This window comes from Lissotriton helveticus, chromosome 1_2 (assembly GCF_964261635.1).
Source record: "Lissotriton helveticus chromosome 1_2, aLisHel1.1, whole genome shotgun sequence".
NCBI classification, from domain to species: Eukaryota; Metazoa; Chordata; class Amphibia; order Caudata; family Salamandridae; genus Lissotriton; species Lissotriton helveticus.
Window position 1 is genome coordinate 33528155 of NC_136058.1, and position 72089 is coordinate 33600243.

Sequence of the window (72089 nt, forward strand, 5' to 3'; positions counted from 1 at the left end):
AGGTGTTCCCACAATAAGAAAATGTTACAATTCCCCTGTAACTGACAGTTTACAAGTACATCAATGGCAGCAGCAGCATGTATACCTTCTGTAAATGCATAGAGACGGTATAGTGATGCTTTAACCAATGGTAGCATTGGAAGCTCTCATTTCTAATCTTTTCCGGCATGCATTAATTGCTTAATGGGTCCACAGTGGGCCTCACTCACTACTCCTCTTCATACGTAGTTCGGCCGTCCCCCTATTGAGCCCGTTAGGACTTTGTGTTGCAATATTATGCATTGTTGGACTTAGACCAACACAACTTAACATACAGTGAATATGAGATGTTGCCGTACTGGATGGGTGCAGTACAGTATGACGCATAGGTCCTAATGAACTGACTTTATAAGGACTCATTACTCTGCCGACAATAGACTTGCATATATGCCCCATATATGTTTATCAGAGTATTAGGGCGAGCTGCTGTAAAGCACCGGATGGTGGGCACGCTGTTGGGTGCCTTTTCAAAGCTTTCGGGTGTTTTGGTGGAATATATATATATATATAATTCACTGAAAAAACCATAGGTTTTACACACGTTATAGTTAGGAAATAGCATTTACAAAACCTATGAAATTCACTGAAAAAAACCATAGGTTTGACACCAGTTATAGTTAGCTGGAAATTTTACTCGCATAAAACCAATGAAATTCCCACGTTATAGTTAGTTGGACTCACTATAACTTGCGCGTGCAATGCACTGCTGATGACGTCACATATTACATCACTCATGACATGGTCAGTGACATCAGTCATGACATCACTGATGAAACTATCCAGTGAATGTGTGTCTTTTAAAAAAATAAATATGTGTTATATATGTATATGTAAAAGTTGATGGAAGAATAAATGTTTAAATAAGTGATTACTTGGATGTTTTTTTTTTAATTGATTGGTTAACTGGTTTATTAAGTGTATCTTAGTGAATACATATATTAGAGAGTAATGTTTAAATATTTAAATATATGTATTAGTGTTTCACTTTGTGTATAAGTGGTTGCATGGGTTGGTGAGTAGCTACATGTGTATGTATATGGGTTATTAGATGTTTTTGTTAGTATCAGTATGAGTGTTTGTATGGTTTGGTGGGGGTATTACTTAACACATAGATGCATGAATGACTGACTCTCTCTTTGTATGTGTTCTGAAGACAGCATATGTGCAGGACTGTATGGGTGGAAGAGTGTGTATATGTGTGTGTTAGTGAGTGAATGACTGTCTCACTAGTGTCTTTATCAGTAACTACATATGTTTTAATCTAATATATGTGAATATTGATGTATATAAGTGAGTATATGTGAGAGAAAGAGATTGTAAGAGTTCCTGTTTAGATAAGTATGTGTTTCTATAAGTGATTGTTTAAGAGAGTAAGTATGTGTAAGTTTCCATAGAAGTAAGGTGGTTGTGTGTGTATAGCTGTATATGCAAATAAATGGATGTTCAATAGTTTATTTGCATGTGTGAGTATGTGTGTGAGTGGCATGGTGGTGATATGATGTGGTGGTGCACTCGGGTACGAAACCGAGAGTCTAAACCGTGAGGTCATTGCTGTAAAGTGATGTGGTCTGGTGTTTGTAGCATACGTGTGCAAGTAGTGTTAGTAGGTGTTTATACCCTACAGGGAGTGGGAAGCGAACTACTGACCGGTACCGTGCGTTTATACTATACTGGAAGTGGAAAGCGAAGTACCCATGCCTACCAGTGTGAAAACTCGGGGATCAAACCAAGCTGATTGTTGTAAAGTGATGGGCTCTGGGTGCTGTAGGATACTAGCTTCTGTAGTATAAGTGTGTACGTAGTTGTTGTGATGTCATGTATTCCACACTCCTGGTCATCTTGCATTGGAGCGTGGAATGCGTGTACATCATGCCCACGAAGATTCCATTAAAAGTCGGTTACTGTCGGGAAGCTGATGAGGGTTGACTAATAAACCACTCTCTCCTACAAACTCGTATGTTCCTGTGTCTTCATTGTCTCCACAAATTTGGCGACGATCTGAAGATTAATGCCAACCCTCAATTAACCAGAAGAGGATCTACGCATGTTCGACGAAAAAAAAAGAGATAGTTCAAAGAAAAACTGCAAGTAAGGCTTTGCGCTTACCTTTTTGCAACACAATCTATGCAGCGCGCATCTTGCACCACTACAGTCGTCAAGTTGCAGCTTCCCAAAATTGGCTTTTCGGTTTGATACGATTAAAAAAAAGCGCAACTGGAAATATGCCCATCATGGAGCACGTACCACGTTACACGTAGCAAACCAAGATCTGCCATTTCAAAGAAGGACAGCGAAGCCAGCGTCAGCAGGTTGCCACGTAGTTGCGGACATCTTGTGGGTTTTTGGTTCAAGTTGCACGTCACACCGAACCATCCCAGGATCAGGCATCTACTAGGCCAGTGTTCTTCAATCTGTGGGGCGCACCCCCCTCGGGGGGTGGCGCGACACCTTCCCAGGGGGGGGCGCGCACTCCACTTCAATCTAACCTTTGTTCCCTGCGTCCATCAGTCCGTCCGTGCAAGTCTTCAGGTATGTGAAAGGGGAAGGGAGGGGAGATCGATGGGGCAGGAGGTGCCCATTCTTTTGTCCTGTTAACTCTCCCAGGAGGGGGTTAATTCACAGAGCTGACAGCTTCAGCTGCAGTGGGAGGCAAGGAGTCTCCTCTGCTAAAACCAAAAGCAAACAAACAGACACGCTTTCGGTTTTAGCAGAGGAGACCCCTCGCCTCCCACTGCAGCTGAAGCATGTCAGCTCTATTTATTTTTTTCATTTTGAAGGTCTTATATAGCGCGAACAAGGATATCAGAGCGCTTTACATTAGGTCAAGATAATTATACAAAAAGACTTCTTACAAAAACCACAATTGAAATATCTCTCAGATACACTGTACACGTCCATGGATATCTCTACGTTAACTTTTTAAACATAAACCAAATAGCAGCCCAACCTAAATCGTCTGTTTTTAACCTTGTGATAGGAGACACCAAAGAATAAAATTAATATGCCTTCTTTCATTACACAATATTAACGGACCAGACAGTCTGGATCATTCCCACACTTCACTGTAGCTCCAAAATGTATACAGGAGGTTTCCTAGGAGCAAGAGTCCTAAGGTAAAATGGACTCAATGTAGAAGCATGCCTGGGCGAGAGTCCAGGGACCTAATGACAAGGTACTTACCAAAAGTGTCAAAGGGTCTACTGAATAATGTACATAATTTAAAATAATCAAAATATTAGGAAGAGGGCTCAAGGCAATGTTTGGAGGGAAATAGGTGTATGGTTGAGGGCAGAGAGATGTGTAAGTGTTAATTTAGTCTAGAAGAAAGAGAGAGAGGGAGGTACAATCAAATACTCTATAGGAGCAGGCACACAGACAAAACCAAAACAATATATGAGATTTCTGTCTTCTCACTGCCCAGCACAATGAGGTTGGTTTTTGCTTTTACATAAATATTACTCGATTAACAGCTAGATCCAAAAGAGACTGCTGTGCAAGGGATTTAAAGCTACATGCCTGGTGGGTTAATCACCAAAATTAGATTTCTTGAAGGAAATTCTGCTCTTGATCAAATACATAAGGGGATAGTCTATAAAGGAGGCTCTGGGGGGGCCTAGGTTTGAGGCTCAGCACTGAGGTCAATGGGTAGAAAGGACTCCACCTTAATATTCAAAATGCTTCTGGATGTCAAAATGGTTATAGCGGAAGACTGCTTTAGTAATTTGTTCTTTAAAGTATTGGAGACAATGGTAATGGAATGTGTCACTGCATATTTAGGTGAGTAAAGAATTAGAATTCTGAACATATGCCTCCCCTAAGACACTGCAACCAAAGTCTGAGTATAGATAGATACGTTTTTATTACACAATTACTTAAAATTGTTGCAATTGATTGCATGAGAACAATTTAAAAAACACTTTTTCCATCTTTCCATAAAAGCTTATGTTAATTTATGGACCTATTACTCTGAGGCATTAAAGGCTCTTTGATCGAGGGACTTTTTTCTGCGGAAATGGGACTAGCAGAAATGTGTACTGGTTATATGTGTAGTGTAAGACTGCATGGTAAAAATATGCTGCTGGTCGGTCTCTTTTACATGCAATGTATAATAAAATACCATCCATCTGTTTAAAACTTCAATAAAACAGAGTTGTTTAAAAATGTACTGTACATAAAATAATGTCAACATCGATTTGCATAATTGATGTCCTTGAATTAACCCCCTTCTGGGAGAGTTAGCTCTTCCCAGAACGGAGACAAAGTTTCTAGAGAAGTTTAATGCATGGGCAAAGTGGGCTCTGGCCCAGGGCCCCAGCCTTTAAAAGGGGGTGGGAGCTGGGGGGGAGGGTAGAGCCAGATCTATTCTACAGAGTCTTGCCCTCATGACCTTGAATCATTTTAAAACACAATGTTGTAAATAACGTTTTTTAATCATTCATTTTTAATGTGTAAAAGTCTATTACAGACATTTTGCAGACAAAATGTGTTATGCGTCATGTGACATCCATATAAAAAACTTTATTTTAGATCAATACATGACCTCACATATGAGAAATAGCAGGGTGTGACAGATTATTTACAGTAATATTAGTGAACTGCTGTTGTGTTGCATACTGAAAACACACATCACTATCCATGAATATCCGATGTACACACATTTAGTATTTGACCAAAGAAGGCATGAAAGAGTTGAGACTAGATCATAAAATCAAAGCTGGTCCGAACAGGGGCCCCAAAAATACATTTAGCCCAGAGGCCCCAAAATCCTTAAAAAGTCCCTGAAAGTTTTTTTTAAAATTACACAGGCAGGCGCGCCAAATTCCGACCAGCCATGTGTTGTTTAAACAGCTTGCAAATTGCTAAATATGGTTATAAATAAGAAGTATGTATTCATTTGTAATGTTAACGAGCTTCCAGTCCCCCCTTCTTTTTGTTGATTAATTTGTAATGTGACTTTTCTATCTTTGTTCCCTTTTATTATCAGTCATGGATCATTCATGCAGCTCTAGAAAACAATTAAAAGTTCTTTCTATTTATATTTGCTGTTCAAAGTATGCACAGACAAGTGCTGAAAATACAGCTTTAGATGACTGCTTATTTTTATACCATCTGTGACATCAAAATAATGAGCTGGCAACCATAATCATAAGACTGGAAGTTTGTTGAGGGATCAGCACATTATCTATTTCCTCCACCCTGATCCCTGGTTACGGCCAAAATATCAATAGTTTAACACATTTGAAACCCTACGCTGCCGTCAATAACATGCTGAGTTACTTCAAGTGTCTGGGAATGCACCCTGCATTCAGGCCACTCACTCCTCATTCTCGCCCTTCACTTTCACTCTCACCCAGCACTCACACTGATCCTAAAACACTCACACCATTCACCCACTTACCCTTCACTCACAGTGATCACTCTGCACTCACAGCGATCACAATGCGCTCACACTGATCACCATGCACTCACACCATTCACCCGCTCACCCTGCACTCACACTGATCACCATGTTCTCATGCCATTCACCCACTTACCCTCCACTCACAGTGATCACTCTGCACTCACAATGCACTTGCGCTTTTCACCCTGTACCTCACCCTGCAGTCACACGAGCACACTACTCAACCTGCACTCGTGACACTTCACTCACCTGTCCCCCTCACTGTTCAATCTGCAATCTCACTCCAATAAGCCCACCACTAACCATACATTCATTCATCCCACTCTGCACTAACATGCACACCCAAATTCATATGTTCGCCTCACTCACCCCTGTACACAAGTATGGGCATGTCGTGTCCCATTAAGGTTTTCGTCCTAAATTACAAAAGGAGACATCTAAATGCACTACAATCCAGCCTTCCAGGGGCCCCTTGATAGAGACACTTCTGAATATTAGCTGTAAACGATTTTAGAATTTCGACTACAGTGCCTGTGCACCGTTAGTCGCCTGGCTAAATAGGGTATGGCAGAGCTGAAAATAAATCCTTTAAACTCAAACCTGTACTGAACAGGGGCCCCCAAAATAGTTTTGGTCCAGGGCACCCAAAATCCCTAACATTTCCCTGCCATCACAAAGTCTGTCAGAGAACATTACTCTGAAGTAAACTAGACAACATCATAATTTATTATTAGTTCGATTTTTTTTAAACATAAGCCTGATGTGTCCTAAACCCCCACGACTTCAGGCAAGCAACTTATCGTACCACTAAGGAATTCTCAATGAGGTGTTTGTTCAGCGCCTTCTCTGTGGACTTTCAACTGTGTTCGGATCCATAACTGGTTGGTTGGCAATTATCCCATTATAATGCTGCCTAAAACGTTTGTTAATGATTTCTAGAGAAGATCTGTTTCTCGTGTACCAGCTCTGAGCTAGGGAGTTCTCGAAACATCTGACAACACTGTCTCCCTTACAGTCCCTGTCTTGGCTGAAAATGTCTGCAGAATATTCAGCTTTGGGAGAAACTGCTATCAAAACTCTCTTGCTTTTCAGCTCCTCCTATTTATGTGAGATTGGGTTCTCAGCACTTGCGGTATTAAAGACGAAGTACCGTTCAAGACTGGATGTGGAGCACAACCTGAGGATGTCAGTAGCAAAAATCCATCCACAGATTGACCGTCTCTGAAAAACAGGCACACCTGTCATATGTATGTTGGTGGTGTTATTATCAATCCATGTCATATGTAAAAGAAAGCATCCTAGTAAAAACAATTTGCAAACATTTTATCTTGGAAAGTGGTGTTTTGAGCTGTGTAATAAGCCTCTGTCATTTCACCACACCCATCCACTCACAAATCTGCAGTTTACTAAACACTCTTATTGTATTGAATGTTATTCACTGAATATGCCTGGAATGTGCGTGTGGCGGTCGATTCCAGAAATTTCTGTCAGGTGGTGGGGGGGCCCAACATCTAAAAAAATTCCGCTGGGGGGCTCAACCTACAAAAGTTTGAAGACCTCTGTACTAGGCATGTTAGGGGTGCTACCGGTCGTCTTGTTTAAATTCAGGCTGTAGGCAGATTTTGTTTACTTTTAGAGAATCTGAGAAGACAATTTTGGTTAGTAGGTAAATTTTAGAAATATGTTTGAAGTGTTAAATATTAGTTGAATCTATTTAGTTACACTTAATAGTAAAATTGCTTTTGACAATGCTTGTTATTTTTAGGCTTTCTGTGATGCTAGGGTTAACTGCTTAGATTGTGCGCTCTAAAGAGACAGGCTCGCGCCAGCCCTCGTGTCCATAGTAATCCTCTGAAAGGGGGCTCGCGCAGACCTTCATAACAGAAGCTATAAATAGAAGCTTCTGTCAACGGCTCAACGCTTCGTCTCTCGTTGAGCCTGACGAGAGCTTCTGACCCAGCGCTGGAGATTCCTTGTTTACTTAAATATTCCGCTTTCCTGCTTTCAGAATACCCCCTTTCAAGTTAAATTATTTCCTAACCTTAGCCGAGTCCCCAGCCCTCTGTTGACAGCTTTTGAATTAATGACCTTCTCCGAAGACGGAAGCGAGCCTCCCTCTCGCTCTTCGTGACAGCCTTCGTGACAGCCAGATGGTTGCTTGATAAAACCCCTCACAGCCGGCAGTTCGAGTCTCCTGATCAGCGCTGCGCGACTTTCAAGGACAGTAAGATTTAATTTATTTCTGTGCTGATTGAACTTCAGGTATTGCGCTACAAGGAGAAAAGAATAACTGTCAAAATCGTAAGAGCTTTTCTAGTAGAGAGATTAGCGCTAAAACAAACGGAGTGTAATTAAACAAGCCTTGGAAGAGGCAAATGTCTTCAGACTGAATAAACTCTCGCAAAGAATATTCTAGCCCTACGAACTTTAAGGCTTTGGAACTCATTGACTTGACAGTTCAGATTAAACAAGCCTTGGTAAAAGCAAAGGGCTTTTGGGCTGAAATCCTTCTTTAAGTATATTTCTTCTGTGTTTAAAAGAAGACTCAATAGAGTAATGTTTAGGAAGTTGGTTCTTCAAGGAAGTCAGTTTGGAATGCATATCAACTAATAGCTATGTATTTAGATGTAGGCTGTTTTTTCTGCTATTTCTTGTCTTTTCAACTGCAGAACTTCCAGTACTGAAGAATCATTAAAAGACTCAGGTATGCTTGCATGAAGTATACTTGTTTGGTTCTTATTAACCCACATTAACCTAATTAACCAGTTGATTCAGTTTAAGGTCTAGCATAATCTGACATGTGATATTTATTTAAAAGGTGTCAAAAGGCTGAGTTCAGTGCATAAGCTTCAGAAAAAGTGTGAGCAAGGGCCAACCAAACTTATGGTCAGTAAGTGCTAATGTTTGATTATAATCTGAGATTAAGGTGTTTACAGCTGGGTAATAAGCTTTAAATACTGTACTACAGAGTTACGTGAAACCAACGTGGCGCATCAAATAAGAGAAGGTCGGCCTGGAACACTTTCTTGAGAGAGCAAACAACTGAAGATCTTGTCTTGTTTATCTGTTGTTTGTCTCTCGGTCCACATCCCCTTTCCCTTGGAGAGAAGCCGTTCCAGTCAGTGTTAAATTCCTGATTGGGTTGGTTGATCCTTGAGGGAGTTGGGAGTTTGCAGCTTGAGAGGAAACGTCAGAAGAGTCTCACAGGACTTCTCAACAGTAGACGAAGCCGTTAATTAAATCGTTTCCTCTTGAGTTGTCAAACTCACCCTCATGGATGTTTCTCAGTTGACTCAGTTGGTTCAGAAAATGAATGTGGAGATGGAGAATTTGCGATTGGAGAATCAATCCCTTCGCCAGGAGTTAGACGAAACTAGAGCAGGGTTTTCAGTTTGGAGGGATCCCACTAAAGAAAGAAAACCTGTTTTAGCTCCAACTAGATTTGGTACTGATGCACATTCACCGCATGTTTCCGGAGATCAGTCGGTAGCTCAACCAGTTCAAGTCACGGTTGTTACTCCAGCTCCTGTCCCCTTGGCAAATCCAGAAAGATTCACGGGGGAAAGTAGTAGATACGCCACTTTTCTCAGCCAATGTCAGTTGCATTTTCTGTGTAAACCTCAAATTTTTTCTTCTGACACTGCTAAAGTAGCTTTTAGAATTTCTTACCTTGGAGGGGTGGCTGCAAATTGGGCAATGCCTTTAGTTGATAATAATGATCCTTTACTTCATAATCTGCAAAATTTTAAATTGGCCATGTCTAAACTATTTGCGAAGCATACTTTAGTTCAGGCTTCGGATAATGAATTATTAAATCTTCGTCAGGGATCTAAAGATCTTATTTCATACATGACAACCTTCAACAGACTTTTGGCTGAGACTCATTGGCCTGAAGAGAAAAGAATTTCTTTGTTTTATAGAGGTCTAAAAGATGACTTAAAAGATTCTCTTGCACACATTGTAAATTTGCCTGAAGATTTTAAGGAATTCCAGGATTTAGTGGTTAAACTTGATCATAGGTTAGGTGAACGTAGAAATGAGAAAAATAGGAGTGATTTTAGAAGTTCGCAATTTAAGGTGGAGAAAAAGGAGTCTGATGTTAAGAATTCTATGATTGAGCCAGTTCAATTGGGAGGGTTTAAGGGACCTTTGACTCCAGAAGAAAAGGAACGAAGACGTAAGGGTAATTTGTGTTTATATTGTGGCAAGCCAGGGCACTTTGCTAAGGATTGTACGGTTAAGCCTACTAAAAAGAAAGTCTTAGTGGTTGAGAACTCTTCTTCAACTCAGTCGGAAAACTAGGAAGCTCGAAGAAAGTTGAGATCATTTCTTCGAGTAAATCTTCTTTTTCTAAGATCTCTCAGTTTGTCACTAACGTAACAACACATATTCCCAAACATTTCACAATTCGAATGGTTTTTATTTTAACCACATTACAAAGACATAGTATTCCTGTTCTCTTGGACTCTGGGGCCACGGGGAATTTTTTCGATATTGAGTTTGCTCATAAATTAAATTTGAAGTTTGTGGCCAAGAAGGAACCTGAGCCGGTGAGAGCAGTGGATGGTTCGGTATTGTCTTCTGGTATGATTCGTTTTAACACGGAACCCTTGACTTTAGTGGCCGATAATGGGCATACTGAAAGGGTGATTTTTGATCTGATTGATGCTCCAACTTTTGGAGTAATCTTGGGTATTCCTTGGTTGGAATTACATAATCCTAGAATAGATTGGATTAAGAGAACGGTTACTTTAGAATCCTCTTTTTGTAAACTGCATTGCTATCAAGAGACTAGAGATCCAGTAATGCCTCTTTTTTGCGCTACCTTGAATTCAGAGGAAAATAGACTTCCTGTAGAGTATCAGAATTTTTCGAAAGTGTTTGATCCGGTTGAAGCAACTAAACTACCACCTCATAGAGTCTATGATTGTAGAATTGATTTGGTTCCTGGAGCTGTTCTACCTTGTAGTAGAATATATGCCTTAACGGAACCTGAAAATGATTATTTGAGAAAATATTTGGATGAACTTTTGGAACTTGGTTTCATCCGTCATTCCACTTCTCCAGTTTCGTCTCCACTTTTCTTTGTTGCGAAGAAGTCTGGGGATTTGAGGGCCTGTATAGATTATAGAGCGGTTAACAAAGCAACAATTAAGAACAGATATCCGCTACCTTTGATTCCTGTACTTCTTAATCAAATTAAAGGGTCCAGTATTTATACCAAGTTGGATCTTAGAGGAGCGTATCATTTAATTCGAGTTAAAGAAGGTGATGAGTGGAAGACCGCTTTTCGTACAAAATTTGGTCTTTTTGAATATACTGTTATGCCATTTGGTCTTTGTAATGCTCCAGCAGCTTTTCAATACTTTATCAATGAAGTTTTACATGATTTGTTAGATGTCTGTTGTATAGTTTATATAGATGACATCTTGATTTATTCAAAAAATTCTGAGGAGCATATACAGCATGTGCAAGCGGTTTTACAGAGATTAAGGGACCATTCATTATTTGCAAAATTGGAAAAATGTGTTTTTAATGCCACTAAGGTAGAATTCCTTGGTTATTGCTTATCACCTGAAGGAATTCACATGGATCCTAAAAAGGTAGAAGCAATTCTAACTTGGCCAATTCCTGTTTCTATTAAGGACACTCAGAGAATTTTAGGATTTGCCAATTTTTATAGACGTTTCATTTCAAAATTTTCTGAAATTGTTTCTCCTATTACTCAGTTGCTGAAAAAGGGGAAAGTTTTTTCTTGGACTCAAGAAGCGGATCAAGCTTTTTCTTTATTAAAGAAAGCTTTTACTTCCGCTCCAATTTTAGTTCACCCAGATCCTGATAGACCATTTTTTGTTGAGGCAGATGCTTCTCAGACTGCTATTGGTGGTGTGTTGCTTCAAAAGGATTCAAATACTGGTCATTTACATCCAGTTGCTTTTTTTTCAAGGAAGCTTTTGTTGGCAGAGCAGAATTACACTATTGCTGAACGGGAACTTTTAGCTATTAAGGATGTTTTTCAGGAATGGCGACATCATCTCTTGGGGGCTAAACATACTATCACAGTATTTTCCGATCATAAAAATTTACAATTTTATTCCACAGTGAAGGCTTTTACTCCCAGACAGATGAGATGGTTGCAATTTTTTAGCGAATTTGATTTCTTAATTACGTATCGGCCTGGAAATAAGCAATTATTATCCGATACACTTTCACGTTTAGTTTGTGAAAAAGATTTAACTTTGTTTAAAGAGCCACCTAGTATTTTGCCTAAGGAGAAAATAGCTGCAGAGATCCATTCTGAAATCTTCTTGGATTCAATTAAGAACGAATTAAAAAGATTTAGTATTCATGAGTGGTTGTCCAAGGAAGGGAATTCTATCAGTGAGGGTCTATTTTATCACTATGATAAGTTGTTTATTCCTACAAAAGATTTACAAGATAAGGTAATGCAGTGGAATCATGATTTGGCTATTGCTGCTCATCCTGGCATTAATAAAACCTTGGATTTATGTCAACGACATTTTTGGTGGGAAAAAATGATTTCTGCTATTCAGCAATTTGTAAAGGCTTGTCCAGTTTGTTCTCGACAAAAGTCTTTACATGCAGTTCCAATGGGTTTACTTCATCCAATGTCTATTCCCCCTCAACCTTGGCACACAATTAGTCTAGATTTTATTACAGATCTTCCTAATTCTAATGGTTACACTACGGTTCTTGTGGTAGTGGATTTACTTTCTAAGATGGGACATTTTATTCCGTTACACAAAATTCCAACTGCAACTGAATTTAGTACTGTGTTTTTATCAAATATTGTCAAACTTCATGGTCTTCCCTCTAAGATTATTTCGGACAGAGGTCCTCAATTTATTTCTAAATTCTGGTCACAGCTTAGTAAACAACTTGGAATTGAGTTGGCGTTGTCTTCTTCTTTTCATCCACAAACAGATGGGCAGACTGAAAGGGTTAATCAACATGTAGAACAGGGTTTACGATGTTTGTTAACTACTTCTTTGGGTCATTGGGATGAAGTTTTACCCTGGGCGGAGTTTTCTTACAATAACACCACGCATTCTGCCTTAGGTTGTTCTCCTTTCTACTTCCTCACTGGTCAACATCCTAGGTCACTTCCCGTTCTTTTACCTGAGAAACAGCAATCTATGCCTGCAGTTTCGGATAGATTGTCTTCTTTGATGGATATTCAGGAGCGGGCTAGAAAGCAGTGGATTAAAAGTAAGATAACTATGAAACGTACTGCTGATTCTCATCGTAAACCTTCTCCTCTGTATAAGGAAGGTCAGTTTGTCTGGTTGTCTACCAGAAACATTCAATTAGAGGGTCCAAGAAAGTTGAAACCAAGATATTTGGGGCCTTTTCAGATTGAGAAAATTTTGAATCCTGTTTCTGTAAAATTAGTCTTGCCTGATGAGTTTAACATTCATCCTGTTTTTCATGTATCCCTTTTGAAACCTTTTGAACCTACCACTCGACCTGATAATCCTCCACCACCTGTGGTTATTGGGGATCATATTGAATATGAAGTCAAATCTATTTTAGATTCGAAAAGAGTTAGGGGTGCTTTGTTTTATTTGGTTGATTGGAAGGGTTATGATCCTTCTGAGCGATCTTGGGAACCTGAAAGAAATATTCATGCACCTAGACTTGTTAGGTCCTTTCATGCTTTGCATCCTGATAAACCTCGACCTGTAAGACGACCTTTGGGGGGAGGAACTGTTAGGGGTGCTACCGGTCGTCTTGTTTAAATTCAGGCTGTAGGCAGATTTTGTTTACTTTTAGAGAATCTGAGAAGACAATTTTGGTTAGTAGGTAAATTTTAGAAATATGTTTGAAGTGTTAAATATTAGTTGAATCTATTTAGTTACACTTAATAGTAAAATTGCTTTTGACAATGCTTGTTATTTTTAGGCTTTCTGTGATGCTAGGGTTAACTGCTTAGATTGTGCGCTCTAAAGAGACAGGCTCGCGCCAGCCCTCGTGTCCATAGTAATCCTCTGAAAGGGGGCTCGCGCAGACCTTCATAACAGAAGCTATAAATAGAAGCTTCTGTCAACGGCTCAACGCTTCGTCTCTCGTTGAGCCTGACGAGAGCTTCTGACCCAGCGCTGGAGATTCCTTGTTTACTTAAATATTCCGCTTTCCTGCTTTCAGAATACCCCCTTTCAAGTTAAATTATTTCCTAACCTTAGCCGAGTCCCCAGCCCTCTGTTGACAGCTTTTGAATTAATGACCTTCTCCGAAGACGGAAGCGAGCCTCCCTCTCGCTCTTCGTGACAGCCTTCGTGACAGCCAGATGGTTGCTTGATAAAACCCCTCACAGCCGGCAGTTCGAGTCTCCTGATCAGCGCTGCGCGACTTTCAAGGACAGTAAGATTTAATTTATTTCTGTGCTGATTGAACTTCAGGTATTGCGCTACAAGGAGAAAAGAATAACTGTCAAAATCGTACGAGCTTATCTAGTAGAGAGATTAGCGCTAAAACAAACGGAGTGTAATTAAACAAGCCTTGGAAGAGGCAAATGTCTTCAGACTGAATAAACTCTCGCAAAGAATATTCTAGCCCTACGAACTTTAAGGCTTTGGAACTCATTGACTTGACAGTTCAGATTAAACAAGCCTTGGTAAAAGCAAAGGGCTTTTGGGCTGAAATCCTTCTTTAAGTATATTTCTTCTGTGTTTAAAAGAAGACTCAATAGAGTAATGTTTAGGAAGTTGGTTCTTCAAGGAAGTCAGTTTGGAATGCATATCAACTAATAGCTATGTATTTAGATGTAGGCTGTTTTTTCTGCTATTTCTTGTCTTTTCAACTGCAGAACTTCCAGTACTGAAGAATCATTAAAAGACTCAGGTATGCTTGCATGAAGTATACTTGTTTGGTTCTTATTAACCCACATTAACCTAATTAACCAGTTGATTCAGTTTAAGGTCTAGCATAATCTGACATGTGATATTTATTTAAAAGGTGTCAAAAGGCTGAGTTCAGTGCATAAGCTTCAGAAAAAGTGTGAGCAAGGGCCAACCAAACTTATGGTCAGTAAGTGCTAATGTTTGATTATAATCTGAGATTAAGGTGTTTACAGCTGGGTAATAAGCTTTAAATACTGTACTACAGAGTTACGTGAAACCAACGTGGCGCATCAAATAAGAGAAGGTCGGCCTGGAACACTTTCTTGAGAGAGCAAACAACTGAAGATCTTGTCTTGTTTATCTGTTGTTTGTCTCTCGGTCCACATCCCCTTTCACTTGGAGAGAAGCCGTTCCAGTCAGTGTTAAATTCCTGATTGGGTTGGTTGATCCTTGAGGGAGTTGGGAGTTTGCAGCTTGAGAGGAAACGTCAGAAGAGTCTCACAGGACTTCTCAACAAGGCAGACAGTGACGCAGGCGTCAGAACACGCCAACATTGTGTAGGACATTTTGTTGTTGACCTCGGTTACTGTTCCCATTGTAACAAAGCAACGCTCGTACCAGTGACATCGGAATTGAAAGTGCTTTCGCATTATAAAACAAATCTTCATGCGGTTTGGGAATAACTGTAAAGGAGCATCTTTTTACAGTTTATAGAAGAGCACACTCTTCTTGCATGTCAAGTTTAAAAAAAGAAAAGCACGGAAAACTCTTTTCTTAGATTCAAAACTGTGAAATGCATAACTTATCTTTTGTGTATTAACCCAAATGTATCACCAAGATACATGTCATTTTTATCTTTTTTTGTATAATAATTTTGTTTTTGCATTATTTTAACATATTTTTTTGGGTGTGATTTAAGATGCAAAGTAGTAATGCACCTCCACCTTTCCTCCAAGTTCCAGGTGATCCACCTATTCCTTGCATTCCTGGTACAGAGCCTTTACGAAATATCTGGGTGCTATTGGTGGAAATAGATATTGTCCAGAAAGGAAAAAAGTCTTATTAGAACATAGTTTAGGATTTGAAGGACAGTCAGTCTATGAACATCTTCCACCATATGAGGTGAGAGAGGATGATGAAGATATTTATGAATATTAATTAGCTGTCAAAAAATTAGAAAAACAATTCGATATTCTACCCAGTTTAATTGTTAACAGACACAAGTTTTTTACTAGGCAGCAGCAACAGATGACTCAATAGTTACTTATGTTGCTTCCTTGCGTACTCTAGCAGCAGAATGTGAGTATAAAACCTTAAGTCCCAACTCATCAGAGATCGAATTGTGGTCAGATGTTGGGATAAGAAAGTTCAAGAAAAGTTATTAACATTGAAAAATCCATCACACACAGAAACAATTGATATAGTTAAAAGTAAAGAAATTTCACGTAAATCGTCTAAAGAGTTAACAAAGAAAAATGACAGTGGGGTGTCAGTAGTTAATGAAAATAGTAAAGAGAGCATTAGTCAAGCACAAAAAGGGCAAAGCAAGTATGTCTTTAAAAGAAAATAAGGAAAGGATAATTTCTTCAGTCAAAAGAACATTTGTTTCAGGTGTGGTAACACAAGACATGGTTTTAATGAAAACCCTTGTCCTGCAATGAATGTAAAATGCAAGCTGTGTAATAAGATAGGACATTTTGCAAAAGTTTGTCAAACGCCAAAAGAAAATATCAAAGTCAATTTGGTTATTGATAATGAAATGAGTTATGAATATGTAAGTGAACAAATTGAAAGAGATTTGATAGTTGTGGTACAAAGTGATGAAATGGGTTATGTTGATCCATATGAGAATATTATTGAGGATGGGAAAAGTGTGAACTTATTAATTGACTCAGGGGCCAGGATGACCATGGTCACTGATGAACTGTTTAAAGAAAATGTGGAATGATAAGTCTTTACTTCCTCCAGATAGAAATCCATCTACTTATGATGGGGGAAGATTGAATTAACAGGTTACTTTTAAGGCCATTTTAAATTTAAAGAGAAAGGGATTTTTGGGAAAATCTACGCAGCGAAGAAGGGGCTGAATATCTTAGGGTGGTACCACCAAGGATCATTCGGAATGATGCTTAGACCAGGGAGAAAAGTTCAAGTTTCTTTGGTTGCAGATCATCCTTGTGGCGATCATTCTGATCCAGTAACCAGTGATGTGAAATGAATCAACAGATATAAAGATGTGTTCAGTAAGAAGTTGGGAAGAATTTCCGGATTTACACACTTGATCAAAGTACAGAGTGGCACTACTCCAGTTAAACATAAACTGAAGAATGTCCCCTTTAGTGTACGAGATGAGTTGTCACAAAATCTAAAAAAAATGTGTGTGGATGATGTCATAGAACCAATTGAGTCATCTCTTTGGTTATTTCCATTGGTCATCACAAGAAAAAAAAATGGACAACTTAGAGTCTGTGTGGACCTTAGAAGTCTAAATAAAGTGATTTGGGTAGACTCACATCCTCTTCCACGCATCAATGACATTGTCTCTATATTCTCTGGTGCAAAAGTATTTAGTAAGATTGATTTATCTTTTGCCTATCATCAGGTAGAACTTGATGAATCATGCAAACACTAAACAACTTTTGTCTCTCCCATTGAGACTTTTCAATTCAATAGAATGCCTTTCGGACTGGCTTCCGCCGCTTCTGTTTTCCAACGTGTATTGGAAAATGTTTTGAGTGGTGTAAAAGGTGTTGTTACGTTTCAAGACGACATTTTGGTGGCAGGAAAAGACCTTGTGCAACATGATGAATTAATGGAGCAGGTTCTTAAGAAACTCCAAAAGGCTGGCATTGTTGCAAATCTCAAAAAATCTGAATTTACTAAGGAAAGTATAGAGTATCTCGGTCATGTCATATCAGAAAAAGGAATATCACCAAGACCTGGTCTAGTTGATGCCCTCACCAAAGCACCTTGTCCTACAACCAAAGAACATGTCTCATCATTTTTAGGAGTTTGTGAATTTTATGTTAAATTTGTTGAAAAATTGTCAGCAAAAACTGCCAATTTGAGGGAGTTTCTTAACAAAAAGCTTTTACATGGTCAGCTGAGTGTCAAGTGGAATTTGACAATCTAAAGAAAGAAATTAGTTATCCAAGTGTGCTAGCGCCTTTTGATCCATTAAGGCAATGTATCATCACAGTGCATGCAAGCAATGATGGTTTGGGTGCGACTTTGTCTCAGATAAACAAGCATGAAAAGGAAGTCACCTTAGGTTAGGAGACAATGAAAAAATACATGCTGTAATTGAGAAAGAACTTTTAGCATGTTGTTGGGCAGTGGAGAGATTTAAATGTTTCATTTGGGGAAGGAGGTTTGTGTTGCAAACTGATCACAAACCCTTGGTGAATATTTTATCTGGAACTTTTATCAGAGACCATGCACTGAGAATCTTGAGATTGAGTGCCAAGTTATCACAATATGACCTTAAAATTGAGTACATCCCGGGTGGGAAGAATGCAAGGGCAGACTATTTATCACGTTTTCCCAATCCTTTTGATATCAATTCTGACGATGGTGATGAAGATTTTGATGAGTGTTTAATAGCAGCTGAGGATGTGTGTCAAGGACAATCTATCAGTGAAGAACAATGGAAGTTTGGTATGGAAGATGATGGAGATCTTGTCATAGTTAAAAGGTTTGTGATTGATGGTTGGGCAAGAGAACGTACGTTGCCTGCGAACTTGCAGGTATACCAAAAATTGCAGATGAACTACATGTTCAGAAGAATGGGATTCTGAAGAGAGGTGACAGATTTGTTCCCCCTTTTTGTTTGAGGCAAAGAATTATTGAAAATGGACATGAGGGTCATTTGGAGCAAACATTTACAAAAAGGAAAATTAGAGAAGATTACTGGTGGCCAGCAATGGACACTGACATAATTAACAAAATTGAAAGGTGTGTCATCTGTGAAAAGAGTCTTAAACTCACTACCCTTCCTTTACAACCCTGTAATTTACCCGAAGGACCATGGCTTAAAATTGCGATTGATTTTATTGGTCCATTCAACATGTTACCACATAAATACAGGTTCGCTTTAGTCATTGTTGACTACTTTAGCAAGTGGTGGGATGTAGATTTCGTGGAGTAACCCAACACTAGTTTGGTTTTAAAGTCGCTTAAAAAAAATGTCTTAAGGGAGGGATTACCTAAAGAAATGGTATCAGATAATGGTGTTCAGTTTATTTCCAGTGAGATGAGAGATTTCCTAGAGAAGAATGCTATGGTTCACAAACAGATTGCTCTTTATCATCCTCAAAGTAATGGCCTCGTGGAAAAAATTAACCAAACACTGGTAGAGTGCATCCAATGGTCTATTCAGAATTCTGTTCCTGTTCAAGAGGCTGTTGAGAGTATGTTATGGTCTCACGGCACTACTCCCAATGCTGTAATGGGTAAGAGTCCTTTTGAACTTATGAGGGGGCGTTTTTCAATGTCAAAGTTGTGTCGTGCATGGTTAAGGTCTTAATATTCTAAGATTGACAAAAGTAATCCTCATGATGAGACTTTAAGCTCTAAAGTACCAGAGCAAGATGAAAGACCATTATGATAACAAACATAGAGTTGGAGTAAATCACACAAAGATTGAGGTGGGGAATTGGGTTCAAATCAAAATCCCTAAAAGGTAATTCTAAGTTCACAGATCCTGTACAGGTTGATGCTGTGTCCAAAAATGCTGTTAGGGTCAAAGGACGTGAATGGTGGAATACAAATAGAGTACATAAAATCATTACCAATAGTGAAAAGGAGAGTGTGCATGGTACGAACAAACAACTCGAAGGTTTTGGTTTGTCTGATGCCAGTATGCAAAGTAATACTGAGGAAGACACTCCTCCTGTTGTTTTACGCAGAAGCAAGCAGGTTGTTACCAAACCCATCTGATTTCCTGATGTATAGAGTGTCTTTAGTGTACATATTTTCTTTTAGAGAATTTTAGATGGTATATTTATTTTCTTTCCATTTAATTGTTCTTTTTCCAATTGGTTATTTGGACTGTTGGTGTAATTAAAATGTTTATAAAAGGAGTGAAATGTGTTGTGAAGTCATGTATTCCATATTCCTGGTCATCTTGCATTAGAGTGTGGAATGCGTGTACATCATGCCCCCGAAGATTCCATTAAAAATTGTTTGCTGTCGGGAAGCTGATGAGGGTTGACTAATAAACCACTCTCTCCTGCAAACTCTTATGTCCTGTGTCTTCATTGACTCTACAGTAGTGTTAGTATGCGTTTATAATATGTAGGGAGTGGGAGGCGAACTACTCACCCCTACTGGTGTAAAGACTCGGGGATTAAACTGTGAGCCTAAATTGTGAGCTCATTGCTGTAATGTGATGTGCTCTGGGCGCTGTAGCATACCTGTTGAAGAAGTGTTAGTTTACGTTTATACAATATAGGGAATGGGAAGCGAAATACTTACCCCTACCGGTCTCAAGACTTGTGTATGAAACCATGAGCTCATTGCTGTAAAGTCATGTGCTCTGTGTAGTATACCAATGTAAGTCATAGTAGAATGTTAGTATGTAATTCTACTAGAATCTAAGTATGTAATGTTAGAATTTAGGGCTGTCATGAGGGGAACCTTGTGGAGTTTGTACACGGTGCTGGAGAAGACGGTTGCCTTGCTGTCTGCTCCTGTTGGTGGTTGTTTAAGCTGTCTTGTTTTCCTGCAATAAATCTACTTATCGGATCCACTACTGTCTACCTCTTCAGTACATAAATTTGGGGGCGAGAGGGAGAAGGTAAAAAGAAGGCAGCACTCACCAATATTTCGAGGGTGCTTGCGTTGTGCTGAAGAGCCGTTTTTTACGTGTAGCTGTTTCTACTCATGCCAGGGTCGTTGGCTCTTTGAACTGTCATCTGACTTCTGGTAGGATTTATATTTTGCGCTTCCTCAGCTTCTTCACTACATTCTGGTCGCTGTACTACACGTGTGTAAGTTGTGGTAGTATGAGTTTATACTAACAAATGCACCATAGTCTTAGGGACGGCAACATGTCAGGCGCAGGGCATACAATGTCCCGGGGTGTGCATTTGCGGGACATTTGTTTTTGCTGTTAGAGGGCGGGTGCATGGCTTCCACCCAGTGATAGCTAATACTTGTTTGACTACTTGAAGCGAGAGGAGTACAACTTTGTAACAACTTTAACAGAGGGGATTGCACCCATTCTTTTAACCGCATCGCTGCGGCGGCTTTTCCCGCTGTGCGCGGCGGTTTTAAAAAACCCGCGGGGGGTTATGACAAGCTCAGCTCGTCATGAGCGCACGGCAGGTAACGCTCATGACGAGCTGAGCTCGTCATCAGCCTGGAAGGGGTTAAATGAGGCACCTGGTGGGTAATGTTCCGTGGCCAATCCAATTATTATATTGCGGGGTCTTTGTAGGACAGGGGATCTTAATGTCACATGTAAATTAGGGGAGGAAGGGCAGAGAGACGTTTTGCTGCCTAGGGGACCTAGGGTATTGTTTACTAATTGTTCGGGGGGTTCGAGGCCAACTGATGTCCGGGGATGGCCACACTCTGGGGCTTTTTTTTTAAATATGCAGGGTGGGCCTTGGCAGTCACTGAAGCCTCGGTGGTCCTAGCCAATGCACTATTTGTTCAGGAATCACACGGGCAGTACTTATGGTGTTATAAAGTGATACACTCATAGAACTCTTGCAGTTGTACAATTACCCAGGCTTCATCTGTCTAATAGTCAGTTAGATTATGTTTGGTAGGTGCACTCTAATTTTGTCCTTAAAATCTCCTATAAACAGATGATTTTCACAATGAATAATAGACAAGTGTTCTCAGAAAAACAAGACCTATACACTCAGTTATTTATTTGAAAAAAAGTAACCTTTATTAAAATACAAATAAATAGAAATGTAACTTTAACAGAAGAAACAGTATAACATGTTTTTCGTATAATACGAAAAACATGGGTTGGACTCCAGTGGAAGCAGCGTAGGAGACCTGCAAGACAAAAATAAAACATAAGCACCTTCCCGTCACCCATTTGTCTAGGATGCTGGGGTCTCTACTGCACCCTATTCCTTAGTCTTTACCTTTCCGTCAAATGTTTGTCTAGGACGCTGGGGTCTGCGAGAAAGAGTGTGGTTCAGCAAGTCCAAAAAATGTACCACATGAGACCAGAGATTATGGGCCATATTATCAAGGAACAGCGATAAAATTATCGCAGCTTAAGTGGCAGGAAACTGCCGCTAAAGTGGCAATAAGGGGTTGATAATATGCCCTTGTGAATTCCCATAGAAGCCCAGGCTGTGGTGTGATCCTAGGCTTCTATGGGAATTCATAAGGCATATTATCAAGCTATTATAGGCGCTTTAGAGGCAGTTTCCTGTCGTTAAAGTGGTGATAATGTTATTGTCGTTCTTTGATAATATAGTCGTACATTATTAGCTATGGGAAAATAGCTTTCATGCACCTGTGCATTCATAAGGGCATATTATCAAGCCATTATAGGCGCTTTAGAGGCAGTTTCCTGCCGCTAAAGTGGTGATAATGTTATCGTCGTTCTTTGATAATGTTATCGTCGTTCTTTGATAATATAGTCGTACATTATTAGCTATGGGAAAATCGCTTTCATGCACCTGTGCACCCAGGGTGCTGCACCCCAGTCCCTTCCCCCACACTATGCTCAATTGTAGGTCTTGCACACCGAGGCTTCACTGCTCACCTGCCACCACCGGTGCCACGACGTGTTGGTGCAAGCTCCGATTCCGTGGTAAGTTTGTACGGTAGACCAGGTCCCCGGTTGGGGAAGGTGTCTTGATACCACGATGGAAGGTGTCAGATTGTCCAGGGCATCATTAAGGGGTCAGCTCCCGCTCCGCCCTTCTTGAGGCAATCAATGGAATGTCTGAAAAGAGTGAAATAATTTAATAGTGGAAACGTCTGGAGGTAAATGAAGGTTTATTTCAAGCATGATAGAAAATAGGAGTTGAGTGCATCCTTCGTTTTTGAAGTACGATCTACCAACTGTTAGTGGTAATCGTGGTTCAAAGAGGAGTGCGTACACGAGAATACACAAGGTTAAATATTATGTTATACCAAGGTTGACATAAATGAGGAACAGAGCGCATGCTAGAAGCATGATGTGCGCGTGTAATGCGGTGGCGTAAGCCTGTGTGCATGTACACTTAGTAACAAGGTCACTATAGTGTCCTAAAAGCCAACGCCATGTGTCTGTAGGGCAGCGCTGCCCCCTGGCTCAGGCCTTCAGTACGGTCCAGCAGGTCCATCAAATGAGACAGATGTGACTGAATGAGGTCAGAGATCACATCATTACGCACGGCAACATTGCTTTGTCCCACGTATGCACTTGGGTGTTTTGGTGAAAAAAAAAAATATATATATATATTTATCCTCCTTTAACATTGAGTGGCTTAAACACAGCGCCTTAACATCAAAAAGATTTGAAAGAAGAGGTTATCCAAAAACACAAATCAAAAAAGTCTGGGATAGGGAAAATCAAGCAAACAGGAAAGACCTATTGCAAATAAATCCGACAAATGAAGGTGGCATTTCAAAAGTAGAACCTATAAGATTCATAACTACTTTTTCTGAAGAATCCAAACAGATCAAGAACTTTTTAAAAAGAAATTGGAAGAGCTTACAATTGGACACTACAGTCGGAAAAATCCTGGGAAACACACCGAGTATAACATACCGACGAGCAATTAACCTTAAGGATCGTTTAACACACAGTCATTTCCAAAAGGAAAAAAAGCAAATCATGGCTTCAAAGTAAAGGTTTTAAGAAATGTTGTAACTGCAAAGTTTTGCCCAATTGCTAAAAATACTCAAGAAATATCGATGGCAGATGGAAAAAGTTGGACTATACAAGAACTCATTATGTGCAAAAGTCAGTATGTTGTTTATGTAATTGAATGCCCCTGCTTACTAAGATATGTGGGAAGCACCATATACGATTTAAAAAAAAGTATACTTGAACATGTAAGGGCAACCATACCCAAAGATAGAAGCAACGCGGTTGCAAAACATATGGAAATAAACCATAATAGTAATTGGAAATTGCTGAACTTTTATGGCATTGAAATGGTAAAGAAGCAGGAAAGAGGCAGTGACAGGGAGAGAAAATTGAGACATAAAGAATCATGTCACATTTTGAACTTCACGGTCTTTCACCCCGCATGGTCTCAATCAGAGTGAGGAACTCTATACACACTTGTAAAATGATTGGTAAAATAATGGGTCGATGTAAAGAAAAGCCCTTAACCTTTAGTGTATATAGTGATATCAACTATAATTTTAGCCAGTTATTATTTATTTAATTTTCACTTTAGAATATATGTTTTTTATTGTAACTATTTGCTTCAATTCTCTGCCTCAATCACCAATCAGTAATAAATGGATATATTGTTCTTAAAACAACTAGAAATCACTCTCCACTTGAGGAGTTGCAAATACTTAGAGCATGTTTGGGGAACTTACATTTAATGTGTGTGGTTGATTGATATATCCACATGAGGCATATATACAAAAACGCACAAACAAGTCTAAACACAAATAAGTCTAGTCCTAAAATATTATAGATTACTATTATTGCACTTAAAAACTATATAGGGTTATATAACTCTCATAGATAATAATATGCACCCCCTAACACTGAAGAATGTAAGGTTGGGGAAAGGTTGCTTTTAGCCTTAAGTTTTCATTTCAATTTCGTTTTAATTATGTTATTATTTGCAATGCACTTCAATCAATTGAATTGATTGTTTTTTGATCGAGTTTGAGTAACATTTCACTACAAATGCCATAATGCCCCAGTGTTGTGACACAGGAAATGATGTAATGCAAAACAAAGGGCCATAACGTGTGATTTTCAAAAGGGGCATCACAGTGAACAAGGTCTCGATGGAGACCGAAACGCGTTGGTTTGTTTTGTCTCAGGAGTACTTTAGAAAACTTGGAAAATAAACTCAGCAAAAGTTTGGGAAACTACTGCCAGAGTGCAACCTATTCTTTCCCGCGAGAAGTGTGTGATAATATATATGTATATATATGTATATATATATATATATATATATATATATATATATATATATTACCTACTGGCGGTCGCCAGTAGGTATATATAGTTAGGATTTTTTCTCTATGGGATTTTTGAAAATTCTATGTCTAATAACTTTGCCGTTTGTGGACGGAATTGGCTGAAATTTTCAGGAAAATGGCACATTTTGTTTCTGAGCAGCCTTTGAAAATTTGGGGGGGGTTCGTCAAGGGGGGGCCGAGAAAAAAGGGGGGTCCCAAAACGCGTTTTTCCCATGTTAATTTCCATAGGGCGGTTGGCCTCACTTTTAGCCCGAACGGCTGAATGGATTTGCACGAAACTTGGCAAAATTGTAGGGACTGGTAGCCCGATGTGCCTTTTGTAGGTCTCAATATATGTGCTCCAGTGGATTTTGAGAAATTAACGTTTAAAAAAAGATATATATCTGTAAGCGCGGACCGGGCAGCGGCCTAGGACGCGTACTTTTCGCGCAACGGAGCTTTGTGAAGCGAAGCTGATTGGTTCTCCGGCGTCTGTCAACATTCCAAACAGTCCGTAGTGGCCGCAAACAGTCCGTAGTGGCCGCCATCTTGTCTCTCGGTAGGATCGAGAGACAAGAGGAGGCCAAAGCGAAGGGGCAAATGACCATAAGGGGGAATAGTAGATCCTCGCTGACCCCCTAGGTTTGATGTGGAGGTTTTAAAAGGGCCCCGCGGGGCAAAAAAAAAAAATTATAATAATAATCTTACGGCTGAATGGATTTGCACGAAACTTGGCAAAATTGTAGGGACTGGTAGCCCGATGTGCCTTTGCTAGGTCTCAATATATGTGCTTCAGTGGATTTTGAGAAATTAACGTTCAAAAAAAGATATATATCTGTAACAGCGCACCGCTTCGCGTACTTTTCGCGTTACGGAGCTTTGCGAAGCGAAGCTGATTGGCTCTCCGGTGTCTGTAAACATTCCAAACAGTCCGTAGCGGCCGCCATCTTGTCTCTCGGTAGGATCGAGAGACAAGAGGAGGCCAAAGCGAAGGGGCAAATGACCATAAGGGGGCATAGTAGATCCTCGCTGATCCCCTAGGTTTGATGTGGAGGTTTTAAAAGGGCCCCGCGGGGCAAAAAAAATAAATAATAATAATAATCGAACGGCTGAATGGATTTGCACGAAACTTGGTAAAATATTAGGGACTGGTAGCCCGATGTGCCTTTGCTAGGTCTCAATATATGTGCTTCAGTGCATTTTGAGAAATTAACGTTCAAAAACAAGATATATATCTGTAACAGCGCTCCGCTTCGCGGAGATAAAATTATGTCTGTATTACCTAGCTGTTGCTAACACCAGTTAGCGACGGCTAGTAGGAGATAGCGACCATCTTGGGCCCCACTTTGCATGTGAGTGATATTTATCACTAATGACATGCAAAGTGGGCATGCCAAGATGTTAGCGACTGGAAACAGTCGCTAACATCGCTATCTCCTATTATCAACTTTTGGAAATATTCGAGATAAGCGCGAATATCTCCAAAAAGTAACAGCTGCCCTGAGCAGTTCTTAGCCATGTTATCCTATGGGAGGTGGATAACATGGCTAAGAGGATTAGCTCGGTAATGCATGAATATCGCTGAGTTTTCAGCGATATTAATGCATTGCGGTCGGTTTTTATCGTATTTGCGATAAACTTTGATAATAGCAAGGTTTATCTGCGATAATTTCTGACGGTAAAAAAATCTTTGCAATGCATCGTTAGGGATAAATATCGCTTAACTTTGGTAATATGCCCCAACGTCTGTTAACGTTCGATTCGAAGGAAATCAGGAAGTGTTGAAAAACATTGTCTGCGCCATCTTGTCTTTTTTCAAATGCCACACTTTTGTCGTGCACGGCAGCCATTTTAGATGCCTTGACCAGACCCACTCTGTGCACGCTGTCGATCCTTAGCATGGCTCCCCACCCTCGCAAGCATCTCCCCCAGGCAGTGGTCACCCCCGCTCTCTGTCTTATGCATGGGTAATAAACCTCCCCCCATCTGCGCTGCTCTTTCCTGAGAATCACACCCTGTGCCCGCCCGACACCTCCCTTTCGCCCTATTCACTACTGCACCCTCTGACACTCCTTTTCCTCTGTGTCCGATTGTCCAGGCTGGTCCTAGGGTATCAGCTAGCCCTGCAGATGTAGTTTATGGCCACAGCTGTAAAGATTCACCCCTCTTCAAAGGAGTTATAGTAGATCAAGGCCCACACTCGATGAGATCCGTCACAGCAGAAGCGTTGCTATTATCTGAAAACCATCCTGTATTGTGATTGGGGAGGGGACCGAGCGTGAAGCGGAAGATTCCAGGGATGACTCTTTGTACATCAAAGTTTTTACAATTATGTGTCACATTAAAAATATATAGCACTCCGACAAAGTAGTAAGATTATAAAACTTTAATAATTTATAAATATATACAAGAAAACAAAAATAGTAATAACATATAAACATTTTTAGGGAAAAACAACGAAGTAGCGGTCGGCTGTGCGAATAGTCCCAACGCAGCACAACGTCCAGATTTCCGGCGTGGGGCGGGTCATCAGTAGCAAACTGTTGTGCGAATAGTTCCAAGGCAGCAGAACGCGCTGAAATCTAGATGACACGAAAGTGATGTCTAGTAAGTTGCCACCCAGCAAATAACGGCGTGGGGCGTCGCGGGGGGTGGGTCTTCAGTAGCAAACTGTTGTGCGAATAGTTCCAAGGCAGCAGAACGATGGCACCAAGGTGATGTCCAGTAAGTTGCCGCACTGGTTTTGGTATCCTACAATGCTGCTCCGAATAACGGCGTGGGGCGCCCCGGGGGAGGCGGCGTGAACGGGCCTCTCCAGGTGGAGTGTCATCTGTTGTAGTGGGGCGCCCCTTTACCGTTTCAGTTGCCATTCCGTCCGTTTTTGGTCCACTGTGTCAAAAGCCGCAATTCAGCTGAGTTGCGCCCACTCTTGCGGTGCAGCGATAGGCGGCTGTCACAGGACTCTCAAAATGGCGGCAGGCTCTTTCCTTTTTGGGCCTGGTCCACTGAAATGGCCCTGGGACACCTTGGAAATCGGACGCTTGTCTGCTAGGTCTTGGACCCCATTCTCGAAAGCGTCCCCTCCGCCTTGAGAATTCATCAAAAGTTTTGGGGGCCCCGACTCCTGCAGGCTTCTGGTGGGGAGCGGCTGCCATGATTGCTCGCGGAATGACTACGACGGAGCTACGAGATGGTGGTGCTCTCATGCTGACGCCAGCTTCAGTCTGAAACATCCAGAAACAAGGTGGGGCTTTCATCGTTTGGAAAAAAAAAAAGTTTTCATCCAATGAAAAGTGTTGTTTTTAGGTCATATGATCAAGCCTTCCATCATTAGGAAACCAAAAGTAAAATGAACCAATGAAAAGTTTTATAAACAAGTCACATGACCTGTTATGCGGCATAGGGTATAAAATGCGGAGAAAATACGTTGGCACGTGAGGCGGCGTCAGTAGCGGACCGATGTGCGAATAGGCCGAAGGCAACACAGCGCGCCAAGATCCGGATGGCACCGAGGTGGTGTCCAGCAAGTTGCAGCACTGGTGTGGCCATCCTACAATGTTGAAAGTCGGCGTGGGGCGCCCCGTTGGCCTGTGAGTTTGCGTCAGTAGCGGACCGATGTGCGAATAGGCCGAAGGCAGCACAACGCGCCAAGATCCGGATGGCACCGAGGTGGTGTCTAGTAAGTTGCCGCACTGGTGTGGCCATCCTACAATGCTGAAAGTCAGCGTGGGGCGCCCTGTTGGCCTGTGAGATGGTGTCAGTAGCGGACTGATGTGCGAATGGGGCCAAAGGCAGCGCAACAATATTTTCTGACTGACACCACAAGGCGCTGAGATGCCAAGATCCGGATGGCACCGAGGTGATGTCTAAGTTGCGGACTGATGTGCGAATGGGGCCAAAGGTAGCGTAACAATATTTTCTGTATGGAAGATACCACTAGGCGTTGAGATGCCAAGATTCGGATGGCACCGAGGTGATGTCTAGCAAGTTGCTGCACTGGTGTGGTCATCCTACAATGCTGAAACTCGGCGTGGGTCGCCCCATTAGCCTGTGAGATGGCGTCAGTAGCGGACCGATGTGCGAATAGGCCGAAGGCAGCACAACGCGCCAAGATCCGGATGTCACAGTGGTGGTTTCATAGTTGAGAGGCACTTCATCTGCAGTGGGGCGCCGAGATCCGGATGGCACCGAGGTGATGTCTAGCAAGTTGCTGTACTGGTGTGGTCATCCTACAATGCTGAAAGTCGGCGTGGGGCGCCCCATTAGCCTGTGAGATGGCGTCAGTAGCGGACTGATGTGCGAATGGGGCCAAAGGCAGCACAACGCGCCAAGATCCGGATGGCACCGAGGTGGTGTCCAGCAACTTGCCGCACTGGTGTGGCCATCCTACAATGCTGCGCCGAAAGTCGGCGTGGGGCGCCCCGTTGGCCTGTGAGTTCGCGTCAGTCAGTGGGGGCTGTTTGAGGATCTGACTGCATTGGAAAGCAATGTGATGCTGTGCGTCGCCCCCAAGATGGAGGTTCCTCGGCTGCAGTGGGGCGCCCCTTGGTGTTTCACTCGCTATGCAGCTGAGTTGCGTGCGCACTTGTGGCGAATAGGCCGAAGGCAGCACAACGCGCCGAGATCTGGATGGCACCGAGGTGGTGTCCAGCAATTTGCCGCACTGGTGTGGCCATCCTACAATGCTGCGCCGAAAGTCGGCGTGGGGTGCCCCGTTGGCCTGTGAGGTGGCGTCAGTAGCGGACCGATGTGTGAATAGGCCGGAACCAGCACAAGGCGCCAAGATCCGGATGGCACCGAGGTGGTGTCATAGTTGAGAGTTCTGAGCAGCGCTTGTAACACTGTCTGAAGCTTATTTGCACCTGCTGCAGCTTCACTATTGCCCTGGTGTGGCCTAAGATCGCCCATGACATAGGCGGCCACCTCCCGGGGTCCGGCGGAACTTTTTTCCTTTTCCTTTGTGCATCTTGTCCCACAATCCGTTTGACCTGAAGACACGACCAGGTCCCTGAATGTGTGCAGGGGGACGCTATTGATTGAATCAAAATGGCGGCTTCACACAAAGCTGACTCAAGCGTTGCTGCTGATGCTATACAGAGAAAAACTGGTTTTCAGTTTGTACATTCTTCAGGATTTTTCCATCCAAGGCTGGTTGAGAGTTTGTATAACAATGGCTTCAGATTTTCAACATACTACTCTTCAACATTCTTCCTAAATGTAACAATGTGAGACTCACTAGGAGAACGGTGTAGTGAGGGCCACAAACGGCTGTTTGTCTTTCCTTTCAAAATGCTGCCAACAATATTTTCGGAATGGAAGACAACACAAGGCGCTGAGATTCGGTTGGCACCGAGGTGGTGTCCAGCAAGTTGCCGCACTGGTGTGGCCATCCTACAATGCTGCGCCGAAAGTCGGCGTGGGGTGCCCGAAGGGGGGGGGGGGAGGCGGCGCAAACGAGCCTCTCCCGCTTCTCCATGTGGAGGCAGTTCATCTGCAGTGGGGCGCCGAGATCCGGATGGCACCGAGGTGGTGTCTAGCAAGTTGCCGCACTGGTGTGGCCATCCTACAATGCTGCGCCGAAAGACGGCGTGGGGTGCCCGAAGGAAGTGTCCTTATCCAGGGCATTATCGCTGTATCATGTCCTCCACTAAAATGGCCCTGGGACACCTTAGAACTCGGACGCTCGATTTTTTTTTCCTTTCCTGTACATGCAAAAAAAGGTAAATGCCCGGTACGTTACACGCTTCATCTGCCACGATGAACTCTCCAGAGGAACCGAAAAAAAATATAGTTGTGGTAACTATACCATGCATCGTCATATGGAGAGGTGGCACCAATTAATTATAGTGCTGCATAAAAGAGAGATTTGGAGGAGAACCCCTGACCTGCTAGTACATTCATCAAAGAAGTGGCACTGAGAGCTTCAGAGGCAAGGGAAACGGTCCCAAATTTTTAGAAGAACTTTGGAAAGATTAAAATGACATGTTTAGATTGTGGCAAATTAATTTCATGTGGACAGATGAGTGTTACTCTAATAAATACAGCATATGAACATCATCATAGTCGATGGTTGGTAGAGACATTTTGACTATATCCTGGACCTGCCCGTCCTCGCCCAAAATGGCGCCGGAATAAATGGGACTCGTAACTCCTTGTTGTGTACTGGTTGCAGAACCTTGAAATCACGAGATACGTATGCAGTTTTGAAGCACATGGCGGGCGGGGACGAGAATTGATTGAATATTTCGACATCCCTATTGATATTAAGTTCTGATGTGTTATTGATTACTGTACTATTGAAAGTTCGAATTAACGTCACCCATGGTACTTGCCCGCAAATGTATATCTAGATAATTTTATTGTAACTGGCCCTGTCGTATTTTAATTATAAAATGTACGTCCACCGATTCCGTAACTGTTAGACACCTTAGTTCTTGCAACCTAATGGCCCGCCCGTTACGTTCCTCTACAGTGTAAATGTCTACTCATCACATACGATTACAGTTTGCTCCGTGGCCGGCCCACGTGGTTATAGGCTCGTATTTGTATAATGAAATTTTCACAATAAAGGTTTTTAAAAGAAAACATGGTAGTAGTATATACATTGGTAAAGTTTGTAATAATAGTCACTGTTTTAGAATCATTAAAAGGCAAGTGAAATAAAGCAGACCAATTACATGAAGGGTAAAAGGTATAATACGAAGGAACGCAGTAAAGATAAATGGTCAAGGGCTGTTGTGTTTTCTATTCCTGCAACATAAAGTGATCGATAAGAATCTCATATTCAGGCGTATCGGCGACTAAGACAGCAGGTCGACCCTCTTTTGCTCAACGGCTCCATCATGGGACGAAGAAACGCTCTTTTTCTCGAAAAAAGAATATATTTTACTTGCAGGACAGTTGTAAAATTTCCGGGAAAGTACATTAGTCTGGAACATTATAACATATATTTAAGAAAAAATAATGTTCGGAAGTAATGAAAAGCGTAATTTTTAGGTCATATGACCAAGCCTTTCATCATTACAATAAGAAAAGTAAAATGAACCAATGAAAAGTTTTATTAACAAGTCACATGACTTGTTATGCTTACGTTACGCGCTGCGCGCCCCGGATGACTTCCGGATGCGCTAACGCGGCGCGTCATATGACGCATTACGCGACAACGCAGGTCCAGAATATAGTCAAAATGTCTCCACCAACCAGCGGTCGGAACACAACCCCTTTCAGCAGGCTAAATAGTTCTGTTAAATGACAACAGAAGGGACAGGCAACAAGAACCATCAGTCAAAGAGGGGAGGGCTAGTTCTTCTCTACCGGGTTACATTGGGGCGCTACCGGAACTGATCGAATTGGTAGTCTACAGTGTTTCTGGATGTTTCAGACTGAAGCTGGGGTTAGCATGAGAGCAGCATCATTTCGTAGCTCCGTCGTGGCCATTCCGCAACCAATCATGGCAGCCGCTCTTTATCGTTATTTTGGGCGGGGTGGGTGGCGGAGCCGAGCTGTTTTGCAGCCATCATTGTGTGGAGTTCAGTTCATCTCACTAGTTTTGTATTTGTCATGAGGGGTTGTTCCTAATGTTTCTATTTTAGCGAGGTCAAAAAGAGATCCCATTAGTGGCCTACTGATTTTGCTCGATTCCTTTTCTTTTTTTTACACGATTTTTCGTTATCTGCAAAGACTAAACAGAGTATTGCGACTCTGTGTTTGTTTGTAAATAGAGAATGAACCAAAGAGAACTAATTCTAAAACAGTAAATACTTGGATAACAATCAATCAAATGGAGAGAGAAGCAGGCACGACGGATTACAACGGGGGCAAAGGCCTGCGTTAACTACCTTTCACTATCTGCAAAGAGAGAGTACTCCTAATAGAAATGAGGGGGGGGGGCACCATTCAAAGCAGATCAGTGTGCATAAACACGAAAATGTTTTCACTTACCACGTACTTGACATTCGACAGCTTATGATATTTGCTATTAAAAAACCATTGAAATTCACTGAAAAAACCATAGGTTATAGACCATATATAGTTAGGAATTAGCATTTACAAAACCTTGAAAATTCACTGAAAAAACCATAGGTTATAGACCATATATAGTTAGGAATTAGCATTTAAAAAACCTTATTTTACTCACACAAAACCATTGAAATTCCATATATAGTTAGTTGCACTAACTATATATTGCGCACCCGCAATCCACTGCTGATCATGTCACATATTACATCATTCATGACATGGTCAGTGACATCACTGATGACATCACTGATGACATCTCAAATGACATCACTGATGACATCACTGATGACATCTCATTTGACATCAATGACCACATCACTGATGATATTATTCATGTGACAATACAATGCATCTCTTCACATTTTAATATAACCTCTGTTTCACCCAGTGTTAAAAACAGAGTATAATTTTTGAAACCATTGACACACCAATACTAGTTACTACATACGTACTCACTGATTCCTACGTCTACACACACATTCACTCATTCACCCATACAATCATTCATACATACAATCACTCATGTTTACAACACAATCATATGCACTCATACACCTATACAGACACTCACACTCTGCCACTCATCCATGGAGTTACTCACACACCTAGTCAGTCCTGTAAAGAATCAATCACACTTCCATTTTCTACTCTATACAGTTAAACATAGAGCACCTTACGTTTTCAACCATATACTAACACATACTTACTCTCTTATACAATCATTGATACAAGTACACATTGATCTGTACAGAGTCACACACCTCCCATCCAGCCACACACACACTCAGTCTCCCATGCAAATACTTGGGCAATCAATCAATAACCCATATAGTTACTCATATAGCTACTGATCAACACATGCAGCAGTTTACAGAACAACAGACATAATGATGCACAAATTAAGACAGTTTAGTCACTAACCCATGCACTCAGTGAGACACATTTAATCACTCACTCATACATTCAGTCATGCACCTACTAAATCCTTCGTCCAGACACTTATACATCCACTCATTCTTCAATATGTAAGACATATTTTAACTTTACAGAAACATAGTCACTGGATGTTGTCATCAGTGATGTCATCAGTGATGTCATTTGAGATGTCATCAGTGATGTCATCAGTGATGTCACTGACCATGTCATGAATGATGTAATATGTGACATGATCAGCAGTGGATTGCGGGTGCGCAATATATAGTTAGTGCAACTAACTATATATGGAATTTCAATGGTTTTGTGTGAGTAAAATAAGGTTTTTTAAATGCTAATTCCTAACTATATATGGTCTATAACCTATGGTTTTTTCAGTGAATATATATATATATATATATATATATATATATATATATATATATATATATATATATATATATATATATAGGGCATGATAAGCAAAATAAAAAAAATTAAAAATTCAAAAAAATCCATTTATTCATTATTTTGTTGAATAAGGTGTTTAACCCCGAACAATCATGTTAAAAACTAATTTAATTTGATTTAAAAAGAGAGCCTTGGGATTGCAATGATTAAGAAATGTTAAAAATTCAAAAAGTCATTTTCCAACTGCATGTACCAGAATCCTATGAGTGAGCAAACAGGAAGTCATGTGATTACGAACTTTTAAACTTGTATATATGGTTGTGCAAGCTATATCAAACAGATATTTGGAAGTACCCGTGAGTGCGAACCTTTCTTCTTTTGGAGAGTAGAAGAATATATATATATATATATATATATATGTGACCAAGCTCCGTTCGCGGAGCGGAATGCGTCAGGGAGGGCACTTGCTCTGCCATTATCAGAAATAAAATTCTGCACTGCTTACACTACAATTGGTGTGATGGCGTTTGATATCTGACTAAGTTGATCAGCGAAGAGGAGAGGAGGTCCGCGCCCGTTCAAGACCGCAGCGAAAGGCGGTCGGGATCTTTTTGATATATATATATATATATATATTATATATATATATATATATATATATTATCTACTGGCGATTGCCTGTAGATAGTTATAGTTAGGACCTATTACCCTAGGAAATCCGCAACATTCTATTTGGAATAACTTTGGTGCCGATTGAGGAATCTGCGGGAAATTTTCCAAACTTTTGACCAGCTCCGGTCCGCTCCTATCCTGAAAGTGTCATGATGATTTATTAAACGGGGGCTGAGAAAACAGGGGGTCCCAAAACGCGTTTTCCCCATGCAATTTCCCATAGGACCTTTAGCCGCAGCTACAGCCCGATCTGCTGAACGGAATTACACTTAATTTGGCAAAGAGGTAGTCCTTGGTTTAGACTCATGCCTTTTGCTTATTTGGTGTAAATCCGTTCAGTAGTTCCTGAGAAAATGACAGTTAAAGGAATTTATGTATCTATGGGCGCAGTGGATCCGCGTACCTATCCGCGTACCCTAAGCACAGCCTGCACGCACCCTGCCGTGCACGAGCTGTATGCTAATTGGTAAAACAGTCAAAATCTGGAAGTGTTGGCAGCCATCTTGTGCCTCGGTAGAACTGAGGCACAAGAAACAAAAAACAAATGCCCCAAAACACAAAAAGGGAGCAGGGTAGACACACTCTGACCCCCTAGGCCTGCTCAGGGGTCCCACAAGGACACCCAGGGCCCAAAAATATATATATATTTTTTTTTAAATCGCGAGATGCGCGTAGGATCTGCGCATCCTAGCAATAGAAAAAAAAAGAAACACGGTCTCCCGGTAAATATGGTAATTTGCCTCCGGGGGGCCAAATCCCGGGGGCATTATTAAAAAAAAAGTGTGGGGGGTCCCAATCCCCACCACACTGCCGGGGGGACCGCCACCCCCAGGGCTTTTTTTAAATGGGTGGGGGGGCTCTAAGGCCCTCCCAGCCCCGGGGACCGTCACCCCCCGGGGCTTTAATGATAAGTGGGAGGGGGGCTCAAAGGCCTCCCAGCCCCCAGGGACCACCACCCCCGGGGCTTTAATTATAAGTGGGTGGGGGGGCTCAAAGGCCCCCAAGTCCCGGGGACCGCCTCCCCGGGGCTTTTTTTTATAAAAAAACCTGTGTGGGGAGGGCTTGAGCCCCCCCCCATGCCCCGGGGACCACCACCCGGGGCTTTTCAAATGACACGCGGCCCCCCTCCTGGAGCCCTTGATGGCCCTAGGGACCGCCAACCCCCAGGGCCGGCTCCTGCAGTGTCTCAGTGTCCCAGGGTGCCCACCCCGGGACACTGCCACACTGCCATTTGCAATGACAGGGCGGGAGCCTCACGGCTCCCACCCTGTCATAGCAAAGCAGATTGCTTTTCTACATGGGGAGCAGCATATTAGCTGCTCCCCATGTGGAAAAGCAATGCCGGCTCCCGCAGGATGCAGGGAGCCGGCTGGAACCATGGGAAGATTGGGGACCCCCCCACGGTCCCCAACGGAGTGGGCCAGCCCCGGGGGATGGGGTCCCCGGGGCTATTGGTGGGTCGGGAGGGGGGCCCCCTCCCCAAAATGAAATTAAAAAAAAACAACAAAAAAAAACGTCCGGCCCCGGGGAATGGGGTCCTTGGGCCATAAGTGGCCACAGGAGCGGGGCAAGGCAGCCCCCTTCCAAATATTTTTTTTTTTTAAAAAAGGTCCATGCCCCGGGTGATGGGGTCCCCGGGGCAGATTATGACCTCAGGAGGGGGGCCACGTGGCCCCCTTCCCAATACTTTTATTCAAAAAAAAATTGGGGGGCAGGCCCTGGGGGATGGGGTTCCCAGGGCAAAAAAAACAATTTTTTAAAACGGGATTGCGCCATAGGCCACGCCCCCTCATTGCACCACACTGCACCACACTGCAAACGCGCCCCCTGGCGTGTTTGCAGTGGGGGAACAACTTTCACTTGATTACTGGTGGTGCCTGGGGGCTAACTAGCCCACCAGGTACCTCCAGTATACCCCAGGGAGCTGCGTTGCAGAGAGGTGTTCTGAGGCCACGTCCCTTTTTACACCTCTCTGCAACGCAGCTCTGAGGCGCTTACTGGAGGTAGCTGGTGGGCTAGTTGCATCCCAGGGACCCTCAGTATCCAAGGGGACTTAATCCCCAACTTAAAATGTGCCACGGGGGCGTTTGCACAGTGGTGAAGTGAGGGGGCGGGGCCTGAGTTCATATGTGTGCAAACACGCCCTGTGGCGCAGTTTAAGCTGGGGAATTAATTCCTTGTCAATACTGAGGGTCCCTGGGGGCCAACTAGCCTACCAGGTACCTCCAATAAGCGCCACAGAGCTGCATTGAAGAGTGTTGTAAAAAGGGGCGTGGCCTCTGAACACCTCTCTGAAACACAGCCTCCTGGCGCATACTGGAGGTCCCTGGTGGGCTAATTGGCTCCCAGGGACCCACAGGATTGAGGAGGAATTAATTCTCTAACTTAAAACGCGCCACAGGGTGTGTTCGCAAACATATTACCTCAGGCCACGCCCCGTCTTTCACCACTGTGCAAACCGCCCTATGGAGCGTTTTAAGTTGTGGAATTAATTCTCTTTGAATACTGAGGGTTCCTGAGGGCCAAGTAGGCCAACAGGTATTTTCAGTATGTGCCAGGGTGCTGCGTTGCAGACAGGTGTTCAGAGGCCACTCCCCTTTTTACACCTCGTTGCAACGCAGCTCTGTGGCGCTTACTGGAGGTACCTAGTGGGCTAGTTTGACCCTAGGGACCCTTAGGATTGAAGGGGACTTCATCTCTCAAGTTAGAACGGTGACAGGGCACATTTACACAGTGGTGATGGGAGGGGAGGGGCCTGACGTGATGTGTCCAAACACGCCCTGTGGCACATTTTAAGTTGGTGAAAAAATTCCACTTCAAACCTGAGGGACCATGGGGGCCTAGTAGCCCACCAGGTGCTTCCAGGAAGCGCCACTGCACTGCGTTGCAGAGAGGTGGTGCAGGCCGTGCCCCTTTTTACATCTTTCTGCTACGCAGCTCTGTGGCGCTTACTGGATGTACTACGAATTCCGATTCACTCACCTGTTATCAGGAGAGACCACAGTGCAGCATCTTTGAGCCCAGTACTGATCCTGAAAAGTAATTCTAGCCATACTTACCAGTAACTTGAATTTCCTTCCATTGGCTAACATTGGCTGGTTTCACTTGGAAATTCTTTTAAGTGTGGAGTTTTGCAACTTTTAAATATTCACCTAAAATCATCCGAACAATGAATCCCGATTTACTCACCTGTTATCAGGAGATAACCCAGTGGTGCATCTTTTAACCCAGCACTGACCCTGAAAAGTAATTCTAATTATACTTACCAGCAACCTGTATTTCCTTCCATAGGAATCCATTGTCTGGTTTTCACCAGAAAGGTTTCTAAGTGTCTATTTTCACAAACTACAAATATTCCTAAATATCGCCTGTATGACATAAACGCATTCTGGTTACAGGAGATGCACCAGTGCTGGATCCAGGATCCACCAGTGAGTAAGAAAAAGTAACGATAACACTACTTACCTGCTAAGTGAATTACCAACCATGGGGTAACATTGACTGGATTCACTTGGAAATTCTTCTAAGTGTAGAGTTTTGGAACTTTAAAATATTCACCTAAAATCAGCCGAACAACGAATTCCGATTTACTCACCTGTTATCAGGAGGGACCTCGGTACTGCATCTTTGAGCCCAGTACTGATCCTGAAAAGTAATTCTAACCATACTTACCAGTAACTTGAATTTCCTTCTATTGACTAACAGTGACTGGTTTCACTTGGAAATTCTTCGAAGTGTGGAGTTTTGGAACTTTTAAATATTCACCTAAAATTATCTGAATAACGAATTCCAATTTACTCACCTGTTATCAGGAGAGAACTCAGTGCTGCATCTTTTAGCCCAACACTGACCCTGAAAAGTAATTTTAACCATACTTACAAGTAACTTGTATTTCCTTCCATAGGAATCCAGAGTCTATTTTCACAAATTACAAATATTCCTTAAAAATCACCTGTATGACTTATACACATTCTTTCAACTGTTTACAGGAGATGCACCAGTGCTGGATCAAGGATCTACCACTTAGTAAGAAATAGTAACGATAACACTACTTACTTTCTAAGTGAATTTCCTCCCATAGGATAACATTGGTGATTCTATGTGAAAACGTTTCTAAGTGTCAACTTTTAAAATACAATAAGGTTCCTTAAAAATCAGTACTGTAACCAAAGCGCTTTTACTCAACTGTTTACAGGAGATGTCCCAGGACTGAATCTAGGATCCAGTCCTGTGGCTAGAAAAGTAATCCATAAAGTAACTAATTGCATTTAACTAGAAATTCCCATTCGGCTCAATGTTGCATTGTGTTTGAAATTGTGTTGTCTATTGCAACAACTGTAACTACTGTACTTAAAACTCTATTGTCTATTTGCAAAGTATTCAAACTAAAGTAATTCATTCTGAGAAAGTATCTTTTGTAATGTAATGTATAATGTAATTATAATGTAAATTAAAAAATAAAATATCTTAAAATAAATAGTTAAAAAAAATTTAGTAAATCAGTATCAACAAAATAAATATAAGAATTAATACATTTAAAAATTGTCATTTACAAAACCAGACATGTTATAGTTAGGAATTAGCATTTAAAAAACCTTTGAAATTCACTGAAAAAACCATAAGTTTCAAACATGTTATAGTTAGGATTTAGCATTTAAAAAACCTTAGAAATTCACTGAAAAAAAACATAGGTTTTAAGGGTGTTATAGATAGTTGGACATTTCACTCGTACAAAATTCCCGTGTTATAGTTAGTTGTACTAACTATAACTCGCGCGCCCGCAATCCACTGCTGATGATGTCACATATTACATCATTCATGACATGGTCAGTGAAATCACTGATGACATCACTGATGACATCTCAAATGACATCACTGTCATTCAATGAATTTCAATGGTTTTGTATGAGTGAAATGTCCAACTAACTATAACACCCCTAAAACCTATGTTTTTTTTCAATGAATATATATATATATATACATATCACGAAACAAGCGGCGTTCCAACGAGCACTCAGCAATCCACCACAGGAGTCATAGGTCGTATGCCAAGAAAAGGGGTTTATTAAATCCTAAACCTTGCGACGCGTTTCGCGCTTACAAAGCGCTTGTTCACACAACGTTTGTAACTTTCAATCATGCTTCATGGACACAAACACTTCCGTGTAAAAGGACATGAAAAGAGGACTGAGAGTATCCGCCATGTTGTAGTGGTCCCGTGTAATCACATCCATATTATACAAAACATGTTTGATTACTGCAGTACGGTGAGTATAAAGTTAAAACACACATATGATATCGAGCAACACTAATAATGATAATATCAATTGCCCTATATAATAAATCATAACATGAAATCGGCTGAGTTGATATCCGAGAACCACCTTGGCACATGCGCGTAGATCTCGTAATATGCCATCTAATCGTAGTGTATGTTGGTAGTTGTAGTTCAAAGGTGTGCCCATATGAGACAAACGTGAAACGTCCTGTGGGAATTCCAAAACGTGTTTTCCCCATGCAATTTTCCATAGGAACCACTTGTCGCAGCTACAGGCCGAACTGCTGAACGGAATTACACCAAATTTGGCAAAGAGGTCAGACTGATGCCTTTTGCTCAAATGGTGTAAATACGTTCAGTAGTTTCTGAGAAAATCACAATTAAAAGTACATATATATCTAGGGCCGCAGTGGATCCTCGCATCTTGAGCGCACCCTAAGCGCACCGTCTCAATCACCCGCTGAATGCTAATGGACTGTCAAGGGGTTGTCAACATTCAAAACCAGGAAGTTTTGGCAACCATTTTGTGCCTCGGTAGATGTGAGGCTGAAGAAGTCAGTGGAACAAGTGTGCAAAACATATAAAGGAGGCAGGGTAGAAATACCCTGACCATTTAGACCTGCTTAGGGGGTCCCACAAGGACTCCAAGGCCGGAAACATTTTTTTTTTTTAAAACACGGCAAAGTGCGCACAGGGTGCACGAATCCTGCGGTTAAAAGAAATAAATAAAACGGAGCTTCTTTAATAATTAGACCCCGGGGAGCCAAGTCCCGGGGATACAATTATATACTTTTATGGGGGGCCCAGAGGGGCCCCCCAGCACCGGGTACCGCCACCCCCCGGTGCTACAAAATTAATGGTTTGGGGTGCTCCAAGGCCCCCCCAGCAAAATACGACCCCCCAAAGCCCCGGGGACAACCACCCCCCCCCCCGGGGCTTTGAAAATAAGTGGTTGGGGGGCTCCAAGGCCCCCCCAGCAAAATACATGGGTGGGGGGCTCAACAGCCCCCCAAGCCCTGGGACCACCACCCCCAGGCTTTGTGCATTGTTGGAGGAGGGTTGGGTGGCCCCCCTCCTGGAGGCGTTGAGGGCCCTTGGGACCGCTACCCCCCAGGGTCGGCTCCTGTAGTGTCCCGGGCTGCCCACCCCCGGGACACTGCTGTTTGCTATGGGATGGCGGGAGTCTCGCAGCTCCCGCCCTCCCATAGCAAACTTAGTTTGGATTTTGAAAGAGAGCAGGGAAACCTGCTCTCTCTTTCAAAATCCAAACCAAATTGCTTTTCCACACGGGAGCTGAATGTTAGCAGCTCCCCATGTGGAAAAGCAATGCCGGCTCCTGAAGGACGCAGGGAGCCGGCTGGGACAGTGGGGGCATTGGGGCTCCCCCCATGGTCCCCAACGTTTTATATAAGCCCTGTGGGATGGGGTGCCCGGGGATAATAGAAATTAGTGATGGGGCTATTTTTCTTTACTTTAAAAGTAGGAGTCGCGCACCCAGCGCGGCGCTCAGTGCGGCCCCCTGGTGTGCACGCGTTTGATGCACGACTCCTAACGTGTAGGGTGCGCGACTCCAAAACATTTGGTGGATGACTTCTACGGGTTGGGTGCAGGATTCTGACTAACTAGCTAAGAACACAATTGAGTTTCAGGCCTACAATTCCCCAGTCAGTATCTATACACTCCAGCAAACACCCTGTGACTGCTCTTGCAATCCCATAGTGACTCTTTCAGTGTCATGTACTAATCCATTCACTAAAGTAAAACTCAACCAATTATGAATTCACACAGTGTCTCTCATTATAGTACTGTAACCATTCAGTCAGTATGCATGTACTCATGCAGTGAGCCAGGCTTTAGGGCACGGAGTGCTTCAAACTGTTAAAGGGGCGTTCCATAGGTGTGTGTGTTTGCACAGAACACTCATAGAACAAGAAACATTTCCAGATTAATTAGAAATCATAAATCTGGACATGTATGTGAATGCTGCACCATCCTCCAATTGGTGTAACAAGGCACAACAAGGAGAATTATTTTCATTTCTCCTCTTTTTTCTCTTTGAATGTATGCTAAAATGCACAGCATACATTGAAGGAGAAAAATGCCTTCACAGTTTGTTTTTGTGCAGGAAGGTGTGTCTTCCTGCACAAAAACAAATTCTGTATGACACAGATATCCTTGCACCATGGTGCAAGGGTGCCTGTGTCACCGCATGGCTGCAATTTAAGCAGCAGTGAAGAGGGAAGCATAGACTTGCAACATATTTATGTACATATGTTGCATCCCTGTGCTTTGGAAGTACCACTGCACACTGCAGCTAAAGAGCTAAAAGTGTCATGCTACTGCACTTCCTTATAGTTCTGCACTTATACATACACCATACAGTACTGATGTATTATTTCAGGCAATTATGCACTATGCATACATTCAAACAAACTTTCATACACTATCATACAAATATAGCTCTTTCTTTAACGAGAGAAGTTAGTTCTGAAAAGAACTTTTTTTGTTTTATATTCTTTTTTAGTTTTTTGAACAATTTTGTGATTTTGTTGTTGTTTTTTTAAAAGAAAAACGACGAAAAAAACTGTGAACTTCAGGAACTAACAACCCAAAAAAAAAGTCTAACAGCGGTGGTTTCGTTGTGCTGTACAGACTAATTCCACAGACTGCTCTCCTTAGCACAGAAGTTGGTTGCACTTGATATCAGGAAACGAGGATTTGCGCCTGCCTAAGATATGAGACTACGAGCCACAGAGGGCTCTGAGGAGAGAGGCGAGGCTAAAAGTCAGAAAAGTGCACTTCTGCGCGTGCGTAATTCTTAGTCTATCATGGCGGCAGCGCGAGTCTGACGCTGCTTCTGAAGACGGCGAACATTGCAATTGCCGTTCCCTTCGTTTGAGTGGGATTCACCCGAAGCGGAGATTATTGGAATACGGACACCGGCGGATGCACGGTAGGGAGAGTAGAGACGGGGACCCGCTCTATATCTCAGAATTGCCCAAGAGGGTGTTTGGGATCTACGGGCTTCTTCAGCCCTCTCAAGGCGGCTCTGCTGTTTGAAGAGCCCGCGACTGTTAAGCGATTCTCTCCGGACGGAGGGAGATCGCGGATGACACAGAGGATTCTGTGTTCTTTATTGTTTTGAATACTTTAGAGTGACCTTACAGCGTGTTGATCCCCATTGAGGTGGAGCGCTGGTCGAAACTAGTGGCTGTAAGGCGGCGGTGGGTTAGCCATCGTGGAAGCCAAAACTGTGTACTTTCTATTTTTGCTTTAAGGGCGGGATGTACTGGAAGTGATCGGTAGTGCTGGAACTACGATACAATTATATTCGGTGGCAATGGGAAATTTCCTCTCAATGCAGTGTTGGGAGTTATAATTGACATCAAGTCCTCATTTTCCACTTGTGGATGTTTTGAATTTCCGCCGGGAGGCGAGAGGCTTTGGTTTTCTGGTATGTTGTTTGGATCTGCTTGCAAGGTAAACAGGGTTAGCGAGAATTCATGAGAGTAGACGATATTCCTGTATTTGATATGTTCATGGTGTCTGCTTTTGTTTTTCAGATCCTTTATCCCTGCAGTCCCTTCCCGTCCTTGTCCCCTGTCTGATCTGACCTGAACTCAGTGTTTATATTTTCTGAGTTCGGACCGATCTGGAAGTGGACCCCTTATGTCATCAGCCTGATCCTGAGGAGTGGTAAAGTCCTGACACTTGATGCAGTGTATTTTTAGGTGTGCAAATTCTGTATGTATCTCTGGAAGTGCTGGCGAAGAGGACTGGCAGAAGTACTTGGCACTGCAGGTGGAGGGTTGTCTTGAAGTCTCCTGCACTCCTCCTGAGACAGATTAATAGTTCGCAGACTCTTAAAATGCTTGTACTTCTTATCGACACTGCCTCTTGAAAGAACGCTAACACAGATTTTACAGGTGACTTTTGTGGCATTCACCTTCTTTTGTCCTTCAGGGTAGGTAAAATACTTCCACACCACTGAGGAAGTTCTTTTTGGAGGTGGAGGTTCCACAACAAATTCTTCATCCGAAGAATGGTCCGATTCTTGTGGTGGCTGTTGTCCTGAAGCCATTGTGTCCTTAAATGAAAAATATCTGAAAATAAATAATCCAAAAGAAGTTCTTCTCAGCTAAGAGATCTGTCTCCAAAGAAGCTCTAAGAAGAATGATTGAAATGGGGGGGTCCTTCAATAGTTACAATGGGAAAAGTTATGAACCAATCAAGTCTTTTTTTTTCAGGTCACATGGGGTCCGCACACCCTGCGCACAGGCAGTATGCACCCAACGCGACTTCGCGAAATTGCATTTAAAAGTAATATAAGTTTAAAAGTCAAAATATATTATTTTTATGATTAGGTTAGATAATGTCTTGTCCCAGTATGTATATTAAATACATATATATGATTTTAGACATTTTTAAAAATTACGCAGGAGTTGAGCACCCACCGCGTCGAACATGTATATGTCGCGTAAAGTAATGCGCATGTGTCGCATATGCGTCTGGAGTCGCATACCAGTCGCATAGCGATCGCGCACGAAAATACGCACCCGTCACACACCCTACGTGGATCCTACACAACAATTCTAAAATGGCGAATAGGTTCCGCGCAGTGATCGAGTAAGGTGCGCTTTGGGTGCGCGACTCCCCCCAAAAATTGGAGAAAAAAAAAACAATAAAGAAAATATTATAAATATATTAAAAAAAATATAAAATAAAAAGAAAAAAGTTTTTAACATTTTTAAAAATATATATGTATATATATTAAAAATGTGTAATGTAATTTAAAAAATAAGATATCTAAAAATAAATAGATTGAAAAAATGTAGTAAAACAATATGAAAAAAATAAATGTAACAATTAATACATTTAAAAATTATCATTGAAAAAACCTTTGAAATTCACTGAAGGTTTGAGGCCTGTTATAGTTAGGAATTATCATTTAAAAAAACCTTAGAAATTCACTGAAAAAAACATAGGTTTTAGGGGTGTCAAAGTTAGGTGGACATTTCACTCATACAAAACCATTGAAACTACCCTGTTATAGTTAGTTGTACTCACTATAACTCACGTGCCCGCAATCCACTGCTGATGATGCCACATATTACATCATTCATGACATGTAATACATCTTGAGTCCCTATGCACTCGTTTCCAAATATTTAACCAATAGTTCATCCGCTTAAAGGTGGCGCAAACGTTTGTCACACGATGCCTGTTCGTGTCTTAGATAAAGCACTCAATGTGTGGAGGCAGGGTAACCTTTCACAAAAACGTGCGCTCAAATTAACAACAAACAATTAAGTTTCTTCACTCAATATTACTGTTTTCTTCCAATGATGCTAAATCAAAAGTTTTCTCATCAGTTCATTTTAATGTTTATTAATCATTTTCTTTCCTTATTTCATTTCATAAGGGTCAGCGATATTTTATTTTCCAACAATCCAATTTTATAGCATTACTCTTCCGCCCAATGCATTTCGGGTCGGTAGGTACGACCCTTCGTCAGGGGCCTAAAATGTAGAATAATACAGGACCTTAGCAGTCAACATAACTTAATATTTGTACAAACATCATTTAAATGCAAAAATAAGGTTAACTATTATTAGAACAGTTTTTAGTGATCCCTGGACAGTGGCGCTTGAATTTGTGATGAAACGAAATTAAACAAGAGTAAAGAGGAGACATGTGTGATCGAGTAACCAAAAATTAACCGGAAAATAAAGTAAAGTGTGCCAGTGATGACATTATTGGAGGACCTATACCGAACGATTGTTAATTCTATTGAATCTGTGAGGTTCAGTGAAGGAATCCTTGTACCGAGTAGTAGAATTAATTAAAGTTCAAAAGTAAGGAAATAGCATGCGTGATAGAGAGAAACTTACTCAGAGTCAGCTAAGTAGTTCACCAAGTCGTGTTATCGTTAGTTTGGTTCATGTTAGTCCGAGTTAGATTTCAAGTGAATCTCGCGATCACGTGATATGAGTATGTAAGCTTCAATGAAAATAGAAGATGTACTATACGAGAGGCATAGTGCGATTAAAGCGGTACTGTTGACATTTTAAGATTCAAACGAAGGAAATGTAAATCATGTAGATAATATTTCATGAAGTATAGGGTAAAAATACATTTCAACAATAAACAATATTCGTTACCGAAATAATTCACAAGGTAAATAGTGCTCTTTCTTGTCACATCATCTCTATGTAATGATTGTAATGAAAATCGAAAACAGACTGTTCGACCCGTGTGATCGAGTTTCATGAATTTCACTAGTGTAAACCATCAGAGCAATAAAGTTTGTTGACAAATTGTGAATATAAAAAATAATAGATAAATGTGAAAGCAAGCATAAACAAATGGGTAAACAGAATTATACCTGTTACCGAATCCTGAGAGCAGGATCATCTAGTGTGTTCACATCCTCCAAGAAAGATTTGCAAGAATACAGTTATGTTAACACCCAAAATACTACATCAAAGTTAACCTTTTGTGACAAAATCCGGATATCATATTTGACTAAGAGAAATTATTGTATTATTTAGTGAGGATTCAATGAGTAGAGGGAAAGGGTGGGGGGGGGTTTGAGGGGTTTAGAATAGTCCTTTTATCGTGCTGTCCATAGGAAACATGAATATTCGATACGATCGTTCATTCCTATCGGTTGTAAAGAGTTCAGTTTTTTTATCCAGAAGAATTCAGCTTTCAGTCTCTGTTTAGTTGGGTCCATGTCGCTGCGTTGTGGGATTACCTCCAGAATAGTAAATCTCACTTGTGATATTTGGTGTTTCGCTTCCATCCAGTGAGTGGCTATAGTAGATTTTGTGTTGCACGCTCGAATGTTACTCTTGTGTTCTGTTATACGCACTTTTATTTTTCTTTCGGTTTGTCCTACATAAACTTTTCCACAAGGACATTTGATCGCATATATACTGTTTTTGGTGTCACATGTACTAGTATGTCGTAGTTCTATTTCATATCCTTGGGTAGGATGCAGGAATTTTTTGCCGACCATAACATTATTGCAATGAGTACAATTTTGACATTTAGACATTCCTTTATATGTGATTTTTTGGCCTTTCGCTGTTGTTAGGATTTCTTTCAAGTTTTTCGATCGCTGGAAGGTGAATGTGATGCAATCACTGTAAAGATCTTTTAGGTCAGGTTCCATATTAATTAGACTCCAGTGCTTGTTTATTATTCTTTTGATTTTTGAAGCTTGTGTTGAATATTTTAACACACATACTGTTTTCTTTTCAGTGATCATTGTTTTGGGTGTTAGTAATTTTTCTCTAGGGATGTTATGAACTCTTTTAACTGATTCTTGAAGAATGTCTTGAGGATAACCTCTCTGTTGGTATTTACTGATTTGCTCATTGACTATAGTTTCTAGTCGTTCAGGTTCTGATGTTATTCTTTTTAGTCTAATTAGTTGGGATGTCGGTAAATGCTTTTTGAGCGAGTCTGGGTGGAAGCTTTGGTACAATAGGCTTGAATTCCTATCTGTAGGTTTGGTGTGAACTTCAGTTGTAAATTTGAATTCTTCAATATTAATCTTCACGTCCAAAAAAGCGATGGATTCATGACTGATGTTGTGGGTGAAGTTAATTCTTTCGTTTCGTGTATTCATGATGGCAATGTTCCTTTCAAGTTTAGTTTTATCTCCCCTCCATAGGACAAAATGTCATCGATGAATCGTTTGAAGATAATCAGATTATCTTGCCAGTCAGGGTTATTCAAGATGAAGTCAGTCTCGAATTTTGACATATATATACAGGCGTATGAGGGAGCCCCCCCAAAGCCCATTGATGTTCCGTTACATTGATTATAGAACTGGTTTTGCCATTCGAAATAACTATCATGACATGGTCAGTGACATCACTGATGACATCACTGATGACATCTCAAATTACATCACTGATGACATCATCCACGTGACAATGTGATACATCTCATCATACACTAGTATAACCTTTCAACGCTCATTATAAAATATGGACTACCATATCTGAAACCATTGACGACACACCAATACAAGTTTCTAAAAACCCACTCAGTGATTCCTACATCTACACACGCATCTAAACACTTACCTATAGATTCACTCATACATGCTAACAAAGATCAATAGAATAGTATTAAATATACTTATACACCTACATCGACATTACACACCAGTACACATCCTATTCAGTTATGCAGTCATCCTACTCACTTATGCAAACAATTGATATACTTATATTTACTAAGCTACACACTTATACAAACACCACTTTATTTATTCATATAGATACTTAGGGGGAGAATATGATGGCGGACAGACCTGAGTCCGTCCGCCACCAAAGAGTAGGAGGGACCGTCCGCAGGGGCAGCGGCAGTCCCTCCATGCAGATTAGGATGTGACCGCCGGGGTGGCGGTCACATCCTCTATTTTTAACATTGCGGCGGGTGCAGCTTCAAGCTGCCCCCGCCGCAATGTTAAAAATGCAAGTATGGCATTTGCGTGCCCAAAGTGGCAGGCACCGCGCGGTGCCTGCCGCTTTGTTCACGCAAATGCAGGGGGCTACCATAGGTACCCCCCATGTGCACCCCCCCTTCACCCAGGGGGCCCGCAACGGGCCCCCGAAGTGAAGGTCTGTATGCTTTTCCACGGTGGAAAAGCCACCGTAGAAAAGCATACTTTCTACTCCACCAGCCATGTTAATGCTTTTCCGCCGCGGTCGGAAGGTGACCGCGGCGGAAAAGCGGCGGACAGATTCAAAGACTCACCGACCATCCTAATTTGGCGGTGGGTCTTTAAAGCATCCGCGGCGGTTTTCCCGCATCCCCCGGGCCGGCAGTGGCTTCCGCCGGCCCGGAGGATACGGGACATCCGCGATCCTAATGAGCCCCTAGGTGTGTGATAAAATCACTATTATAGGTATACAGTTTTCAATACAGTCACTCATGCAATTACTGATTCTTATGTATACTTATCTATATACAACAACTGTCACATACACTCCCTTTTATATTTCTAGTTTGTTGGACATGTATCATTGAGAAATATATTTACTCATCACCACATCCACAAAGAGATTCACTCACCCAAACAACTGTTTCCACATACAGTCTTAACCTCATATACCTACTAAATCAACTATTTACACATCTTTGGACAGTCACACACCTCACACCCAACCACACATACATTCACTATCCCATACAAATACTCACTTAACTAATTAATAACTAATATAGACTTTCACATAGCTAGTAATCAACGTATTTTGCAGTTTACACAACAAGAGATAGAGTGATACAGGTATTCAAACAGTTTAATTACTATCCCACATATTTAGTGAGACACTTTAAATTAGTCACTTAGACAGTCAATCACAGTGCTACTAAATCCTCCATCCAGACACTTATAAAGCCACTCAGTCTTCAATGCAGATTGCTACATATATAATACTTATATAAATATCGAACCAAACCACATTCACTGGATGATGTCATCAGTGATGTCATTTGAGATGTCATCAGTGATGTCCTCAGTGATGTCACTGAACACGTCATGAATGATGTAATATGTGACATCATCAGCAGTGGCGGCTGAGTTATAGTGAGTACAACTAACTATAACGGAGGAATTTCAATGGTTTTGTACGAGTGAAATGGCCACCTAACTATAACTCCTCTAAAACCTATGGATTTTTCTGTGAATAGATATAAATACATTTTTCTTTTAATGTAATAGCACGGCACGCCACAGTAGCAGCAGTGCCTTTGTTTTATTTGCAAAAGACACACAAATGATGGATGGAATGCAGAACAAGTCAAAACATTCACCCCCAGTCAAGAGATGTGGGTTAAATCCATTGTTCTTTTGCTCACCATGCCAGCCCACTTTGGACCCAGCCATATGTAAATCAGGCTTGACTCTATGCCTCATGGTAACAGTCCAGCCCAAACTGCCAAGCCAGGTCCTCCCTGGTCCAGAAACAAGCATCCTGGGGCGGTTTTAGGGCATTACCTCTCAACAGACAGGGTTAGCTTGAATCCAATGGCACAGTCAGCCCAGGACCCACATCTGGGCATACCCTGCTCACTTAGAGCAAGAAAGCAAAAGACACACAAATGATGTGATGATGAAAAGTGCACTGGGCTGGCTGGAGACTGTGCTATATAATAGTCTGTAACGTTGCCAGCAGCACAGCGCCTGGAACCAGAAGGTGCCTAATGCCAAAGAGAATAAATTACAATATGAAGCCTACATTTTTTGGCATCAGCCAACCTTTGCTTGCAGGGTCCTGCAGAGTACGCTGGGGCACAAAAATGTGTGAGGTGGGCTGCAGGCTAATTGCACAGGAGGGGGCTAAAGTGCATTTCAAAGTCAGGCGACAGAGGAATTTAACGTCCTGCTGTCTGCTGGCCTGCTCACCCTCCCTTTACTGGCTCAGTGGCAACACAGAGCCAGTAATGAGAGGGTAAATGCCAGGTTGTTTTTAAAAACATATTTTGTGGGCACTTTTGTACGAATCTCAGGATTTTTACAAAAGTACCCAATTTTGTGTTTTTTGTGTGCAAATCACAGAATTCTGGGGGTCTGTGTAATGATGGCTGTGCATAGTAGGGTATGGAAAGAGACTGGCCTCTTCATTTGACCTCTCTCGTAGCTGACTGGTGTGTATAGTAGGGTGTGGGGAGGGACTTCCCTTTCATTTTAGACCTCTCACTCAGATGATAATGATAGGTGTGTGTAGAGTGGTGTGGGAAGGGACTGGGCCCTCATTTCTGACCGCTCTCTCAGATGACTGGTGTGCTTAGTAGGGTGTGTAGCGAGATTGACCTCTCTGCTGAGATCTCTCTCTCTGTAACAATGGGTGTGCATAGTAGAGTGTGGAGAGGGACTGGGTTCTCCTTTGAGACCTCTGTCTCAGACAACAGACATGCGTAGGATGTTTGGCGGACTGGCCTCTTTGCGGAGACCTCTTTCTAGAATAATCGGTGTGCGTAGTAGGGTGTAGGGAGGAGTTGGTATCTTTTTTCAGACCTCTCTGTTAGATGACAGGTGTGTATAGTATGGTGTGAGGAGGGACAGCCCTCTCCTCACACCATACTCAGACCTCTCTCTGGAATGACAAGTAGACATAATAGGTATATGAAGGGGCTGGCCTCTCCTTTCAGAGCCCTCTCTCAGAGGATGGGTGTGCGTAGTAGGGTGTAAGAGGGACTGCCCTCTCCTTTCAGACCTCTCTTTCAAACGATGGGTGTGCGTAGTAGGGTGTGTGGAAGGACTGGCCTCTTAGATAATACCTCTCTCTTTAATGATAGGTGTGCACAGAAGGGTGTGGGGAGGGACTGGGCTCTTCTTTGAGACCTCTCTATCAGATGATGGGTGTGCATAGTAGGGTGTAGGGAGGAATTGGCCTCTCTGATGAGACCTTTCTCTGTGATGATGTGCGTGCGTAGTCGAGTGTGTAGAGGGACTGGCTCTTCTATGAGATCTTTCGGTCAGATGACGGGTGTGCATAGTATGGTGTGGGAAGGGGCTGTTCTCTCTACTAGTACCTCTGTCTGTAATGGTAGGTTGCCTAGAAGGGTGTGGGTAGGGACTGGGCTCTCCTTTTTGACCTCTCTCTCAGATGACGGGTGTGCATGGTAAGGTGTTATAGAGGGAGTGGCCTCTATGCTGAGACCTCTCTCTGTAATGATGGGTGTGCATAATAGGGACTGGCCTCTCCGTTCAGACCACTTCCTCGGATGACGGGTGTGCGTAGTAGGGTATGGGGAGAGACTGCCTCTCCTTAGAGACCTCTCTCTCAGATGACGGGTGTGCATAGTAGTGTGCGTGGAAGGACTGGCCTCTCCTTTTTGACCTCTCTCTCATATGATGGATGTGTGCAGTGATGGATGTGTGCAGTAGGTTGTGTGGAGGAACTGGTCTCTCTGCTGAGACCTCTCTCTGTAATGATAAGTGTGCATAGTAGGGTGTAGGGAGGGACTGGGCTCTGCTTTCAGAACTTTCTCTCAGATAATTGGTGTTCAAAGGGTGTGTAGAAAGACTGTTCTCTCTGCTGAGACCTTTCTCCCAGATGACAGGTGAGCATAGTAGGGTGTGTGGAGGGACTGGCCTCTCCTTTCAAACCTCTCTCTCAGAGGACCGGTGTGCATATTAGGGTGTGGGAAGGGAGTGACCTCTCCTTTTAGACCTCTCTCTGTAATGATAGGTGTGCATTGTAGGGTGTTGGGAGGGACTGGGCTCTTCTTTCAGACCTCCAGCTTAGATGATGGGTGTGTGTAGTGGGTTGGTTGGATGAGCCTTAACCCCTTGCATGCTCATGATGGCTCCCGGCCATCATGCGTCACTGTGGGTGAGTGCTGAGGACGGCCGGGGGCCGTCCGAATCCCGCCCACTATTCAAATTCCCCGCACAGCGTGAAAATTCGCGCTGCATGCAAGGGGTTAACTTTACACACAGCTTTTCTCAAACCTATGAGCATAAATAGTCTGATAAACACCATCTCCTGTAAGACTCTGTTGCTCAATTATGAATTTTACTTTATAAAAAAAAGGCAAGAGGTGTTTGGCAAAGCAGAAACAGTTGATTTAATTAAACACTTCAGCCGGGAACACAGTTACAGAGTGGGTCTGAGGACTGTCTCAAAGTACAGTCAATCTGAGCATGTTTTTATACAGTTTTTCTGGTATCATAAAAATACTTCCAGCGATCCTTGTCTGGTAAAAGAATGCAGGCCTTGTCTGTGGAGTCATATATAAGGCAGGTGGGCCTCGACCTGGCGTGGACACAGTGTGAGCCAGTAGGTAATGTGTACATATGTCCAACATGTGGGGCACATGAACACTGTGTGTACTTTGTGTGCTGCGTCCTAATTGGCTGTGTGTTTCTAACTTCATGTGACATATGACTTTATAGTGTTTTGGCAATGTGTGCAGTCCTCCAGCCATGTGTGCTTTTGTTGGGGCCAATTTCCCTGAACCATTGTGATGCCGCTTCACTTACCTGGGGGATGGACCCGAGTTTCCTGTTTGAGCATTTATCTGATGGCTTTATGCAACCCCCCCTGTGATGTGCCAATCAGTAACCAGTTCAGACATGGCCATATGCAAATCAGTCTGACCCGGTGCCTCACGGGAACAGTCCAGCCCAAACTGCCTGGGGGTCCCTTGCTCACTTTGCCACTGGATTCAAGCAAGCCTGGCTGAAGACGGCTGAAATGCCAGAAACCGGTCCTAGGAAGCTTGTTTCCGGTCCAGGGAAGGCATGGCTTAGCAGTTCGGGCTGGACTGTTCCCATGGGGCACAGGGTCAGACTGATTTGCATAAGGCCATGTCTGAACTGGGGTGGCAGAGTGGGCTAAAGAACGGTGATGGATTAAACCTAGATCTGTTGACTGGGTGTGAGTGTTTGATTGGTTCAGATGCTCCGTCCATCACCACCCCCTTTTGTACTGCTTTGTTCGCCATAAGTTGGCAGGGTATGCTCAGACGTGAGTCCCTTGCTCACTTTGCCACTGGATTCAAGCAAGAATGGCTGAAGACAGCTGAAATGCCAGAAACCGGTCTAGGAAGCTTGTTTCCGGTCCAGGGAAGACATGGCTTGGCAGTTCGGGCTGGACTGTTCCCATGGGGCACAGGGTCAGACTGATTTGCATATGGCCATGTCTGAACTGGGGTGGCAGAGTGGGCTAAAAAACGGTGATGGAATAAACCCAGATTTGTTGACTGGGTGTGAGTGTTTGATTGGTTCAGATGCTCCGTCCATCACCACCCCTTTTTGTACTGCTTCATGAGCAGAGCAGTCCTGCCCTCCCACAAAGATGCAGGAAACATAATATGATAATAACTAAAAGTTATTATCATTTTATGTTTCTGCTTCTCGCACTGCTTGAAAGCAGTGGAGCGATGCTCCTCCACCATAGCTTAGGAGCAGCCACTGCTCACTGGCACACCGGTGTGCCCCAGAGCAGCTTGTCTGCCCATTAGCTCAAGGAAGCAGTGCAGTTAGCCCCAGTTAGCCCCAATGCATTATGGTAAATGCTGTACAAGATTATCGCTTCAAAAGTCACTGTGGTTTTTCACCAGTGTTGGTGCAGATAGCACTGTATATCTCTAGACATGTATGTGGTTCTGGATTTTGGGCTTCATCAGTAGAGCGCGTCAGACTTTCATCTGGCATTACTGGAAATGCAGCCAAAGTCTTCACAGGTCTCAGTACCAGTCATTGGCACACTGGTGTGCCCCGGAGAAGCTTGTCAGCTCATTAGCTCAAGGAAGCCTTTTAAACAGAAGGGGGTAGGGAGCACACTGCCTTACATCACAGCACAGTTAGCCCCAATGCTTTACTTAATAAGTTACTGTCGTTTTTCACCAGTGTTGGTGTGGATAGTGCTGTATATCTCTAGACATGTGTACTTGTTTCTGGATTTCGAACTTCATCAATAGAGCGCAGCAAACTTTCATCTGGGGTTGCTGGAAATGCTTCAAAAGTCTTCACAGATCACAGTACCACTCACTGGCACACAGATGTATCCCAGAGGAGCGTATTAGGGGGATAGGATCACACTGCCTCACATAGTAGCACAGTTTCCCCCAATGCTTTATTGTAAATGTGGTAGAAGATTAGCACCTCTAAAGTCACTGTAGTTTTTCACCAATGTTGGTGCAGATAGTGTTGTATATCTCTAGACATGTGTACCTGTTTCTGGATTTTGACCTTCATTAGTAGATAACAGCAAACTTTAGCCTGGGGTTGCATACTACTCACTGGCACACAGGTGCATCCCGGAGGAGTTTGTCAGGTCATTAAACAGAAAGGGGTGGGAACATACTGCTTCACATCCCAGCACTGTTAACCCCAATGCATTATGGTAAATGCGGTACAAGATTAGCGCTTACTTCAAAAGTCAATGTCATTTTTCACCAATGTTGCTGCAGACAGTGCTGTATATCTCTAGACACGTGTACGTGTTTCTGGTTTTCGTCCTTTAACAGCAGAGAGCAGCAAATTTTCAAAGACACCTGGCATATATTTAACACCATTATAGAGGAAGGTTTACTCAAAATAATCATGAAAACCAAACCCTCATAATACTTTGTGGAACTTAACCGAGTAACATTGACAAAGACCTCTATACTCACATGCTCCCCTAAAGGACTAAATTAGTGAATCTCTCACTCTGCCAAGGTTCATTTCCTGACTGCCTCAAAACTGGACAAGTCACCCCTCTCCTCAAAAAACCCTCCAAAGATACGAATGGATCTAACAATGATCACCCAATCTGCAACCTACCTAGCCTCGCAATAGTCATTTCAATGTGTGTAGCAGAGCAACTCACCCAACACATCAAAGATAACAACCTCCTACATGAATACCAATCTGGATTCAATGAGGGCTACATCACAGAAACAGCTCTACTGCATGTGGTAGAAGATCCACTTTGAATACTAGATCCAGGCAACTCCTGCCTCAATTCTTCTCAACCTATGATGAGCCTTTGACACAGTCAAACACCACATGCCCCTAGACACCCTCATAAATCAATAGCCATTGATGGGATGGTCCTTAAGTGGTATGATTCATTCCTCATGGGCATATTGCAGAGAATAAAAAATTGATAACTGTTTCTTTACACCAATGGCAGCTAAGCACGGGTTCCCTCAAGAATCTATCTTTCCGTCAACCCTATTCAACCTGTACATCGATTCACTTGGAGTCCTCCTGAGGAAAGCAGGGATTTTCCATCATCAATATGCAGTTGACAAACATCTATATCTAAAGTTCTCTTCACCAACCGACATCTTGCACCTCACCATCATCCTAAATCCTGTCCAAAACTGGATGACTTCTCCCCTTCAAAATTCACACTTCCATTAACACCTTCGCTGCGGCGGCTATTCCGCCGCAGCGCTAAGGGGGCGGGGCGGCCACGCGGCGGCCGCATGCTGGTGACGGAACCGCTCCGTCACCAGCCTCGGTTGAGCTGTGCTCATGACGGAGCGGTTCCGTCATGGCCCGCCCCGCTCAATAGAACGCTCAGCGCAGGCGCGGAATCCGCGACACGCAGGCGTGCCGAGCGGGCCATGACGGAACCGCTCCATCATCAGCACAGCGCCACCGCAGCTGATGACGGAGCGGTTCCGTCATCAGCATCGAAGGAGTTAAAATCCTGGATAGACACACTCAACATCCTCAACAGTAAACCCCCCATCATTGACAGTGTCAAATCACTAGGAATCATCCTAGAAAAGAAGCTCAACTTGCAGTCTCAAATCAGAACCATAATCTGAAATGCTTTCTGTAATATCAACTGTCTATTCTGGAGAATCAGTCGCTAAATTCCTGAACAGGATCGGAAATCTTTTGCTCATACTTTGGTGCTCTCCCATATTGAGCTCTGTAATTCCCTCGACTGGTCTCCCCAAAACCCATCTCATCCGCTGAAACTGATTCTACTCAATGCTTTATCCATAAGGTCAAAAGGAATGACTACATCGCACCTATGCAGATCTCTCTCCGCTGGCTCTACATTCAAGCCAGGACTGTATACAAGACTCCTGGCATTGCCCGGAAGGCCCTCCACACACATCCACCCCCTGCTACCCGCAGGGCAAAGTCAAGCTTTTAGGAGGTTCCAGAGCATCACAAAACGTTAAAGCACTGTTGCTAGAACCCATGATTTTTAAACAAGAACGAGTCCTGGCACAGACTTTCTCTGGAAGCGCAAACAGTGTTTGGAACTCACTACCTCCAAACCTATACACAACTACCTCATTGGTGACCTTCAAAACTGAACTCAAAACCTTCATTCTTCAATGATACTTTAGCTAAGTCATTGCAGCCAATACCCTTCCATTGAGAAAGTGCCCACTCACCTCTTAGCACTGTAATGCACTACCTCCCCTTCATCAACTGCTCACAAAGGTATTGTGATGTATTTAGTGATTGTTCCACTAATGTATATACCTACTGTATAACCCACTTCTGAAATGTGTCAGCGTTCAGTCCATCGTCACCTTGTGTTTGCTTTGACAATTTAAAAGAATCAGGATTTTGTAATAATATAGTCAAAGTCCAGATCTCAACTTCATTCAAGTGCTTTGTTGTTGACATATAATGATAGCTGTGCAAATCCAAATTCCCTCACATATGACTGAGCATAAATATTTTTGTAAAGAGTGGGCCAGAATTCCCTTCAGGTGATGCGAGAGACTGATAAACACATACAGGAAATGTTTAATTAACAGCATTACTGCTAAAGTGGACTCCACATATGATCAAATCACTGTATCTGCTTACTGTGACACATGGGTATTGAATGTTGTCTGTTTTCTGAGAAAAATGCAATGACAAAGTGTGTGTGTTATTTTTCATATGAGGTTTGATATATTTACTTGGACTTGGAAAAACCTGGGTGAAGATCAAATATGTCTAATGTGAAAGTATTCACTCTTAAGACAGTGCACTGTCTTTTTCCCACCACTGTCAGTGTAATGTGAAATGCTTCTCTATTTAGTAAGACGTGTGAAAGAGTGGAAGCAATAATAAAATGAAACCCCCAACTCTTTCTTAATTTACAGTCTTCAGAATTTGGTAGATGGGTTGTAACATCCCAAAAGCACCCTTAACTTAAATCAATGAATAAGAACTTACCTTCAGTTTTGCTGACCTGTTAAGCCATTTTCCATCAAGGAGATAAGTATGTTTGTTATGCATAGGTATTAAAAACTCTAGCATACATTACTGAATTTATGTAGCTGCTAGAGCGAAATTCATAAACACAGTGTAACATTACACAATGTAAAAGAATCGAATGGATTTAATGTTAAAAAGCATAAATAATATAATTCACAATATTACAAATATCTGCAGCTTAGTTAAACAAGCATTTGCAATGCAATAGGTCTCGCATTCACACGAGTTTGAGCTATTGGCATTATAAATGACAATGCCTTTTATTTATGTTTTGGGTTTTAAAACATAAATAAAAGGCATTGTCATTTACAATACTAATAGCTTAAACTCTCACAAATGCGAGACATATTGCATTGCAATAAAGGGCCTTCTCGAACGCTTGTTAGATTGTAAATATCAGAGGAAGAGACCAGCCTGCAACGTCTTCAAAGTAGTGGTAAATAGTGCAGTGGAGAAGATGTGTAAATGTTGTAAATTACACAGACACAGAGTGTGAAGTGAGAGTTACATATGATCCAAGCTATAAACAATGACAAAGCATTCCTACACCTTTTTCTCTGTCATTACACTGTCACGGCTCAGTAGGAAGAGCGGGAGGGGTCTATTTCCTGCCCTCTCCGTAATTTGTGTGTGCAGTGTGGCTTTGCATAATGTCATTGCTATCTTTGACCTAATAAAAAACACTCCAGCTGTAGTAGGGCCCTGTCTTCACCTTCTGGTGAAGGGCTGGCTGTGTTTTATGGGAACCTACAGGCTCGTGTGATTTTGTTTTTCATTCAGAAAGAGAACTGATGATGGTTGTGAGTGGGCCTTGGGTGCGCCCTGGGACTGTCCTGGTAGGGGTCTGGCCCACCCCCCTCTAGAACCCCCTCTAGAACGGGCTTGGCTTTAAGCATGGTGTGGCCCCACACATCGGTATGAGAAGCAGATGAAGTGTGAGACAAGGTTCAGTCATGCATGGGGATATTAACATTAACTCTTTGACTACTTCACTCTAGTATTTAAGAGCGTGGTAAGAGGCCAGGCCTTTAATACTCTCTGAAACTCCAGATGGTTCTAGTTAATTCCTAGTCTAGTGGGTAATGAGTTCCATATCTTGCGCTCTTCCAGTCCAATACCTGAGAGCGCCCCCCGCCCCCCTTCTCCCCCCCTTCCTGTGTTGTGCTGCGCATAGAACTGCAGCCTGAAGGCCTATGCTGTGTGGTATCTGTCACAGACAATATTTATAAGAAGCTTGAACAGCTGATATGAAGTCCCATTCCAGCACACAGTCTGCCTGCACGGACTGTGAGACCTCTCCGGTCCTCAGAGGGATTCCCCCTTGAAGTGTAATCAGTGTACCAGACTGCTCTGATAATTCCACATTTTAACACTTGTTTATCATTATGTGCAGTGCTTAAGTTAATCAGTAATTGAGCCCTTGATGCACTATTTGTACAATTTTATGCTTAGACTGGTTCTGTTGATTAATGTGTGTCTTTATACGATTGCGCTGACTGTGTGGTTTTTAAAATGCATACATACACATTAGCCAAAAATATGTAAAAATACAGGGGCATATTACCAGGGGCCTTATCGCCGCTTTAGCGAGAATTTTTCCCGCTAAAGCGGCAATAATTTTATTGCCCTATTACCTAGCTGTCGCTAACACCAGTTAGCGACAGCTAGTAGGAGATAGCGATCATCTTGGGGCCCACTTTGCATGTCAGCGATATTTATCGCTAATGACATGCAAAGTGGGCGTGCCTAGATGTTAGCGACTGGAAACAGTCGCTAACATCGCTATCTCCTATTACCAACTTTTGGAAATAATCGCGCTAAGCGCGATTATCTCCAAAAGCTAACGCCTGCCCAGAGCAGTTCTTAGCCATGTTATCCAATGGTAGGTGGATAACATGGCTAAGAGCATTTGCTCGGTAATGCATGAATATCGCTGACTTTACAGCGATATTCATGCATTTCGGCCGATTTTTACCGCTTTTAACCGCATGCGTGCGGGCGGAATTCCGCCCGTACGCTGGGTTTTTCGTAATCGCACTTTACGTGACGAGCTGGGCTCGTCATGAGCGTGCGAGGAGGCTACGCCATGACGAGCCCAGCTCGTCATGAGCGTCGAAGGGGTTAAGATAAACCTTGATAATATCAAGGTATCTCAGCGGTAAAAATCTTCGGAGCGCGGCGATATAATTTCAGCCGCTAACCATGCATAGCGATAATTATCACTATTGCTTCATAATATGCCCCACAGTCCCCTGACTAGACACGGTAGAAGACTTTCATTTTCAACATAAGCACACTTCGAGAGCAATGGCAGTGCAGGTAACCTACCAGAAATAGCGTTCACTTTTAAGTTGATAGACAGCACCTTAAAGTTCATAGCCTGCATATCACTGTTAGCAGGGCTAGAGCACCCCACAAGGAGGCAGGGAATCACCTTGATCCATGTCATGCTTGGCATTCCATCAAGGATGTGCCCCGTGAACCTAATGAACGAAACTGAGGTCCCACCTCGAACATTCCCCCCAAAGGTGGCCGAATGATCTCAGAATAGTAATACTTTGCGATTGCATCACATACCCTTAAAAACACCGTCTACTGTAGTTTTACAAGACTGGAAACGTGACTCTTAGAAACAACAGCTTTTGACTCTCTGGCTCAAGACATTTAAGCGACTCGATTGAGTCTTCAAAATAAATGGACTCCAGTTCTGCGGTTTTAGAAGTAGCGTGACACGTGTATTACCTTAGATGTGCTTCGAGGCAGTCCATTCTACATAAAGCCTCACCCCTCAATGAAAAAGGTACTATTTGTTCAGGGTCAATTATGTTAGAAAACAGACTATTTAATTCAAACAGAAACACACTTTCCAAAAAACAGCAGCTACATAAATGTGTGTACTTTTCCTGTTTAGTTTCGTAGATTTTCCAACGAAATAAATTATTACTGACAGCAAACTATGTCCTTCCATCTGAAGACGCTAGATGGCGATCGAATCGCATCAAAACCGATTCTGTTTTCCTTCGTTAACATAGTGTCGAACACAAAAATAAAACCAATGTGTTCATTTTGGATCTGTTTTCAGTATGTAAAAAAAATATTTTCAATGTAATAGGTCTCGCATTTAAATGAGAGACCTATGACATTGCAAGCAAGCGGCTACCATTGTCCGTGCTCTATAAAAACAAGCATTGGCATAGCCAATAGGTCTCGCCTTTGGGACCTTATAAGTATGTAATTATGCAGCACAATACCCTTGGTGCAACATTAACTGTTGCATAGCTAAACACTTATAATGTCCCAAAGGCGAGACCTATTGGCTATGTCAATGCTTGTTTTAGGACTTGTCCCCTGCACATAAGAGTCCTGAGCGACTAAAATCTCAGTAGACGGAATAGGACTGGTTGAGTTTCCAAACTGAGACGATTAGCGGATTTCCCATTCCAATAAGATGTTGGTTGAATTTTATACGGAAACATATTACTGACTGAATTCCCACTTGGAGACGATGTGACTAGCTCAGTTCTCATACTGAGGTACCAGACTTGGTGAATCCCCAGTCGAGCGATCTGACTGGCTTGATTCCCAAAGTGAGGTATATGACTGGCAGTGAGTGTGTGACTGACTGGATTCCGAGGCGGGGAAAGTAAACAGCTGAATTCCCCTAAGAAGGAATTCAATTGGCTGCATTCTCATCTCTGAGCTGCTAAATGTAAACATCAGAGGCCTCAAAAGAAGTTCTGACAGCATAAGGTGGGACACGCTGTTCAAACACTGTGGGAAACAAGTGCTAATCCTGAACCCAGAATGAGAAGTGTTGTGACCGCAAGACCGCTCCTTGAAATGGAAATTGAATATTGTCACTTGGCTACAATAACACTGCTTAGAGCGGTAATATGACACAGAAGACAAAAGTATCACTTCAGCCAAAGCGAAGACGATTCATAGAGAAACACTGCCTCTTTGTGGAATTGGGAGAAACTTCTCCGATTATCTGACAGACTAACAACACAGACCATCAACTAAACCACAACAGGCGCACTTTGGTGCAGTGCGAAGGCACTTAAAGCAAGAGGCAGCAGAGGGAAGGGGGGAGAGGAGGGGGCCTTCACCTGTCTCCCTTGCGGGAGCGTGCAGGACCCATCTGTTGTTTATCACTAACAGATAGTTTCCAAGCTCACTCCCGTAAGGGAATCGCCAAACGTTCACGCGTTGCCATTGAAGGCAATGCAACGCGTACACGTTTTTGGCTCAAAAGGCGAATCGGCGGCTAAAGGTCTCCTTCCTACACAACGCATGCGCGCTGCATAGGGAGACCTAAAAAAGTACATGTACTGTGTAACAACCAAGTAAAGGGGCCAGTAGCCATGGGAGGATATAAATGACGACATGGCCGTACTAAGGAGGGACTAACAAGCCTATTAAGGAATCAAATGCCAGCATTTACGAAGGACAAAGACACAAGCCAATGAAAAATATGGGTGGGGCTTTTCCTCCGTAAAACCACGATGGGAGCACACTGCTAGCCCCTCCTCCGGATCGCCCCTCTGCATTGTGGTATATGCAGTGCGTATAACTTGAAGAGTATCGAAAAAAGTTTGTGTGTGATTCACCAAAGTTGGTGCAAGTAAGTACTTAAATTTCCAGCATCTCTAGACATGAGACATGGCTCGTGTTTCGGGATAGTATCCCTCATCGGTAGAGAAAAGTTCTGGGGTGGATGAGAAGGCTGCCAAACAACCGTCACAGTGCCTCTTAGGAGCGCAGGTGCATCTCCAAAAGCTTGTCAGCTTAGGGGCTCACAGGAGCCCTTTCACTGGAAAACCATGATGGGAGCACACTGCTAGCCTCTCCTCCGGATCGCCCCTCTGCATTGTGGTATATGCAGTGCATATAACTTGAAGAGTTTCGAAAAATGTTCGTGTGTGATTCACCAAAGTTGGTGCAAGTAAGTACTTAAATTTCCAGCATCTCTAGACACGAGACAATGCTCGTGTTTCGGGTTTTCGGGCTTCTCCTCCATACTCTACCTACAACAGATTGCCAGAGCAGCGCTTGCGTGCTGGCTCGACCTAACAAGCATTGGCATAGCCAATAGGTCTCGCCTTTGGGACCTTATAAGTGCCTAGCCATGCAACAATTTATGTTGTTGCACCAAGGATATTGTGTTGCATAACTAAATACTTATAAGGTCGCAAAAGCGAGACCTATTGTCTATGCCAATGCTTGTTATTAACAGCCTACTCACCAGTAGATTGCTTGGCTCTTGAGGATGTGGAACATGAATACTCCTTTTAATAAGGGTCTCTGCCATCGCTAGTTTTGTCTATAATATTTGGTGGCTGTTGAATATAAAGTTTTATGTTACAGCCCTTTCTACATGACTTGTGGCCCTGCCTGAGAAAGCAATAAAGTCAGTCATGAGTAAAAGCACCTCTCCAACCCCACACTGAAGACAATGTAAACAGGTTGTGGTGTGTCTGGTCTGAACTGTAAAATGTTCGAACAGTGACAAATCTTTTTAGCTTACTCACTGGTTCAGACCAGAGTGCCAGCTTGGGTAGGTCAACATATGGCCTTGAAAAAAGCATCATCTAATCAAAGTATGATGTGCTAAATGGCCATCAGAACACAATGATAACACGATTAAAAAATAAAGACTTTAATTCACAATATATGTTTCACAGATTACAATTTATCACACTTATGTATAGAATCACAAAACGGAAGTGGAAAAAAACAGAAGTGTCACTTTTCTAAATCCAAATTACTGGAATCTTTACATTTTCTGGATCCAAATAGAGCCCACCCTTTGTTCAATTGGTCAGTTTGCCCAGGGATGTCAAAATAATGTTTTTGAGTATTCTACAAAGGGTGTTAAATGTAATATTGAAGAAGAAAGTATCCTTCCCTTCTCTGAGCTTCAGTACAAATGAGGGCCTCTTGGATTGTTAAGACACAGCATGTTTTGACCCTGTGGAACTAATTTTAAGGGGTCTTCATGAGGGAAAGGGCCTTAATTGCCTTCAGAGAGGTTTCTTTAGGCTAGTAGAGACAACAACACAGCTGCTGCTGGCGGTGCCTTTAACATTGCATAATCTACGGTATGGATATGGGTGCTCCTTGTATCCAATCTGCCTCCAAGCTAGTCTCTGAGACAGATTACGTACATTCGCATGTGCGCATTTAGTATTCCTGGTGGAAATTTAGCACCATTTTTCGCTGGTGGTAATGGCTGTGGATATCTGTTTAGAGAAGTAGAATTAATGCATGTTGATCTGGTATTACTACTTGTCTCTAAATACTAAGGTAAATTTACTTGCACATAAAGCACTTTTTGCATTTAGCACATCCTTTTCCCACCTTCCGATGAACTCTAAATGAGGGGGGACTATTTTACAAATTATTTGCTTTGTTATGTATGGGCAATGGTACATATACAAAAACAACATCCGCACAGCTGTAGAGTTTGGATTTAAATCTTGTATATGTGAAAGCAAAAAAAGGGTAGCAAGGTGTCAAGTGTGGTTTTCACTCTAATCTGACATCTTCATGGATCTAGAAACCTCTGTGGGTTCTAGAAACACATTTCTTAGACCAAGAACATAATTAGTTAAGCATTTTCGGTATTGGAGTGACGCTCCCATGCATGGAAAAGATGCAACCAAAGTGGAAATCCATTGGAGAAAAAGTTATGATAGAAAAAATAAACTACCTATTATATTTCCTTTAAAGATGAGAAACAGATAAGGCGCTTGAGGAGGATTCCAGAAGCAATATCCCTTCATGTGCTTTTCATGCGCTGCCACATAAAGTCATCTCTCTTAAACCCAACTATGGTTCCGTTGCAATGTAGAGGGCCTCCTTATGAGTCTGGAGTTAATTCCGATCCGGCTGGAAATGGGATTTCAAATTATATAGTAACACCTAACTCCCAATTGTTCTCCCTTTCAAATTTTTGACAGGAAGCCCCGCGAAATATGTGCTGGGAAAAGTGCCAAGAAGGAAGGAAAAAATGTGGGAATTCTTTGCAAACACCGATTTTTGTAGTTATTCCCAGTTCATAATGCAGAAATTGGGAGTTACTGCACATGATATTGGGATTTTCAGGTGCGTCTTTGGAAATGACGACAATAATGTAATGAGGCTTAGGGTGCTTTTTCATTATAGTTTGTTTTGTTTTTTAGGGCCAGATTACAGAACCGTTGCACTAATAAAGAAATGCAGAGAGTAAAGGAGCAAAAATATCACACAAACCTTTCTGCAACAAGGCACACACGCAGATAATTGTGTGTTAAATAACTTAAAAATAGTGCAAAATCATAATGTTTACATTTTTTTGAATAAAGTTAGTCATCCATCAAGGTGCCAAATGTACATACACATATTCACAAAAAAAGGACATGCAGTTTGCACACCGACTGGTTTGCAATGAGGTTTGCATTTAACGAGTCCTATGTACCATCACACATTGCACATTTTCCTTTCGTAAGGGATCCCAAAGTTATCTTAAATATGAATTAGGCAGGCCCCAATTCGCAATACCGCGTGATTGGCTGCCTAAGCCGAGATGGAGACGTACAAGAGACAACAAAACCCATCACATCACTGGATTTTCATTCCAGGAAATACTGTTGATTGAAAAGCAACCCGTATCCGTTAAAGGTAAAGGTGCTGCTTTTTTAATAATGTTTCTCATTTGGGAAGACATCAGATGAAGTAGGTAGTGGTCCCCCATATGACTGCATTCACCCTGGAACCTCCGACAGGATCCCAAAGGGGAAGCGGACCCACAGGTATAGCATGTCCTTGTGACTCAGTAACCACCCCAACTCTAGGGTCAGTCATTGATCAATAATTTGAGACGACTACTGAGGTCACAAACCATGGATACATACCTTTCCAAATAACAAATAGGCAGGAGATATCCCTTTCATCCACCATCCGATTTTCAATTTAGAAAGCTCTTTTTGCGAGCTGGAAACGTTTTTATGTTATCTGTTCAAAGTCTGTACATTGTAAAAAGCGCTTTTGCAGTCACATAATCTGTGGTTTCGAGCCTCATAGTGTCTACAGCCACAAAAGGGCTTTGTACTTGATGATCAACACATGTTTGCCAAACATACTATCACAGATAACATTATTATAAGTGATACATGCATTATATGTTTTAGCATTGAATCCATATTGAACTTCTATAATTTTTGTCCTCTCGCTTATCTCGATATAGGCTACAGCAATAGTTGTTTATTCTACTGCCTATTGCCTAAACACCAAAAATAAGGAAACAGATATAAACTCTATTTCGGAACTGTGCAAAGTGCCTTAATTTTCATCCCATCTCGCCTTGTCCGTGTCTCTGTAAGGGTTATGTGGCTGCAGAACCATAAACACCAGGTGAAATTTTATGTAGCATCGAGCCACTTAAAATGTCTCTGTCAACACCTTCTGCTTATTTATTTATTTATTTATTTTTAGAGTTTTGTATAGCGCGAACCAGACCCAAGCTAGGGTATCAGAGCTCTTTACATAAAGCATAAGGTGAGACATTCAAAGGGGAACATTGTATACAGAGAGACATAGTTTGCAAGTAACAAGTAGTAACCACATTGAGAAAACTTGTTCTGAAAACCAATATACGACGATTCACGTTCGTGTCGGTCCACAGTTCTCATGTCCACCATGAGAAGAATGTTCTGGACCCAAAAACACTATGGGTTCACAAGGGTCTTAATTAAGCAGACCAGAGAGTAAGGTAGTTTGGGGTTTGTCATTCTTGAGACGAGGATGTATTGCTTTACGGTAGGAATTTGCTCATCAGGAATAATTTTGTTTCCTTTTTGAAGAGAGGGATAGAGGAGATTTTTCTGATGTGTGGTGGAAGGGAGTTCCAAATTCTTGGAGCTGCTCCAGAGAAAGCTCTGTTGGAAGTGTTAGCCTTTTTGAAACGTGAGGGTTTCAGGAGTAGATTGTTCGCACTCCTTGAATGTCTGTTTCCACCCGATAAGCTGAGTTTTTGGGTAAGGTACTGAGGTGTGTTGTAGTGTAGTGCCTTGTGCCTGATGCAGGCCATTTTTAGGTGGATTCGAGCTTCGTAGGGTAGCCAGTTGAGTGCTTTCAGGTGTGGCGATATATGGTCAAATTTCCTAGATCCAGTTATGAGTTTTGCTGCCGCATTGAGGCAAGCTATTAAAGGGGCTGTTGAGAATTTGGGAAACCCTGCGAGGGTGGTACATCCGTACTCAAGTCTAGAAATAACTAAGGACTGGACTGCAGATTTGAGGTCCGCGATCTCGAGAAATGGTTTCATTTTTCTGAGATAGCTGACATGGAAGCGGGCATTTTTAGCCAATAAGTTGATGTTGTTTTGCATGTTCAGGTTCTTGTCCAGAGTGATTCCTAGTGATATGGAGGAGTCCACTACTGTTGGCATGCAGTTCAACGCCGTGATAATTTTGATCCATTCCTTTGTCTCCGTGGCGTTCTTAGGGGGGGAGATTAGGAGAAACTCTGTTTTTTGCAAATTAAGCTTGAGGAAGTTGGTTGTTAGCCATTGGACTGTCTTTTCAAGGGCTGTGTTCATTGACCTTAAATCTTCGATAGAGGAGATCTTGATGTACAGTTGGGTGTCATCCGCGTACATGTGGAAGGATATGTTCTCCAACTGTAGTAGCTCGACGTATAGGTTGAATAGCATGGGAGAAAGTGTGGAGCCTTGGGGAACTCCTAGTAGGTTGGGGGAGGAAACTGAAAGATTATTGTTGATCAAGTAGGATTGCGTTCTGTTTTCCAGGAAGGATTTGAATCACTGAAGGACTTGACCAGAAAAACCCATCCTGTATTCTAGTCTTCTTAGTAGTGTATCGTGGTTGACCGTATCGAAGGCTGAGGACGAGTAAAATCAGCAGGCAGGTTTTGTTGCGGTCCAGGGCTTCATCTACAATATGTAGAATGGCTGTTTCTGTGCTATGCCCGGGTCTGAAACCCGATTGGTGAATGTTCAGAAGATTGAAGTTCGCAATGTGTTGGTTTAGTTGTTGTTGAACACATTTTTCCAGGACCTTGGCTAGCATTGGAATATTGGTTATTGGTCGGAAGTTGTTGGGGTCGGAGTTATCTGCAGTAGGTTTTTTCAGGATAGGGGTGACTTTACCTGTTTTTAAGCAATCTGGGATGTGACCTTGTGCTAGAGAGGCATTGATGATCTTGGTCCAGAGAGGAGAGATGATATGGAAGAGGTGGGGTAGACAATTTGAGGGGACAGGGTTGTTGAAGTGGTTGTTAAGTCTGGTTGTTGCAATAATATTGGTGATTTAATTGAGATCGTAGAGTTTAAAAGTGGCCCAGAGAGAGTTATTTTTGGGCCGTGGTAGCTCATGCATTACAGTCATATTGACATGATTGCTGTTTGGGGTGTCTGAGTTGAGTGCTGCTACACTAAGTTCTAGTTGAAGAGAGTTAGTTTTAGCAGAGAAAAATGAGGAAAATTCTACACTACTCAACTGTGATTTCGATGTTAGGAGTGAAGATTTAACTAATTTGTTAGATTGTTGTTTCAGAATTTCAAAGAGTTTCTTTGGTCTATTTTTGGCCTTGTCTAGTTCTGATCTGAAAAAGTCATTTTTTTGATTGTAGGATACTTTTATTATAATAGTTCCTCAATTTCCGTAGAAGTTTGAGATGATTGGAGGAGGGGTGTTGCCTCAACTTCCGTTCCGCTAATCTGAGTTTGCGTCTCTCTTCATTTAAGGCTTTGCTGAACCATGGGTTATTGTCTTTTTCACTAATTCGTCTGAGTTTTGGTGGAGCGGCTTACTCAAAGACTTTGGTCATTGCGGCGTTGTAGTGGGCTGTGAGGTCATTGACGTCTAAGCCGTTATTGGGGGGTGAGAACCTTCTCACATTGAGAGGCCAGGCTGTTCCAATTGATGTTTTTTGTATCTCTTATCCACTCTTTCTGCTTACAATGTTGCGGGAAGACTTTCTTGGTGGCGAATGGAATTTGGAAGGTGATAATGTGGTGGTCTGACCAGTCACAAGGCGTAACCGAGAGCGAGTCAATGGTATTTTGATTAGATATGATCCAATCAAGAGTGGCACCCTTAGAGTGAGTCGGCACTGAGATAACTTGGGACAGGGAATGGTCTGCTAGGAAGGTTTTAAGGGCATTGACCTGCTTGTACAGCGGGCTGTCCAAGTGAAGATTGAAGTCACCCAGGTATATGTCTTTGGAGTGAGGGGAAAGGTTAGAGGTGATAATTTCCATAAGCTGTTCAGTGAATTCAGCATTCAACCCTGGGGGATGGTAGAGAATGTGTAGTTTGTAAGAGTGGGAACTTGAAGAATTAATAGAAATCCCCAAATATTCACAGGAGACAAGGGGTTCCGAATGAAATTTCGAGATGGAGATGTCGGACCGATGTATGCAGGCTAAGCCTCCGCCTATCTTGTGCGTTCTGTCTAATGTAATGATGTTGAAGTTGGGTGGGACAAGAAGATCTAGGCAAGGGGAGGATGACTCTTTAAGCCAAGTTTCTGTGAGGATGATTATATCAATTTTCCTGCTGAGGACAAGGTTGGCGATGTCCGATGCGTGTTTTGGTGCTGACCGGCAGTTCAGTAGAAGGCAGGAAAGCGCGTTTACAATTGGCTCAGGGTTCTCAATGTGTGCGGTTAAAGATTGAAGATTGTTCAGGTTTATTCCTCTAGGTCTTGGATGAGAAGTTCTGCTTGGGTCGCTATGGACTGGGAGTATAGCATATTCATCTCCATTAGAGGTAGGACTAGCCGCGGTTTCGTATTGTTGAAGAAGTGATTGGATTTCACTGTCAGTTATGATGTTGTCGAGTCTGCATGTGCGCAAAACTCGATCCGATAGAGGTAGGGGGATCGTTTTTATCCCCTTCTCGTCTGTTGCCAGGGATTTTTCAAGATTTTTCAGTGTGGAAAGGGAGTTTTCCGCGAGATGTAGGATGTTTCTGATTTCTAGTATAACGTTTTGTAAGTTTCGGACAGTGAGGCAAGTCTGTGTTGATAGGCCGGGGGGAGAAGAAGTAAGGTGTTGAAAGGGGGGCATTAATGTGGATTTTCTTGCTAGTTCTAGCGGAGGGAGGTGGTATGGTGTGTGCGGTGTGAGGGGAGTTGTTGCCGCTATTTCCAGCGGAAGTAGGAAGAGGCACTGGTTGAGGCTCCTCCGAAGGTGCTTCTAGGGTGGGGGGGACTTCGGTTCGGCGGTAACCTGGGGGGATTGGCGGACTGGCTTTGTAAACCACCGCGCTGATGGGAGATGTTAGTGATACTTCCAGCAGTTTTGGGTGAGGTAGTCGGACGTTGGTCTCTTTAGGTGTTGAATTATCACCCTGCTAGCATCACTTTAAACACACTTTTACATAAAATGGCCAGATGTCCTCGAATGCAGAGAGTGTTGTTTTTGTGTTGTCTCCGTGATCTGTAATCTCGTGTTTTGCTCTTAAAAAGAATGGCATTTCCCAGACTCTTTTCAGGAGTTCTGTGGTCTAGCCACTAAAGGCGGGGCTACGAGAAACAAGCACAAGCGTGCACGGCAGCAGGGGGAGGGGGGAGAGAGGAGGGGGCCTGAATGATTCACTTCATTCACATCTTTTTTAGCATCGTACTTAAACTTTTTTGTAAAATGACAATTCAAAATGATATCCGTTGCCTCTTAAAGCATGTAATCATGACCTGTCTGCAGGTTCAAATAACTCGTTGGCTAAAAAGTGCTCTTAACGATACCCTCCTTTCGTTCATAATCCCCAGATTTGCACAGTCTGCTTCGAGCAGTTTTTGTTTTGCCGGAGCCATGGCGCAGAGTGGGCACGCCCTGCAGGAATGCCAAAGCGGTGTTTAATAAAATGCTCTTTTAGTTGCTTGGACCACTCGGCCTCCCGATCGGGCTGAGATGTGAGGGCTTTACAACCATCCAGGCATGTCATCTAATTGATTGTGCCACTTGGTCTTTAGCCACAGAGATTCTTTTCATACATCCACTTACCTTTTTTATGAATGACTGTTGTGGAGGGGTCATTTGCCATATAACTGTTGAACACTCAAGTCGTCAATGGCTGAATCTAGATGCTGACGAGAGGGCACATTATTGCTTGTTTTGTACGTCATGCGAGAGGGCTTTGTACAATTGGGTGGCCGACGAGGACTGTATTCTTTTCTGTACTTTAATGTATGCCCCTTTTCTCACAATTGATTGATTTATTAAACCAAACTCTTGTCTAATCTGGGCTGGATAGGTGTTGGAAGGAAGACGGAAAAACAATCTGAATATTGTTGTGAAAATCAAGTTTAAGGTTGTTGCATCTTTGCCTCGCAAGCCTCACTTCCATAGGATAGGCTCCGGGTTAATTTTGCTGCTACTAGCTTTAGCAGGGGTAGGAAGCTTGGACCATCCAATGATCTCTCTTCCTTCAAGGAGCTTTGCCTAATTGGGAGTATCTGAATTACTCTCAGACACACTGATTTATAAATTCACACGTTCTTGGCACCAGTCTATCGAGCCTGGTTCTTCCTATGTCCTCTAATAATTTGTGTCCAGTTGAGTGTGCCCCTTACCATCTTGCTCCCGAGGACTGTAGGCCTCTTGATGTCATACAAGAGCAAGCAAAATTAAAACATAAACTAGTTTATCTAGAGCTACTGTCCAAAATGTTACTTTTTCTTGTTACTTGCCATCCTGATAAACCTGAATGATCCTTCTATTTTTGCCTTTCATCTCCATCATGCTTATCACTAAAAAATAATTACACATGCTTTGTGACACCAAGTGTGGCATCTACAGGGTCAATGGACTCCCTCTATTCCTGCTCAGCTTATGAGAATGGTCTTCACATCTAACATGGGCTTCGATTGGAATTCCATAGAGCATATTATCAAGCCCATTATCGCCATTTTAGCTGCAGTTTTCTGCCGATAAAGCGGCGATAATTTTATCTCCTGTCTTGATAATATGCCCCTTAATCTCCCCGTGCCTAACATAAATGAATGTAACGCAACTGGTGCTTGTGTAAAGCGCTCTGATACCCGATACCTTCGGGTAACGTTCGTGCTATATAGAACTCCATAAAATGAATGGAGTAAAGAATATTAAATAAGAGGAATCTTAGGTCGATGTAGTAGATACAAGATTATTGTGGGACAAAATTGTACACCTGCTTGTAGTGGCATGCAACTGACCCCGCAGTACAAAACAGTTTATTTTACTTTATATCTGTGAAAACGAAGAGGGAGTAAAGTCATGGTTCTCACCCTGCCCGGTGAAGAAATTCAATATGGTGTCAGACTGCTGTTGGAGTTCTTGAGATGTGCTTACCAGCTGTTGTACTCTGCAGCTTGCACACTGAATGGTGGGGTGTGGATGCACCTTGCCATGGAGGGGAGGCAGAGTTCCAGGCCCGATGATCTGCTCTCTGCTCTGCCTCCAAGCTGTGGCAGGGATTAACATGTTGCACCCAGTGGAAATGGAATCTTATGGGGTACAGCACTGAGAGCTGAGCCCTCGGATGTTCCGGGTAAACAATAAATCATTTGGATTTCATGAATCTCTTAGGAAAACAAAATGTTTTCCAACCAGTTGTGTGTGTGATGCGGTCATTCACGAGAGTTCGGACACAGCCTTTCTAAAATATCGCCAGCTTTGAACGACCTCCACCA